At 38.2% G+C, this 72,089-nt stretch overlaps 1 protein-coding gene across 1 annotated transcript; it reads right to left on the bottom strand.

Annotated features, from left to right (window-relative positions):
* Window positions 1-27,467: 27,467 nt before the first annotated feature.
* On the bottom strand, window positions 27,468-33,078 carry LOC108459190 (uncharacterized). Its single transcript, XM_017758544.1, has 3 exons — window positions 32,536-33,078; window positions 32,002-32,232; window positions 27,468-27,860 (listed from the first exon to the last, which is right to left on the bottom strand). Exons 1-3 carry the CDS (start codon window positions 33,076-33,078, stop codon window positions 27,468-27,470), a joined length of 1,167 nt encoding a protein of 388 aa, XP_017614033.1.
* Between the last annotated feature and the right edge of the window lie 39,011 nt (window positions 33,079-72,089).

Below are 72,089 nucleotides of genomic sequence, written 5' to 3' on the forward strand. Positions count from 1 at the left end.
GAAAATGGCCTATGTGGTCGTCGAGTGGGATGCTAGAACCTATAGCCACGAGTCTTAGAAACTCTAATTTTGATAAGGTGGCCATAATTTGTGTCATGTATGATGGATGATTAAGGCCAAGGAAAGATTCATGAAATTGGCATAGTCTCTGCAGTAACTGTTGCGGGCAGCAGCAGTGAGATGAGATTGAAAATCACTAAAAATAGTAGAAGTAGAATTAAATAGTGAGTAAATTATGAAATTGAACCTTGATGAATCTATTTTTATATGGACGAAACGAAACGACCATATGAGCAGTATACTGAGAATTATTAAAGTTCTCGTGAGACAGGGCCAGAACGGTTTCTGGGTCCCCTGTCGCGACTTTGAAAATTTACCATAAATTATCCAGAAAGAATTAGGAGTCATGCCTTATATTTACAGATTCCATTTTAAGCCTAGTTTCATTAGAAAGAAACAGAACCAGTATTAAAGCCCTGTACAGAGAGATATTCAAGTTGTAACACGCAAAGGTCAGAGCAGTCGATCCCTGTAACATGGGTGACTTTAGCTAATAAACTGTACCAATTGGCCTGACCAAAAATTCTAGAAATAAATTCATGGATGGGTATGTGAGTCTAAATTCAGGGAAAATTTACGAAACCAGTTTCTGAGTTTTGAAACTCGAGATATGATTTTTAAGGCGATGGTGACGCAGTTTTCCAGCCTGACTGGTAATGTCAAATTGGTTGGTACCTTGAGAGGATTTGGCCGTTAACCCCTCGTGTCCGACACCGGCGACGGTCACGAGTTAGGGGTGTTACAGTGTTTCATCCACAAACAGATGGTCAATTAGAAAGAGTAATCCAAGTACTCGAAGATATGCTTAGATGCTGTATTTTAGAATTTGAAGGCAGTTGGGAGAAATATCTACCTTTGGTTGAATTTGCCTATAATAACAGTTTTCAGTTAAGTATACAGATGGCACCATACGAAGCCTTGTATGGTCACAAGTGTCGGACTCCTTTATATTGGACCGAACTTAGTGAGAAATAGATTCACGGAGTTGATTTAGTTAAAGAAACTGAAGAGAAAGTAAAAGTAATTCGTGATTGCTTGAAAGCTGCTTCAGATCGACAAAAGTCATATGCAGATTTAAAAAGAAAAGAGATTGAATTTCAGGTGGGTGATAAAGTGTTCTTGAAGGTGTCACCGTGGAAGAAGATTCTGAGATTTAGCCAAAAAGGCAAGTTGAGTCCGCGTTTTATTGGGCCGTACAAGATTATTGAAAGGATTGGACCAGTGGCATATCGGTTGGCCTTACCGGCAGAGTTAGAAAGAATTCATAACGTGTTTCATGTATCAATGTTACGATGTTATCATTCTGATCCTTCACATGTGATTTCTCCAACAGAAATTGAGATTCGATCGGACTTGACCTATGATGAGGAACCGATTAAAATTTTGGCTCGAGAAGTGAAACAGTTGAGGAAGAAAAGTATAGCTTTAGTGAAAGTGTTATGGCAAAGACATGGGGTAGAAGAAGCTACGTGGGAACCGGAGGAAGCCATGAGAAAGCAGTACCCAAACCTCTTTACCGGTAAGATTTTCAGGGACAAAAATCCCTAAAGGGGGGAGAGTTGTAACAGCCCTATTTAGGGCCAAAACAGAATAGTGGTTTTGAAACCACGAATCTGAGGTTGAAAATTTTTATGACTAGGTGTTTAATTTGATGTTTAGGACTAAATTGAAATAGGTGAAAAATGTGTGTTATAGTTCATAAATTACTTGATTGAAATGGGGGTTAGACCATTACACTTTACATGGACAAAAATGGGCATGAATAGGACAAAATTTTAAAGAAAGGACTTAAGGGTATTTTTGTCATTTGTAATCAAAAGAAATAAAATGGGAAAAATAAGCCAAAATTTTGTCCATCCATCTTCTTCCTTGGTCGAACCTTGTATGTCCACCATAGCTAGGGTTTTTTCCAAGCTTTCAAGCTCAATAGTAAGTGCATTCAAGCTCCGTTTTTAATGTTCTTTACATTTTTGAAATCCTCATAGCTCAGTTTACCTATTTATACTATTATTTTGAGTTAGGGTTTATGTTTAAAAATTTACCCATGAATGATATGCATGTATTTTGATATTTGATGGTAGAATATGAATGTTTGAAGTTAGGAGAACGATCTTTTCTAAGCGATTTTTAGCGAAAACGAGCAAAACGACATACTCGATAAAAATACCTATTGCTCATAACTATGTGTTAGAGTGAGAATTGGATGTTACCATAGAAGGGAAAAATGATCAGCATGTCATAAAACGTAAGAATAAGGGCTGAAATTAAATTTCTGAGCCTACGGGAAAAATCATAATTTTGTAAAAGTTAGGGGCCAAAAACGTAATGTGATTTTTGGATCGAAATAGATAGTATGAGTGTTCAATGAGCTAAATGTGTTGTTATAGATCAAGAAAGGCATGGAATCGACCTCGAACGGGGGAAGGAAAAGATTTTGGACTAAATTGAAAATTTTCCATATTTTGCACCGAGGTAAGTTTGTATGTAAATAATACATTATCATTATTTGCGTTCTTATATTTCAGCATATTTTATATATTTTAGCTTATTTTGAATCATAATCGACTATTGGAAGAATGGAAATAAGTAATAGAGAGAAAAATCCCGGTTGAACCTTCGGAAAGATTGAATAATAAAGATGGTACGTAGCTAGGTCACATGTATGGTGCTGAGTACACATCATGTGCACAAGAGAGCTACGAGGTACTATGTGGTGGCTAGGTCACATGTGTGATACGGGATATATACCATGTAGACAAGAGAGTTACGGGAGAGGTAAATGTAGCTAGGTCGCATGTGTGGTTCCAAGTGAAGGACACCATGTAGATAAGAGAGCTACGAGATAAACTGGCTAGGTCACATGGGTGGTACTAAGTGTTCACCATGTGTACAAGAGAGCCGAACTATACGAGATGTGATGGGTGGAGCTATGTGCTGAGACCACCAAGTATAGAGGATTGATCCGAAGTGTTCAACGGGATGATTTTATGGTGACATTGTAATCATGGACCTATACTTGTGATGTATGAAATGTGGTGAAAATGAATTGTGATCTGCATGTTAAAATGAGGTTAATACAAAGAAAGTGTGAAAGAGTGAATTAGCAATAATACTGTTTTGGACAATCACAGTGACGTGAATTTGAAAAATCACCAGAAATAGTAGGAATTTAATTAGAGGCTGAATGAGATATGAAATTAAATCTTAATGAGTCTATTTTCATTTAAAAGAAACAGAGCAAGTAAAGGAATCCTATATTTTGAGATATTTATATTTTTGTGAGACTTGTTCAGAATGACTACCTGATCCCCTGTTCTGACTTTGAAAAATCATTAAAAATTGTACAAAACTAACTAATAAATATAGTTTATATGCCTAGATTTAGTATGTAGTCTAGTTTTAAATGAAATAAATTTCATGGCTATTTGATTTTTTTACTGGGAGAAAATTGATTAGTAGTGAACAGAGGTCAGATCAGTCGAGCTGTATAACAGGGAAAACTTTAACTAATAAACTGTACTAATTGGATGGACCAAAAATTCTAGAAAAAAATTAGTACAAAGTAATATGACTCTAGTTTCATGAAAATTTTACGGATTTGAATTTCGAGTTTCTTAACTCGAGTTATGATTTATTCAGTGAAGATGACGCAAGAGGGACAGCTTGATCAAATTGAAGTAAATAGTGAAATTTTAAATAGATATAATTGAGTTATTTTGTGAACATATTAGATTCCTTATTCATTATTTATATACTTACTTACTAAGCTATAAACTTACTTTCTTTTCTCTCTTTTGTTTTATAGTGTCATCCAACTAGCACAGGAGTTAGAGATCGTGGAAGATCTACCCGCACTATCAATACTTTTGGTATTTGAACTAAACATTTTGAATTATGGCATGTATAGTAGGCTTAGTTATTTTGTTCGTGTCATAATTGCCTAGGTATAAAATATTAGTTACAGTATTTGACAAATTATTTTGTACAAAGCCATTGAAATTGGCTAATATTGTTAAAGGCATATGTTATAATGATTCATGATCTAATTGGATGCTATATTTTGGTCTTGGTTTTATTTAATGGTATGTATTATGATCTGGTAATACCTCGTACCCTGTTCCGGCGTCGGATACAGGTAAGGGGTGTTACAAGACTGGTTGCCTATCAACTCGAGTTACCTTCAAGTTGGACTGATTCATGATGTGTTCCACGTCTCTATGCTGAGGCGATATCGCTCTGATCCTGCGCATATCGTCTCGACTAAGGACATTGAGGTTAGACCAGATCTGACCTTTGAAGAAGAACCGATTCAAATTTTAGACCGTGATGTGAAGGATCTGAGGAGGAGGTCTGTTCTACTGGTTAATGTACTATGGTGTAATCACAGTTTTGAGGAAGCCACGTGGGAACCCGAAGAGGCGATGCGACAACAATACCCTCATCTATTTTGACCATGTAAATTTCGAGGCCAAAATTTTCTTTTAAAGGGTAAGTTTTAACGCCCCAAAATAGAGGTACCTATTTTTTGTATGTTGTGTAACTCAAATGCATGCTTGTCTCAATGGTTAAGTGTCCTAGGAAGCGCCTGAGAAGTCTTGGGTTCAAGCTTGGGCATTTGCAAAAAACTTTGTTTTTAGGAAATTAACCCTTGCCTTTAGTTAGTAGACCTTTAAACTAATGTGAGTAGAGCATAACAGAAAGGGCCTATTGGTCAAGGGGTAAGTGGTGTGTCATTACTGCTAAAGGTCTTGAGTTCAAGTCCTGTGTCGTACAGGAAATGTTTTATTTTGTTGCTGTACCGTGTAGGAAGTTGAGTATCAATAGAACTCTGAAGCTAGTTGGAGGTTGGAGTGTTTGAGGGGGAGGGGACTGTGTGGCCGAATTTTAGGAGGATTTTGAAAGGGATTTGAATTGGTCAGTTGAGGGACCAGAGAAGAGATTTGGGGAGATATTCGAGGAGTGGATCAAGGAGTAGGGGAGTGGTGGTGCCGAAGTGGGATTCTCCTTAACCATTCAACCTGTTGTGGATTCCTATTAGGCAAATTTGGTCATAGGCATTTAGTGCCAAAATTGTTTAGTTTTGCTCTCTTTGTTTTTTTTGGCAGTTATTCCCCTTTTGCTTCTTTTCACTCATTAGTTTTGTCGCTTGTTTGACAGCTGAATTCTACTTGTGATCATTTGGGTGCGTTTCGTGTTAACCTACTTTGGTTTTGTTCTCTAATATTGTACTTTGATTGATCAACTTTCCTCTCTCCATCACTCTTCTTCTCTTAGTTTTCTTTGCCTTAGCTGAACCTTCATCCTTTCTCTCTTCTCCCTTTCTCTCAATCGCTTTTCCCTTTGATCGAATACGCCTTCTTCCCTCTCTTCTCATTTGGATGTTTGGGCCAATTTCTGCCTAGCTCTGTCTCCATTTGTTTCAGTTTTTACAATTCTTCTTTGAACAATCGGTTGGTGCCTGATTCCTCTCTCTTCTCTCACTTTTTCTCTGTGTTGTAACATTGCTTCTAACTTCTTCCCTACTGTCATTTATGGCTAGAGACGTGTTGGTGCTAGCCTTGCTTGCCTCGATTGTGTGGGTATCCTTTTTGGAGATTGAAGGCTGATTGTTCCCTTCCCTAAAATTGGTCTTGCAATTTTTGGTAAGTGCTATATGTGTTGGTTGAAACTGTTATACAAACATTTTTTTAGTAAAGTTTAATAGGTTTCGGTTTGAGGGCAAATGGTTTGTAAGAGGCTGTAATCAATATTCGGCAACGATTGAAGGGTGAGGAGCCTTGATCATTCGATCAAAGCAAGTATCGAATTATGGTTTGGTTAAGTGTTAATTAAGGGATTATTAACCCCATTAATTAAGGGACTGTCATTGGGTTATGATTGAATCTAGGTCTGGTGTCGTGGAGACTGCGCACTTTTTGCAAACAAGTGTGTAACCACACTGCTATAAGCGTAGATCGACAAAAGCTGGAAAAGTATGACTAGTGACTCTAAACGAGCGTGCGCTTGCTCATGTGGCAATTTGAATGCGTAAAATGTGGGCGTTTGATCGTAGAGGCCTTCATGAGCAGTTTCATGGGCTTAAGCCGTTTTAGGCCACGTTGGGCCAGAATGGGTCGTGTGGACCACATAGGTAAACCACACGGATGTATGAAGTTTATTAGCCAGGCTGTATGGTTTACACGACCATAGCCATTTTTGGGCTTTGTGGGCCACACGAGCGTGTGGGCCGACATGGGTCATGTTATGGGCTTTTGAGTCCATTTTCACTATTTGACAGTTAAGGTTGCACGGGTCGCCTGAGACTACTGTGGACCTTTTGTTGGGTTGAAAAGTACACCTAGACCCCATACTAATGAAATGACTATTATACCCCTTTGAGGTAAAATGTCTAATATACCCCTATGATATGTATGACTGTATTCGAGCATGACATTTTTGCATACACGTATGAAATTATGACATGACATGTTGCATGCGGGTGGGTTTGATATATTTGGAAGAAGTGTACTGCACTGACAGCTCTGTTACAAATACTATTTAGTGCCGCAACTGGTGCTATATTTTGGAGTGTAGGGATGGGTGGGTCGATTTAATCCCCACGTGGAATGTAGGGCTTGACGGAGTGGAGCATAGAGGATGGATGGGTAGGACTTCTAATTGCATATCTGTTACTGATACTGTATTGGGTTAAGGCCCTAACTGTTCTGGACTATTACTGAAACGGGCTTAGGCCCAGACTGTATTTGCCTATTGTATGACTGGTTGTTTGTTTAATAAGGGATTACACACTGAGTTTACGTAAACTCACGCTACTACTTCTCTGCGCAGGTAATCCTTGGGTGGGTCGGTGCTGTATGGGACTCGATGGTTGCCACACAACCGCACATAATTCCACTATTTAGCTTTTAATTGATAAGTAATTTAATTTGGGTATTTGTTTTGTAATAAGGCCTTTTTAAGTTTTTATATTGATTTTGGGATTTATTTACTTTGAATCATATCTGTTAAAAGTAAGCTGCGGTTTTACAAAGAGATAAATGCATTTCAAAACACCACGCTATTGCAACACAATTTTAATAGCTTTCATAATAATCATTGTTTTTAAAATACAACGACAAAAAAATATGATTAACACTTTGCTAAACCAACCTGAGTTTTAAAAACGAGCAAGTTATTCTAAATTTTTCATAAAGACCACATCAAGATTTCAATATTGAGCGGACTTTTCAATGGAACTTTGATTTCAAAGTTCATTTCAGTGTGACATCGTAGATTTGGCCATAACGTGTAGGCCGGGGTTGGTGTGTTACATTTAGTGATAAAAGACTACTTGATGCTCCACTATTTGTGAGTGAATTGATGCGATCCCAACCGTATCATGTCTCATTACAATTCGACGACACCGGGAATGGCCTAGACATGAGGGGACCAAGTGCAAAATGAAGTTGTTAATTTGTTTACAAGCTTTAATTGATCGAGTGTGGGGCAAAAATGTTGCTAGGATAATTGAACGATCATGGACAACTCACCCTCACAACCTGATTCGAGCTCATCTAGCTTTTACCTAGCTCATTGTGCTCATTTCAGGACGTTTTAATTTATGCATAGCTTGCTGGAAATAAACATTTAATTTGGTTTTAGTTAAATTAGTTTAAACCCGGCCTGGAAGTTTGGCTCGAATCTGGCATGTCACATTGAAATGTTTTTCGAAAACCATGTTTCCATTAGAAACCCTTCTTAATAATTAAAAACTTATACCCTTTTTAAACCTTGTTAGAAACCTCGGTTGAATAACATTCTTAACAACTTTGTGAAAATCTTGGCGATTCTATGAAGCTTGATTTAAAAACAATTGCGGATACGTGATGTTTTGAACAACGATGAGTTGCTTTGGAAAACCGTGTTCTAATACTAGCAATTATAAGAACAATAAATAAAATTTCAAATTTGAAATCCAGAAAATTACAACGGCTTTACTACAACCCACATAAAAACATTTAAAAGCAATAATCAAAACTATAACATAAGCAAAGTGTGTGTGGCTTCCTCCGAGCCCTCATGACTCCGATCCGTCTAAGGTTGGAAATTACGAAAGGTTAATAAACGGGTGAGTTTACGAAAACTCATGTGAAATCCCCTACTATAAAAAGGAACAATCGGTCATATAAAAAATTAAAAGTCCGCCCTGACCATACTTACAGCCAGAGATCAATTGGGCCTTAGCCCACTATAACAGATAGTACTAGATGGGCTTTAACCCATTACATAATAAGAAACATTATCAGAACTAGAATCGTAATCGAATCGAATTAGGTGACGTAATCGAATCGAATCGAGATCGATAATGTAATCAAAATCGTAATCGATCGTGTAATGTAATTAAAATCGAATGTGAATGCAATCCCAACCCAATCCAGCCTATATCCAACCGCTACACTCCACCCGTACCAGCCCTAAACTCCATATGGGGAATAGCTCAACCCACCCAACCTTACACTCCACAGTTGCAGCATTGCTGCTCAGATATCAGATATTGTGACAGAGTCACCAGATACAAATATTGTGGCAGAGCCACCAGAACAGATATTAGTGGCATAGCCACCAGAAACAGATAATGTGGCAAAGCCACTTAACAGAATATGTAGCACAAAGCCATCGATAACTGCATTATGTTAGGCACATAGCCATCAACTAGAGTAACATAACCGGCACACAGCCTTAGGTAAATGTGATCGACACAGAGTCGTCAATAACCATATATTGGCACATAGCCTTAGGCAAATACGTTTGGCACACAGCCATCATCAGGTTGGCACAGAGCCATATGTAGGTTGACACAAAGCCATAATCAGAAGGCTTTAAGCCATCGGTAGCTGTATCATGTTAGGCACATAGCCATCAGCGATGGTAATATAGTCGGCACATAGCCTCGGGTAAATATAATCGGCACTCAGCCATTGATCGATCCACAGTTTTCTTGGGTGACTCGTGTGACCTTATCAAATCAGTACAAATATACGGCTCTTAAGCCTTCGGTGGATCCACATTCGTCAAGCAACCATGCAATTCTAACAGATCAGATCTTCCTCCGTACAAAATCCCAACCGATGCAACATGTCATGTATGCAGAATGTCATGCCCATATTTGAATCAAACAATCACAGTCAAGTCATTCATATACCAACATATATTCACAATCAAATTTGTCAACCACACAGTCCAAGTTAGTCACTTGGCCACAAGGGCAAAACAGTCATTTAACACTTTAGGGTCAAAATGGTAATTTTACCCCACAAGGTATCTCGGTAATTCCACCCTACAGGGGTATTTTAGTAATTCTACCCTACAGGGGTATTTCGGTAATTCTACCCTATAAGGGTGTTGCGATAATTTTACCTTACAGGGGTATTTTGGTAATTCTACCCTACAGGGGTATTTCAGTAATTCTACCCTACAGGGGTATTTCAGTAATTCTACCCTACAGGGCTATTCCGGCAATTCTACCCTACAGGGGTATTTTGATATTTTACAAATCGAGAGTATTTTGATAATTTCACAAATCAAGGGTATTTTGGTAATTTTACAAGTCAGGGGTATTTTGGTAATTTTAAAAACCAAGGGTATATTAGTAATTTTACAAACCAGGGGTATTTTGGTAATTTTACTAATCGAGGGTATTTTGGTAATTTTGTAAACTAAGGGTGTTACAATAATTTTGTAAATCGAGGATAAAACAGTAATTCTATAAATCGAGGGTAAAATAGTAATTCTATAAATCAAGGGTAAAATGGTAATTTTATAAATCGAGGGTAAAACGGTAATTCTGTAAATTGAGGGTAAAACGGTATTTCTGTAAATCGAGGGTAAAACGGTAATTCTGTAAATCGAGGGTAAAACGGTAATTCTGTAAATTGAGGGTAAAACGGTAATTCTGTAAATCGAGGGTAAAACAGTAATTTTGTAAATCGAGGGTAAAATGATAATTCTGTAAATCGAGGGTAAAATGGTAATTCTATCTTATTTTAATAATTATACAAATTGAAGATATTTGGGTAATTTTATAAATCAGGGGTACTTTGGTAATTTTACAAGTCGAGGGTATTTCAGTTATTTGGTAAACTAAAGTATTCTAAACAGGGATAACAATACGAATGGGCCTAAAGCCTATTCTCAGCCCAAATGGGCCCACATGCTCGTGTGGCCCTTTTAGCCCAAATCTAACCACAGATATGAGATTCACCTAGCCCAGTCCAATATTTAGTACACAATCAAACAACTTATCCAATTGGGCTCGTAGGCCCATTGGGCCCACATGACCCCTTCCGGCCTATCGCGGCCCGAAGTAGCCATCCTATAGCTAGAGTAGTGAGAAATACACACCTGATAGGAGACTAGAGTTAATCCACGCTCCGAGCACTCTTAGCCGATGCCCAACCCAATCGAGCACGCCATAAAGCGAAAGGGATCAGCCAAGAAAGGTACCTTACTCTCCTCATGGTTCTCTCTATTTAAAGGCAGCTTCGCATCCACTCTTATGTTAGCTTCCCGATCTGGGATCCCTCCAACATCAGAGTTTAAATTCAACACCAACTCTTGCCACCCCCTGTTAGCAAAATAAATGCTCTTTGCTTGCCATGGGATTCGAACCCATGCCTCCCCTTAAATGCTCCACACTCTACTTGCCACTAAGCCATAAGGCTTTTTGTGTCACAATTTCTCCAATAATATTCTTAAGGCCTACCTACTACACCCAGGGTTTGATTCACCTTAAACCAAAATTTTTGCTAGAGTCCAGGTTTGAACCCAAGACTTCTCCAACACTTCTCAGCACACTTAACCACTAGAACAAGCCTTCATTAACGAAATTTTCACGTACAACAGAATATTATAAGCTGCCTTCAACAGCTCCCATGCTCAAGGCCCAAAACTTCTAGGCCTAAATTCAGGGTGTTACAACTCTACCTCCCTTAAAGAAATTTTGTCCCTGAAATTTCCGTCTATTAGGGTAGTCGTGTAACATCTACCCCACTACGCTACCGCTGCGCACTCTGATCCTACTATCACTATCACACTTCAACTAGAACTTGAAACATCTCATACATACAACACTTATTCACAGAAGTAGCCACATATTTATCACACATATATACAATTTCTATATCCAAACATCACATCCACATAAAATAAATACCAAATTTAAATTCAGACCAATATCTAAGGAATCCATAGTATTTAAATTTCTAAACAGACAAAAGTATTCAGAAGACTTACGAATTTGGCGTCGGAGACTCGGTGTGCCACACTCTTTAAGAGAAATACTTCAAACAGACCACGTGGTTGAAATTTTTTTTCTGAAATTCAACCTTTGAAAACCCAATCCACAGCCGAGTTGTTGCAACCCAGGCTCTGATACCACTAAATGTAACACCCCAAACCCGGGTTGGAAGTTTGGCTCGAATCTGGCCTGTCACATTGAAGTGTTTTTCGAAAACCATGTTTCCATTAAAAACCCTTCTTAATAATTAAAAACTTATACCCTTTTTAAACCTTATTAGAAACCTCAGCTAAATAACATTCTTAACAACTTTGTGAAAATCTTGGCAGTTACGGAACCTAGATTTAAAAACAATTGCGGATACGTGATGTTTTAAACAACAATAGTTGCTTTGGAAAACCGTGTTCTAATATTAGCAATTATAAGAACAATAAATAAAATTTCAAATTTGAAATCCAGAAAATTACAACGGCTTTACTACAACCCACATAAAAACATTTAAAAGCTATAATCAAAACTATAACATAAACAGTGTGTGTGGCTTCCTCTGAGCCCCTCGCAGCTCCGATCCGTCTAAGGCTGGAAATTACCTAAAAGGTTAATAAACGGGGTGAGTTTATGAAAACTCGATGTAAAATCCCCTACTATAACAAGGAGCGATCGGTCATATAAAAAATTAAAAGTCCGCCCTGACCTTACTTTACGCCATATCAATTGGGCCTTAGCCCACTATAACAGACGATGCAGATGGGCTTTAACCCATTACGAGAATAAGAAACATTATCGAACTAGAATCGAATCGAATCGAATTAGGTGACGTAATCGTAATCGAGAATCGATGTCGTGTAATGAATAAAAATCGAATCGATGTCGTGTAAAAGAATCAAAAATCGAATGTGAATGCAATCCCAACCCAATCCAGCCTATAACCAACCGCTACACTCCACCCGTACCATCCCTACACTCCATGTGGGGAATAGCTCAACTCACCTAGCCCTACACTCCACGATTAAAGCATTGTCGCTCGGTTATCGATATTGTGACAATACGCCAGATCTGAGATATTGTGGCGTAGCCACTAGAAGCAGAATAATGTGGCGAAGCCACTTAGCGAAATCGTGGCACAAAGCCATCGATAATCGCATTATGTCGTGCACATAGCCATCAACTAGAGTAACATAACCGGCACATAGCCTTAGGTAAATGTGATCGACACAGAGTCGTCAATAACCATATATTGGCACATAGCCTTAGGCAAATACGTTTGGCACTGACCATAATCAAAGTTGGCATAGAGCCATATGTAGGTTGACACAAAGCCATAATCAGAAGGCTTTAAGCCATCGGTAGCTGTATCATGTTAGGCACATAGCCATCATCGACGGTAATATAGTCGGCACACAGCCTCGGGTAAATATGATCGGCACTCAGCCATTGATCGGTCCACAGTTGTCTTGGGTGACCCGTGCGACCTTATCAAGTCAGTACGAATATACGGCTCTTAAGCCTTCGGTGGATCCACATTCGTCAAGCAACCATGCAATCCTAACAGATTAGATCTTCCTCCGTACAAAATCCCAACCCATGCAACATGTCATGTATGAGAATGTCATGCCCATATTTGAATCAAACAGTCACAGTCAAGTCATTCATATACCAACATATATTCGCAATCAAATTCGTCAACCACACAGTCCAAGTTAGTCATTGGCCACAAGGGCAAAACAGTCATTTCACACCTTAGGGGCAAAATGGTAATTTTACCCCACAAGGTATCTCGGTAATTCCACCCTACAGGGGTATTTCGGTAATTCTACCCTACAGGGTATTGCGATAATTCTACCCTATAGGGGTATTTCGGTAATTTTACCCTACAGGGGTATTTCGGTAATTCTACCCTACCGGGGATTTTAGTAATTCTACCCTACAGGGGTATTCCGGTAATTCTACCCTACAGGGGTATTTCGATATTTTCAAATCGAGAGTATTTTGATAATTTCACAAATCAGGGGTATTTTGGTAATTTTACAAGTCAAGGATATTTTGGTAATTTTAGAAACCAGGGGTATTTTAGTAATTTTACAAACCAGGGGTATTTTGGTAATTTTATTGATCGAGGGTATTTTGGTAATTTTGTAAACTAAGGGTATTTCAATAATTTTGTAAATCGAGGATAAAATGGTAATTCTGTAAATCGAGGGTAAAACGGTAATTCTATAAATCAAGGGTAAAATGGTAATTCTATAAATTGAGGGTAAAACGATAATTCTGTAAATCGAGGGTAAAACAGTAATTCTATAAATTGAGGGTAAAACAGTAATTCTGTAAATCGAGGGTAAAACTGTAATTCTATAAATCGAGGGTAAAATGGTAATTCTATCTTATTTCAGTGATTTTACAAATCGAGGATATTTGGGTAATTTTATAAATCGGGGGTACTTTGGTAATTTTACAAGTTGGGGGTAGTTCAGTAATTTGGTAAACTAAAGTATTCTAAACAGGGATAACAATACGAATGGGCCTAAAGCCTATTCTCGGCCCAAGTGGGGCCACACGCTCGTGTGGCCCTTTTAGCCCAAATCTAGCCACAGATATGAGATTCACCTAGCCCAGTCCAAGATTTACTACACAATCAAACAACTTATCCAATTGGGCCCGTAGGCCCATTGGGCCCACATGATCCCTTTCGGCCCATCGCGGCCCGAAGTAGCCATCCTATAGCTAGAGTTGTGAGAAATACACACCTGATAGGAGACTGGAGTTAATCCACGCTCCGAGCACTCTTAGCCGATGCCCAACCCCAACGAGCACGCCATAAAGCGAAAGGGATCAGCCAAGAAAGGTACCTTACTCTCTTCATGGTTCTCTCTATTTAAAGCCAGCTTCGCATCCACTCTTATGTTAGCTTCCCGATGTGGGATCCCTCCAACATCAGAGTTTAAATTCAACACCAACTCTTGCCACCCCCTGTTAGCAAAATAAATGCTCTTTGCTTACCATAGGATTCGAACCCATGCCTCCCCTTAAATGCTCCACACTCTACTTGCCACTAAGCCACAAGTCTTTTTGTGACACAATTTCTCCAAGAATATTCTTAAGGCCTACCTACTACACCCAGGGTTTGATTCACATTAAACCAAAATTTTTGCTAGAGTCCAGGTTTGAACCCAGGACTTCTCCAACACTTCTCGGCACACTTAACCACTAGAACAAGCCTTCATTAACGAAATTTTCACGCACAACAGAATATTATAAGCTGCCTTCAACCGCTCCCATGCTCAAGGCCCAAAACTTCTAGGCCGAAATTCAGGGTGTTACAATTTAGTTTAAATAATTAATGTTGATATTAAATATGTCAAAATCTAGACATTTTAATTAAGGTTTAATGTGTCTTAGTTTAATACATGTTTAATAGTTGTTTTAATATGTCTAAGTTTAAGACAAATTATTTTCATGTTTCAATTAATTTGTCCAGCCGAATTTAATATGTCTTGGCCACATTAACCAGCTGAATTTATTTGTTTTAGGTACATGCATGGACAACTTATATGTGGCGTGCTGCTAATTTCTCTTCTCTAAGCAACCTTTCGTGAACATCAAGGGCCATAGGAGAGCTGTTGTTCTCTCTTCTCCAAGCTACCACTTCGTGGACACCAATAGCCCAAGAGCTTTCACATTGCTAGAAATTTCTTTCACATTAGTTGTCCATTCAGTTTGGAGCATTCACACACAAGGGCTACTCAATTCCATTTGTTCACACTCAAAAACCGTTGAAGACCCTAAGCTGACTTTAATAAGCTCAAAACCATTCAACTGATCAAAGCAGCACATTAAAGCAAAGGCACACCTCTTGGCCGAAACTAAGCAAGTCCATTTAGCTTAACATTTACTTCAACCAACTTGGAAGCTTCAAAGGACATTCTAAGAAGCTTCATGGAAGTTTCAGCTCCATTAAGCTGATACTTGCTGTCCATTCAGCTCTTCAAAGTGCCTATTCGGCTAGCCTTGTACTTGAGCTATAAATATGAAGATCTTAAGATGTATTTCAGACTTTTGATACTTTATGAACTTTTATATCTTTGTGAGTTTAATTCAACTCTCATTGTTCTTCTAAGACTCAGCTTGACTTATCTAGATTGTTAGTGGCGGCAATACTGTTTCTTTGTGAGCTTATCACTCAACTGAATGAGGCGTTCAACCCGCTATACCTCTAGTTCCTATCTCTTCATAGATAGTGGGTCAAGGGCTTTTCTATCAACCTTCCATCACCTTAAGTGTCTTGGCAGAAATGTTATGGCTGAATCTGGCAATGTCACATAAGAGTGTTTTGGCAAACCTTTCAACACATAAAAATCATTCCAAATATTATCTGCTACTCAGTTCTAAAGAAACCATAAGTTTATTAATTGGCTTGAAAACATTTCTTAACTCTCAGAAGCTTTAAAATCCAAATTCTTCTTGTTACCGTATTACTTACAAAAACCTTAGTTAAGTTGAAAAACATGCTTTGGCGTTGCTATTCATATTCCAAAATCACAGTTCAAGCCCAGATTAAAACCAAAAGTCCAAGTCCAAAATTACATCAAAATTTCCAGAAATAATGAATAAGCACTAGTAGAAAGTTCATAAACCAAAACATATGTGGTTGTGGTCACCGTCGAGTCCTCTACTACACCAATCTGCCTACTGCTGGGGATTACCTGAACAGATAAACAAATAAAGGGTGAGTTTTCACAAACTCAATATGTACATCCCTACAGTTCAACATGCGTAATCAAATAGTAAAATATAATCATAATTCAGGCCTAAGCCCTTTACAAAATTGGTGGGGCCCTTTGCCTACTCAGAAACAGAATTAGATACAGTCTTAGGGCTTCAGCCCAGCTCAGATATAGCATGTATATCAAACCAGAAAAACAGAACCATGCCCACCAACCCTGCACACCAACTCCGTCCACCCAACACACTATGTGGGGATAAAATCGACCCACCCATCCCTACACACCAAATATAGGGATAAAATCAACCCATCCAACCCTACACACCATAGAGTACCATAATACAACGCATATCATAAATACGCAACTTAGCTACCAGATAATGAAGCCCTTCAGTTCTTCCTTCACTTCATTGACCAACCCCAATGCAATGCATCATACAAGAATGGCATGCTATAGTGCAGATTAACAATCATATACTCATAATCAGATCAAAACATATACATATACATGCATCACAGTATCATATCACAAAATAGGGGTCTAAGTAATGCTTATCGACCCTACGACAGGTCACAGGCGTCCTGGGCGACCTGTGCAACCTTATAGTATATTTTAGAAAAATGGGCTCATATGCCCATGTGGCCTGCTCGTGTGGCACACAACCTGGCCCAAATTCCCACACGCCCGTGTGGTTCACCCGTGTGTGCCTACAAGCCCGTGTTGCCCACATGGCCCAATTGACCAAGTCCGTGTCTCGCACACAGCCTACCGTACACAGCCTACCAGCCTTCACACAACCGTGTCTGTCGCGCCCGTGTCACCTGTGCAAGGCCTGATTCATCGACCACACGCTTGTGTACTGTCACACGGCCTACCACACGGGTGACTACACGCCCGTGTGGTGTCAACAGTAAGCTTTTCAGCTTTCGTTGAATCTCGTTTTCAATGCATTTAAAGTACACACCTGGTATTGTTTCGAAGCTAATGCAACCACGAGCACTCCCAAACCTATTATTGAATAGTACGTCACTTAGTCAGTCACTTACACCGAGTTGCTAAAGACAGATAAATCCCAAAAGTTAACGACGCCTTACCTCTATCAAACAATGTCAGTTCCTCGCTGATTAGAGCATCGTTTTTAGCAGTCCACAGAATTCCGATTGTCTCCTAAATAGAAAAACAATCTCTTAATAAACCTACAATCGTAAAAATAAAACAAATGCACACTTACCGAATTCACGCCAACCTTAGAGATAATTAACGATGAAGAAAAAGGACCAAAAACTAATGTTAAAAAAAATTAGAATCGCCAGTAACCAGGGGATTTTCGGCTAGAAGGAAAGAAAGAAAGAAAAAAAAGAACGTGGAGAAAGGGAAAATTGTAGAGAAAATTCAGCAGAGAGCGAATGGAATGCTTTGGGTAACTCCCAAATCCCTTATTTTGCTCCCGCTAAACCTCAATTGTTGCAAATACTCAGTATCCCAAGCCAACTCAAACACTTCCACGGCATTAGCAGCAAAAATACTACCTCCGTTTAGTCTCGAACCCAAGACCTCCCCCACACAAATACTCCACTTATCCACCAGACCAGTAGGCCCATTCTTGCATAATTTAATAAACAAATACTTATAAGCCTATTAATCAAAGGTAAGGCTTTATTCAACTAAAAACCAAAATTCTACCCAAGCTAAAGCTTGAACTTGGGACCTCACACACACACCCAGAACACTTAACCACCGAAACAGATACACAGTTGTGTCAAATAATTACAGAAACAATTTTACAAAATTTGGGGTGTTACAAATACTCCTTCATAGTATTGTTCATTCTTGACCTTAAGCTTACTTATCCATTCTAACTATCATCTTTCTATTGCTTTGTTTCAGTTCCTAGCCGAACAACTCAAATACTTTCGCAAACTCTAGATCGTATCATGAAAGTACATATGAAGTAAAATTAGAGAGTTCTCAAGTGGGAAAAGAAAATGAAAAATAAGAAAATATTAATGCAAAAGTGAAGAATAATTATATTTTAACTAGCCATAACTCGAATTTGTTTAGTGGTTTTTCCTTGTTACAGGATTTTAAGGATCCATTGACGGACTTCCAATTACATCACTCTACCATCGATCGACACTTTTACTTATGGGAAAGAAGTAAGTTTAACATTGATAATTCTCCACAAGTGCTACAAGGTAAGAAATGTAAGGAAACATTAGAAATTGAATTAAGTAGGCATAGCTTGCATGTGTTTGATAATCATACTACTGATTTTAAATTTTCTAATGACTTGTTTTCTCATTGGTCAAGTGTTAATAAATCAGCTTTAATTATTTTTATGAGTTTATCTAAATTTGTAAAGTTAAAACTAGTAATTCTATTGCATTAAATAGGTTTCTTAAAGCATTTTATAGATTTTCTCTTGCAACAAAATTTTCTATCTTGACCTTTAACGATGAATTTTTACATCATAATATTAAACTTCTTGATTTTTATAATTATGTGATATTCTTGACTCATCATTGGAAATTCTTATAGATGACCATGTATATTCAAAAAAAGTTACATGTTATTTTTTACTTGAACACTCATGTGCTTAATATTTCTTTGTTTAGTATTGATGGTTTGTTTTTGAAGATAGATACTTGATCCATGCTGCTTTAGGAAATCAAAACAATATCTTTGATCCTGGAGATAGTTTTGGCATACAAAAACTCTTAGGTAAGTATTTTTTTCATTTTATTATTAATACTAATCTTGTTTCTTTTTGTGCAGCTAAATATTTGGGGACAAATCTTCTTAAGGAAGGGGGAATGATACGAGTCTCAAGGCCCAACTTCAAACTCATGCATGTGATAGGCTCACATTACCTCAAGACTCAACAACAATATCAAAGGCCAAACAATTCAAACCAAGATTATATCAAGTAAAATATTCAGGGAAGAATCTTTTCAAGGAAAACGAGAATGATTCATTCATGGATGGGGTGAAATTTATTGAATTACATTCACTGAAGCTGCCAATTTTCAAGCTTGGGAATTAACAGACTTGCGATGACTTTTTGGACAAAATTCTCGCATTTCTAGGTTGATATGTCTCCATGAAGTTCAAAGATCTATCTCCTAACTTCAAAATGCACTTTGAATCACTTAATTTTGAGTCTAGGAGCTCAAGTTATGACTATTTTAGTGAAAACTACGAGAGCAAAATTTTTGGACGGGATTATGACAGAATTATGAGTTTTGGGCTTTTAATTCAAGTTTAAATCATATTGGGTTCGGGTTTTGGGCTTAATTTTTATTATAAATGGGCTCAATATTGTATTTATCAGCTCTTATTATTTAATTATTTTATTATTCTAAATTTTTAATAATTATTATGTCAAAAAGAAAGTTTAGTTTAAAACTACTTCTTATTTAGATTAATTAGAGTTATAGTATACTTAAGAGTTTTATTTAGATTTATTTAGCTAGCCTATATATAGGTCTTTGCATTATACACAAATCACACAATTCATTATTATTCAACTTCTCTTTTCAGTTAATAAATTCTCTTTGAGTTTTCTTTTCAAGAATTTCTCTTGAGTTTCTTTTAGAAGGGTTTTAACAATATTTTCAGATTGTAGGGATCATCTTCAAACTTTTTCTTGCTAAGTTTTCTTTATTGGAGGGGAAATTAGAGCCACTTGAAGGGCGTTGTGGATTTTTCGTGTTTCTAAGGCTTCTTAGGACTTCTATAAACCATGTTTTTATCTTTCCATCTATCTTCTTCATTTTCTTCCTTATTGTTCTAATCATAGATTTATTATTCTATTTTAATTATCTTAGTTATATATTTTAATTTTTTTATCTAACTTGGATTTGATTGCGTTTCAGGTTTGTCAAAATCTAAGTTTCTTTCCCAACGTTTAAAGCCCTAGGTCAAATCCATTACTTGAACAAATTTTACGATCTGCTTTCACTTTTATGCACATCACCCGTATCACACACACATAAATAACATAACATATGATAAAAAACAAAAACTTAAAAATGACACAAACTTATGCTTAAACATAGTTAGCATATGAAAACACATGATAAAAATCTATGGGATAACTTAAATTCAACTTATTAAATTGAACATAAAACTTAATACAAAGTCATAACATAAATAACATAACATATGATAAAAACAAAAACTTAAAAATGACACAAACTTATGCTTAAACATAGCATATGAAAACACATGATAAAAATCTATGGGATAACTTAAATGCAACTTATTAAATTGAACATAAAACTTAATACAAAGTCTTGAAATCACCCATGAATTATTCAAATCCATCAAGAGGTTCATCCTTCACATGAAGGACTTGGACCATCATTAATTTTGAGCTTGGCTCATGATCAGATTGAGCTTGAAGATTTGGCCCATTTCTATCTTATTTCATTTTATCAGAGACTACTCTCTGGCTTAGTGTTGGGCTTATATCATAAAGAACCCAAATGATAAATTTCATTTTAACTTTGGGCCCCTTGCATTTGGGCAAATCTCAAGTCCTTCTTGTCGAATCACATGATGTGTGTAACACCCCTAACCCGTATTTGTCTTCAGAATAGGGTTCATGAGCATTACCGAAATTTAAAGAATAATATACAGTTCATTCATGTTATTTACTATTCATATCCAAAACTAAACATATTCAATCATATCGCCCCTTAAATGGACCCTCGAGGCCCAATTCATGAGTTAGAAACAAGTCAGGACTAAATCGGGAACTTAGAAATTTTTTTACAAAATTTCAAAATTTTACTTAGGTGCAGGGGACACACACCCGTGTGGCCAGGCCGTGTCATTCAAAAGGCCAAGTGACACACCTATGTCCCAGGCCGTGTGGGCATTCGATGTGAGGCACACGGCCGTGTCCCAGCCTGTGTCCATTCCCGTGTAACTCTCTAACTTGGGTCACACGGCCAGCCACACGCCCATGTGCTAGGCCGTGTGGACAATTTAGTTTTTGAATATTAGGTGTAAGGGACACACGAACAAACCACGCGCTTGTGCGCATGGCCGTGTGTCACACACGATTGAGACATACGCCTGTGTTTGATACGGCTACGCCTCGAGCCACACAAGTGCAAACAAGGAGCCTTTGGAGCTGCCCTTAGGTCCCATAACTCGTGCACGAGCCAAACATTTCAAGGAGGCTATTTTGGCCTGAGTTGACCAAGTATGGGGTGAGACCATAGCTGGGCATATTGATTGATCATGGACCAGTCAGCCAAGCGTTCCTTGCAATCTTTTGCGATCTGATTTAGCTCAACCATAGCTTAATGAGCTTAATTCCAGCTCTGTTTAATTTATGCATTCCTTAGCTGGTTGAATAAGCTAAAGTATTTAGTTAATTTAGTTAGTTTAGCTAAGTTAATAAATAAGTGTTAATAAATTTGTTTTAAGCTGAATCTATTAATTAAAGTGTTTAATGTGTCTTAGTTTAATACATGTTTTTAATGTGTCTTAGCTACTACTGAATTTAACATGTCTTAAGCTAATTAATTTTCTGAATTAATTGGTGCAGCTATATACATTGTACGACTTGAATGAAACGCGTGCTGATGGTTTAGCTCCTCCAAGCAACCTTTCGTGAACATCAAAGGACAAGATGAGCTGATGATTCATTTCTCCTAACCTGACCATCGAGTTCTCCAAGCAGCCTTAAGAGCTTTCACACAAGCTGGGAATTCTTTTAACACTAGCTACCCATTCAATTTTGTGCATTCACACACAATGGGTTGCTCACATTTGGCTTTTACACCTAATGTCCATTGGAGTACTCAAGATGTCATTAAACTCTTCAAGATTATTCAGCTGATCAAAGCAGCACATTAAAGTTCATGCATCCTCTTTGGTCGAACATACTCAAGGCTTTTTAGCTCAACATTTAATTTCAGTGTAACACCCCTTACCCGTGTTCGACACCGGGACAGGATACGAGGCATTACTGGACTTAAACACCAACAAACATAAACAACCGGCCATAAAACTTCATTGAATTTAAAACCATTCATACACATGGAAGTTGTCCCTTTAGAAAAACTTTAGAATTTTTTTTTCATGAAACTGGGTTACAGGCTCGTGTGGGTAGACCGTGTGGTCACATACGCCCATGTGGCTTGGGACACACCCGTATCTTCAACCCGTGTAACTCTTTGTTTATGATATATCAGCACAAATAGGTTCACCTACCCAAGTCACACACCAGTGTGCTCAGACCGTGTGGCAAATTAAATTCCAAAATCAGGTGCAGACTTCACACGGCTGGGCACACGCCTATGTCCTAACGTCGTGCCCTTCACATGGCAAAGACACACTCCCGTATCTCTACCCTTATGTTTACTACTGGGCACTCTATTTGCATTAATTAGGGTGTAGGGGACACACGATCGAATCACACGCCCATGGGACAGACCGTGTGTCACACACAGCCTCGACACACGCTCGTGTGTCTACCCATGTGGACAACTTTGAGGCTATTTTCCAAGCCATTTGTCACCCTTAGATGCTCATTCACTCATACATTTTTGATGGCATGCAACACAGTATATTTAGTAACCCAAATACTCATAAACTTGATTAATTCATGACTTTGTAATGTCAACATATCACCTATCCAAACCATCATGCTTTCATATAGCATCCCACACCAATTTCATATTTATTCATCATGGTAAACCTACTTCCAATTTACTCAATTATACCATAGCTTTGGTTATACTTATTCGCCACGATTCATTCATTTAGCATATATGCCATTCATCACACATTTCATCCACAAGCAACCACATCAACATTGCATTCATGCATAATTAATTAGGGTTACAACCCAAATAATCAATATGAACCATATCACATGGCCAAATACAAAATGAATCAAATATTACCATAAGCCAACACATTTGGCTAGACCAATATGACATATAACAAAAAGACCGAGTTCCTAGACATGCCATACTCAAAATGTTGAGACTAACTATACCCAAATATCCAGTTGATAGTGTGATCGAGTCTCCGACATCCTTCAATCCCCGAGCTAGCTTGGCGATACTATAAGAAAATGGAAACGAGAGGGGAGTAGGCATAAAGCTTAGTAAGTTCACATGGAAATAAATAGCAACATAATCATATATATATATATATATATACACACCATATGTGTCATCATAAATTCATAGGAATAACTTAAATTTGTATACATAACTTACACATATTCAATCTTACCAAAAGTTCATCACATACCGAGCTTATTTATATGAGTTTTTCATACATACCTATACCAACTCGTAACACATTGTCATATTTCCTCAGTATTGACTTACTTGAATAACTCACAGGTTTACCCATTGAGCACTCGGAATACTATCGGATACACAAAAGACTTGAACATAGTGCTTCAAACGTAGCCACATGCTACCTCATAGCATAATCACACATTGCTCACTCTCGAGCTAATCATGGGCCTACTCACACAAGCTAACAGTTAGGACGTAACTACTCCGGTTGCTCACACATGTTGACAAGTGCCCGCAACACATGCCGGGCTACCCAGCCACCTGTAAAACGTACAAGACTAGCACCCGGATTCACATAATCGCATACACACATAATTTCATGAGCTCATAATCACATAGTTCCTAGTGACATGTCACTTTGTATCCTAAATTATTCCTAAGGTTCAAACGACATTTTCTCAATAACACATATTCGTCGAACTCGTTCACAATGTCATGCTCATAGACAATAAATTCGTTCATGAACTCATCATAATAATTAAACATAGAGATTCATACATAAATAAAACATTCAAACATGATATATCATTGCATTATTTGCACACGAACTTACTTCGATACAAAAAATGGACAATTAATTCGATTTAGTCCAAAATCTTATTCTTTCTCCGGTCTAGGTCCGGACTCCGTTTTTCTTGATCTATAATAGGAAATCAGCTCATTTAATCTTAACATTATTCAAATCAGTCCAAAAACTATATTTAGGCAAAATTATGATTTAGCCCCTAAACTTTCACATATTTACAAATTAGTCCCTAGGCTCGTAAAATGAAATGTGTTCATTTTCTTTGTTATCCAAGCCTAGTCAAACTTATAACATACTCATAGAAGCCCACATTTCTCATTAAATCATACATCTTACTACCCATTTTACAAACTTTACAAATAAGTCCTTCTAGCCATTTTCACTAGAAATCACTTGGTAAAAGATGTTTGTCACACATAAAACATTCATATTCATCCATTAAACATTAAAACACATGCATGTCATACATGGGTCAAATTTCAATCATGAACCCTACTTTAAAATAATGGTAGAAATAAGTAAATCAGGTTACGAAGACTTCAAAAATGTAAAGAGCATTAAAAACGGGGCTAGGATGTACTTACAATCAAGCTTGAAAGATGAAAAAACCCTAGCTATGGAGAGCTTGAGAATTTCGGCCAAGGGTTGGAGAAGATGGTCAAATTTTGGCTTTATTTTCCCATTTTATTCTTTTATTAACAAAATAACAAAAATGCCCTTAAGGCCTTTCTTTCAAATTTTTCCTATTCATGCCCATTTTTGTCCATAATTATAGAAATTGGGCAAATTGCTATTTAAGGGCCTCTAATTAATAATCCATGAAAATTTCATGCTTAAGGCTTCTAGAACTTACATTTTGTAGCTTTTGCAATTTAGTCCTAAATGTGAAATTGGACACTTTATCAATGAAATTTCTTCATGAAATTTTCACACAAGCATACAATCATGTCATAGACCTCTTAATAATCATAAAATAATTATTTCTACTTGGGATTTGTGGTCTTGAAACCACTGTTCTGACTAGGCTCTAATTCGGGATGTTACAATTCTCCCTCTTAGGAATTTTTGTCCCCGAAAATCTTACCAGTGAAAAGGTTTGGGTATTGGTTTCTCATGGTTTCCTCGGTCTCTCATGTAGCCTCTTCAACCCCATGGCTTTGGTAAAAAACTTTCACAAGGGCAATACTTTTATTCCTCAATTATTTTACTTCCCAGGCTAAAATCTTAACCGCCATAAGTCATATCTGGTCAAATTTTGACCTCTGTCAGTGAAATCACATGCAAAGGATCAGATCGGTACCGCTGCAACATAGACACATGGAGCACACCATGAATCTTTTCCAATTCAGATGGTAAGGCTAACCGATAGGAAACTGCCCTGCTCTCTCGGTGATCTCATACGGTCCAATAAATTTGTGCACTTAATTTGCCTTTTCTACCAAATCTCAAAACCTTTTCCATGGAGACACTTTCAAAATTACTTTATCACCGATCTGAAACTCAATCTCTTTTCATTTCAAATCTGCATACGATTTCTGTCTATCTGAAGCAGCTTTCAAACAATCACGTATTATCGTTACTTTTTATTCGGTTTCTCTGACTAAATCAACTCCGTGAATCTGTTTCTCTCTGAGCTCAGTCCAATACAAAGGCGTTCAACACTTACGCCCATACAATGCCTTATAAGGCGCCGTTTTCAAACTCAACTGAAAACCGTTGTTGTAGGCAAATTCTACCAATGGTAAATACTTTTCCCAATTACCTTGGAACTCAAGGACACAACACTGCAACATATCTTCAAAAATTTAAATTACTCGCTCAGACTGACCGTCGGTCTGCTGATGGAAAGCGATACTAAAATTTAACTTTGTACCTAAAGCCTCCTGCAACTTCTTCCAAAATCGCGAAATGAATTTTGGATCTTTAGCCGATATAATCAATAAAGGCACTTCGTATAACCTCACTATTTTAGAAATATACAACTCAGCTAACTTATCAAGTGAATATTTAGTGCGTATTGGGATAAAATGTGCCGACTTTGTCAATCGATCTACAACAACCCATATAGTATATTCTTTCTCGGTGTCAAAGGCAAACCCATCACGAAATACATAGTAATACGGTTCTATTTCCACTCGGGAACCATCACAGGCTGAAGTAAGCCTGAAGGTACTTGGTGTTCAGCTTTCACCTGTTGACAAATTAGGCATCTCGAAAAGAACTCAGAAATATCTCTTTCCATACTCGGCCACTAATACAATTTCTTCAAGTTATTGTACATTTTCGTGCTACCCGAATGCATAGACAAACAACCACTATGGGCCTCAAGCAAAATCTTCTGAATCAACTCGGTGTTCTTAGGAATACAAATCCTTTCTTGGAAAGCAACCATCGAAACTAATTTGAAAATCTGATTCCATACCCGATTTACATTGGACTCTTTTGACTTGCAAATCACCGTCACTTTGCTGAGCTTCATAAATCTCTTGGAGAAACATTAGTCTAGCTCTTAACTCAGCTAGAATCGAACCATCATCTGATAAGGCCAACTGAGTGTTCATAGCCCTCAATGCAAACAAGGATTTCCTACTCAAGGCATCGGTGACCATGTTCGCCTTCCCCGGGTGATAATCAATCACTAGCTCATAATCTTTTATCAACTCTAGCCATCTCTATCGTCGTAGGTTCAAATCCTTTTGAGTCATTAAGTACTTTAAACTTTTATGATCAGTATACACAAGACATTTCTCACCATACAAATGATGTCTCTAAATCTTCAAAGCAAACACATTGGCAGCCAATTCCAAATCGTGCGTCAGATAATTCTTCTTATGCGGTTTCAGCTGCCTCGAGGCATAAGCTATCACCTTGCCTTCTTGCATAAGTACACAGCCAAATCCATTCAAGGATGCATCACTCTAAACCACAAATTCTTTTTCCTGTTCAGGTTGTACTAAAATTGGAGCCTCAGTCAATAATGCCTTTAGTTTCTTAAAACTCTGTTGACATTTTTCCATCCATTCGAACTTGACATCCTTTTGTAACAATCTCGTCATCGAAGTAGCAATCATGGAAAATCCTTTAACAAACTGTCTATAATAACTAGCTAAGCCTAGGAAGCTTCTAACCTCTGACACATTCCTCAGCTGTTTCCATTCAATAATAGCCTAAATCTTACTTAGATCTACTTGAATGCCATCACCTGAAACAATGTGCCCCAAGAATCTGACTTCTCGAAGCCAAAACTCACTTTTACTAAACTTAGCATAAAACTGCTTGTCTCTCAAGATTTGCAAAATTGTTCTCAAGTGTTCGACATGCTCGGTCTCATCATGAGAATAAATTAGTATATCGTCAATAAAAACAACCACAAATTTATATAAGTATGGTCAAAAAATACGGTTCATTAAATCTATAAATACCGCAGGAGCATTCATTAAACCAAAAGGCATAACCAAAAATTCATAGTGACCATACCTTCTCCAAAATGCAGTCTTCGGTACGTCCAAATCTTTAACTCTCAACTGGTATTAACCGGACCTCAAGCCTATCTTTTAAAATACTGTGGCTCCCTTCAATTGGTCAAACAAGTCATCTACTCTTGGTAAAGGGTACTTGTTCTTTATGGTTACATTACTGAGCTTTCGGTAGTCAATGCACAATCTCATTGAATTATCTTTCTTTTTCACAAATAGCATCGGTGCGCCCCACAAAGAATAACTAGGTCTAGCAAAACCTTTTTCTGTTAACTCTTGTAACTGGACTTTTAAGTCCTTTAACTCCATCGGAGCCATACTATACGGAGTAATCGAAATAGGTGCAGTACCCAGAACAAATTCAATGCCAAACTCAACTTCCCTAATTGGAGGCAATCCGGGCAACTCTTTCGGAAATAGATATGGATATTCGCATACTACCGGCATTGACTTAATTTTCAACTCAGACTCCTTCGTATTCAACACAAAGGCAAGATAAGCTTCATAACACTTTCACATACATCTCTGAGCAGTCATAGAAGAAATCTGCCATGATCCAGCTTGGTCGATTGAGTCGAATCCAAGTATGATTGCCTGATCGTCTTCGAGAAGTGTCGTTCACAAGATTGGCAAATTGTTTGAATTGGCTTAATAGGTTTAATGTTAATAAAATGAGGTTTCAAAATTAGGTTTAATGTTAATAAAATGAGGTTTCAAAATTGGCTAAGTCTTAGATAGTAGATTAGGCTAGAAAGACATAAGTATAGGAAGGATTTGGATAGGCTCGGTTTAGAATAACAAGTGAAGAAAAAATAGTTGGTTGGAATGGTGAACGAGCATAAACTTCAAGAAAGATTCGATACTATATCTAGTATCACCCCAAATCTTATATTGTTTAAAGTTGTCGGATGGAAAGTAGAATAATAGAAGAACGCCACACCAAAGTTAGGTGATAAGTTCAGAAAAGGAGTTCGGTTGACGCCACTAGCTCACTAAATAAGTCTCTCAAAACTCGTACGAAAATTGAGAGGGAGTAAACCTCACAAAAACAAAGTTTCATTAATAATTTGGCCAAAAGTCCTTTACAACAGATTTGAACAAACTATTTATAGCCTTGAAAAGGATTGCCGAATGGTCAAATGTCCAAGCTTAATAGCTAAGTAAATCGGCTATGAATATGCTGCAATATTCTAGAAAATGTTCATAAATAAAATAGGTCTATGTTCAACTGATTGGAGCTTCAAAGGGTAGCTTCATGGACCAAGGTAATGGCTTGAAAAAGATGAATGAATGTGAGTTTAATAGGTGATCCAAATTTAGCTATGGCATGTATGTCACATCCAATAGATGTTTCTTGGCTGAATAGTCACCTAGAGAAGCCAAATGAACAACAAACAATTCATGTAACAAGAACTAGATGCATTCTCCCATTCATTGTAACTTGTTGTCCATGCATCTTCTTTTAACTTCATTCATGAATTAAACTTACGCCATTAATTAGATAACTACTCCTTGGCCGAATAGGTACTTAGGAAAGCCAACCATCAGTTAGAAATTCATGTAGCAAACCATTCATGAACCCTCTTTGGCCTTGAACCTGGTTGTGCATGAATCTTCCCATTCATTGAATAAAACTGTGCATGCACCTAGCTTAAATGCTCTCCTATATTCAGCTGAATCTATAAGGGAAATGAACACAATTAATTCTTCATAGATTTGACTAAACTCAGAGAAATAACATCAAGACAAATTAATTATCACAAATTAACAAAATTAAATATTATCTATCTGACATAATAATTTTGGCTAGCTCAAAATTATATGAAAATACTTAATGAGCTGAAATGAGCTATGAAATTTAGATTTGAGCTGTAGCAAATAATTAATTAATAATTATAATTAAAGCAAACACTTAATTTATTTAAATGGTAAAGAAAACAAGCTAGAAAGAAACTAAGTTTAGCTCAAATGAGCTGAATTAAGCTCAAGTGAGTTGATTTGAGCTAGATAAGGCTCGGCAAGCTTGAGTTTAGCTGAAATCAGTTGCACTAAGGTGCATGGAGCTTGTAATAAGCTGGGCTGATCTATTCCTTCATCTTGGAGCTCATTGTCATTCCAAAGTTGAACGATTAAAGCTGAAACAGCTTCTTGAAGGCGCTTAGCCCGAGCTCAAGTGATAGGTCCTTTGGGTAACTCGATGGGATCAAGCTTAGAGCTTGTTGAGCCTTAGGGCGTGGTCACGTCATTCCCCCCGTCTTCAAAGCGACTTTTCCCCAAGTCAAAATCTACATCAAAGGGGGAAAGATCATCCACGTTAAAGCTTGCACTTATGTTGTAATCACCCAGTAAATCAAGCCGATATGATTATCATTTTTGCGTTCTAGAACTTGAAAGGGTCCATCTCTTCGAGGAAGCAACTTGGACCGTGGTTGGGCTGGGAAGCGTTCCTTACGCATATGAACCCAAACCCAATCTTCGATTTTGATAATTATCCTTTTGCGCCCCTTATTGGCTTGTTATGCATATGACTCGATTTTTGCCTTTATATTGGGTCGTACCTTTTGATGTAGACTTTTCACAAAATCAACTTTCTTCCTAGCATCAACATGAATTAATTTATTGTTAAGTAAAGGAATTAGATCTAGGGGCGTTAATGGGTTAAAACCATAAACTACTCCAAAAGGCGTATGTTTGTTTGACATATGAACAGAGCAATTGTAGGCGAATTCGACATAAGGCAAACAGCTTCCTATGATGTTAAATTCTTTCAAATGACAGCTCGTAGTAAGGTGGATAGGACTCGGTTGACCGTCTCCGTTTGTCCATCCGTTTGAGGGTGACAAGTAGTTGAAAACAATAGTTTGGTCCCGAGTTTAGTCCATAAAGATCTCTAAAAGTGACTAAGAAATTTTGAATCTTGATCGGAAACAATGGTTCACATAATTTCGTGCAAGTGAACAAATTTCCTAAAGAAGAGATTTGAAATATAAACAACATCATCAGTCTTTGTACAAGCTATAAAATGGGACATTTTAGAAAAATGATCAACTATAAAAAAATAGAATCCTTCCTCGTTTCCATCTTAGGTAATCCAAGGAAAAAATTCATGGATATATCCATCCAAGATGCATCGGGCATGGGCAGAGAAGTATACAAACCATGTGGCTGAGCCTTTTATTTGGCCCTTTTACACGTCAAACACCTCTCACATATTCACTCCACGTCTCGCTTCATCCTAGGCCAATAGAAATGTTCGTTAAGTGTTGCTAAGGTTTTGTGAACACCAAAGTGTCCCATGAGGCCTCCACTATATGCTTCATGGACAAGTAGTTCTCGGACAGAGCCTTGTGGAACACATAACTTGCCTTCTTTGAATAAATACTAGTCATACATGTAGTAATTCTCAAAAGTGAAATTCTCACAAGCAGAATAGATATCATAAAAATCAACATCAGTAGCATACAAGTCCTTTAAGAAAGGAAAACCAAGCAATTTTGATTCAAGTGGAGACAATAATATATACCTCATCGATAGGGCATTGGCTACCACATTATCCTTACCTTTCTTATACTTAATTACATAGGGAAATGACTTAAGATACTCGACCCATTTAGCATGCCACTTATTCAACTTATGCTGGCCTTTGATATGCTTCAATGTTTCGTGATCGAAATGAATCACAAATTCTTTTGGCCACAAATAGTGTTGCCACGTCTCGAGAGCCCGACCTAGTGCATACATCTCCTTATCATAGATCGGATAGTTGAGTGAGGCTTCGTTAAGCTTCTCACTAAAGTAGGCAATGGGTCACTCGTCTTGGGTTAAAACAACACCTATTCCAACACCTAATGCATCACACTCGAGTTCAAAGGTTTTTGAAAAATCAGGCAAAGAAAGTAAAGGTGCATTAGTAAGACAATTTTTAATCTCAATAAAAGATCTCTCTTGCTCATCTCCCCAATGAAATGTAGAGTTATTTTTTATCAAACTTGTTAATGGCGCAGCCAAAGTGCTGAAATTGGGCACAAAACGCTGATAAAAGCTTGCCAACCCATGAAAGCTTCGAACTTGGCTAATGGTTGTAATTCTTGGTTACTCTTGAATAGCTTTTATTTTCTCTTGGTCAACTTCCAATCCTTGCGAGCTAACCACAAAACCAAGGAAAATAACTTTATCAGAACAAAAAGTACATTTTTTAAGATTAGCAAATAGAGTTTCCTTACATAAAGTTTCAAGGACAGACTTAAGATGTAACACATGATCTTCCAACGTCTTGCTATAGATGAGAATATCATCAAAATAAAAAATGCAGAACTTGCCAATGAAAGGTCTCAAAATATTGTTCATTAGTCTCATAAAAGTGCTAAGAGTGTTGGTTAAGCCAAACGGCATGACCAACCACTCATACAAACCATGTTTCATTTTGAAGGCAGTTTTCCACTCGTCGCCTTCTTGCATACGAATCTGGTGGTATCCACTTTTTAAGTTGATTTTCAAGAATAATTTGGCTCCACTTAGTTCATCAAACATATCGTCTAGCCGAGGGATCGAATGTTAGTATTCGATGGTGATTTTATTTACAGCACGCTATTGACACACATTCGCCGTGTACCATCTTTTTTGGCACCAATAGAACTGGAACGGCATAGGGGCTAAGGCTTTCTCGAATATAGCCCTTTTTCATCAATTCATTGACTTGCCTTTGTAACTCTTTGGTTTCTTCAGGATTCGTTCTATAGGCAGGACAGTTTGGGATAATAGCTCTGGGCACGATTTGGTGCTCGATCCCGCGAAGGGGTGGTAACCCACTCGGAGTCTCTTCTGGGAAAACGTCTTGGAAATCCTGTAAAAGGTTCAAAATAGTAGAAGGAAAATCCTTGGAAAATTCGTTAGTGTTAAGAAGATTTTCCTTGTATAGAAGTACAATAATGGTTTGTCTTGATAAAAATGCTTTCTGGACTTCTCTTTTTTTTGCAATCAAACTTTTTTTTCCATTTTCTTTTTCTCATTCTTCTTTTTCTTTTTTCATTTTCTTTTCTCTTTCATTTGCTATTTTTGTGTTCTTTTTCTCATTTCTCATTTCTTTTTCATTTTATTTTCTTTCTTTTTCAAATTCATTCTTTTCTTTTTCTTTCAATTGATTTACAGAAGATTTCATTCTCATTTGAACCTCAAAAACATTCTTTGGCATCAACGGAGCCAAAGTGATATTCTTTCCTTGATACTTAAACGTATACCGGTTGGTATACCCGTCATGGGTGACCCTTCGATCATATTGCCACAGCCTTCCAAGAAACAAGTGTCCTGCATGCATGGGAACTATGTCACGAAGTATTTTGTCCTCATATTTTCCAATTGAAAAAGTAACGAGCACTTGTTTGGTTAACTTGATTTCACCACCGTCATTGAGCCATTGAAGTTTGTAGGGGCTCAGATGTTTGGTGGTTGTTAAGCTTAATCTTTCCACCATAAGGGTACTTGCCACATTGGTACAGCTACCACAATCGATAATCAAGCTACAAACCTTTCCTTGTACTTGACATCGGGAATGGAAGATGTTCTCCCATTGTTGCTTATTTTCAAGACTTTGAATACTTAGGCTTCTTTTGACAACAAGAAGCTTTCTTGCACACACGGGCATCGAGTCCTCCTTTTCATGATAGGTTGTTTTAGCATCGCTCCCATTCATGCCTCATTCCATTTCTTCAATAAAAGTTTAGATCCTCACCGCAAAGTGTAACACCCCGAATTTGGGCCTAGAAGTATTGGGCCTTGAGTGTGGGTCTGTAAGGAGGTTGTATTTAGGTATTTAATTGTGCAATAAAATGACAAAATTAAATGTCTAATTTAGTGGTTAATGGCCCTAAGAAGTGTTGGAGAAATCTTGGGTTCAAACCTCGGCTTTAGCAAATATTTTGGTATTAAGTGAAAAAAACCTAGATGCTTGGATGAGGGCCTTTTAAATTATTGTGTTAAATAAATGACATAAAGAAGCATGTGGTCTAGTGGTTGTGGCATAATTAAGGTTGTGTGGGAGCCTGGGTTCAAGCCTTGGCTCTTGCCATTTATTCTGGTTTTTTTTAAGGGAACCTAGACTTTGGCCTTTAGACTTTATATTTAATTGGGGATAAAATATGACACAAAAAGAGCCTGTGGTGAAGAGGCAGGAAGGTGGCGTCATAGAGTTGGCAAGGAGGTCCAGGGTTCGAAACTCATGGCAATCAAAGAGCATTTATTTTGGTAACAGGGAGCGGCAAGAGTTGGTGTTGAATTTAAACTCTGATGTTGGAGGGATCCCACATTGGGAAGCTAATATAAGAGAGGATGGGAAGCTGGCTTTAAATAGAGAGAACCATGAGGAGAGTAAAGGTACCTTTCTTGGCTGATCCCTTTCGCTTTATGGCGTGCTCGTTTGGGTTGGGCGTCGGCTAAGAGTGCTCGGAGCGTGGATTAACTCCAGTAGCCAATCAGGTGTGTATTTCTCACTACTTTAGCTATAGGATGGGTACTTCGAGCCGCGATGGGCCGAAAGGGGTCATGTGGGCCCAATGGGCCTACGGGCCCAATTGGATAAGTTGTTTGATTGTGTAGTAAATATTGGACTAGGTTAGGTGAATCTCATATTTGTGGCTAGATTTGGGCTAAAAGGGCCACACGAGCGTGTGGGCCCATTAGGGCCGAGAATCGGCTTAAGCCCATTTGTATTGTTATCCCTGTTTAGAATACTTTAGTTTACCAAATTACTGAAATGCCCTCAATTTGTAAAATTAACGTTTTACCCTTGATTTAAAGAATTACCGTTTTACCCTCGATTTACAGAATTACCATTTTACCATGATTTACAGAATTACCATTTTACCCTCGATTTATAGAATTACCATTTTACCCTCGATTTACAAAATTACCATTTTACCCTCGATTTACAGAATTACCATTTTACTTTCGATTTATAGAATTACCATTTTACCCTCGATTTATAGAATTAACGTTTTACCCTTGATTTATAGAATTACCATTTTACCCTCGATTTACAGAATTACCATTTTACCCTCGATTTACAAAATTACTAAAATACCCTTGGTTTACAAAATTACCAAAATACCGTCGATCAGTAAAATTACCAAAAAATCGCTGGTTTGTAAAATTACTAAAATACCCCTGGTTTGTAAAATTACCAAAATACCCCTAGCTTGTAAAATTACCAAAATACCCCTGACTTGTGAAATTATCAAAATACTCTCGATTTGTAAAATATCGAAATACCCCTGTAGGGTAGAATTTTCGAAATACCCCTGTAGGGTAGAATTACTGAAATAACCCTGTAGGGTAGAATCACCGAAATACCCCTGTAGGGTAGAATTACTGAAAAACCCCTGTAGGGAAGAATTACCGAAATACCCTTGTAGGGTAGAAATACCGAAATACCCTAGTAGGGTAGAATTATCGAGATACCCTTGTAGGGTAAAATTACCATTTTGCCTTTAGGGTGTTAAATGACTGTTTTGCCCTTGTGGGCAAGTGACTGACTTGGGCTGTGTGGTTGACGAATTTGATTGTGAATATATGTTGGTGATATGAATGACTTGACTGTGATTGTTTGATTCAAATATGGGCATGACATTCTGCATACATGACATGTTGCATGGGTTGGGTTTTATAAATGAAGGAAGTACTAAAAGGGCTATGCCCGGTTTATCGAAAAGGGCTTTGCAGTTTACCAAAACTTATTTTTCCCCAGTTTATCAAAAAGGGCTTTGCCCCAGTTATTAAAAGAGGCTAGGCCACCAGTTATATGATAAAGCAGCTATGCTGCCAGTGGAGAGTTTGGTTGGGTGGGTTGAGTTATTCCCCACATGGAGAGCTTGGTTGGTACGGGTGGAGAGTAGCAGATGGTGGGTTGAGTAGTCTCCCCAAATGGGCTTGCATACATTCATTGTTATTTCATGTGATAGTGAAATGGGCCTATGGGCCATATCGTTTACAGTAAAGGCTTCGGCCCAGTGATATGATTTATGAAAAGGCTTCGGCCCAATAACCGTTAAACGAAAGGCTTCGGCCCAGTATGTGTCGAGAATGAATAGGCTTTGTCCCAGATTGTACTGATACTGTGTTATTCACTATTTGTTTGTTATTAGGATTACATACTGAGTTTTCGTAAACTCAACCCGTTTCTAACTGTGCAGGTAATCCCTAAGCTTAGATGGTTTGGAGCTGCGAGGGACTCGGAGATGGCCACACTACTATTTCTGTTTCTTTTAATTGTAATTAGACTTTGTTTTGGGTTTTTAAATTATGTAATAAGGCCGTAGGTGGGTTTTAAGTTTTAATTTGGATTGTGATTTCTTATACTAAAATGCTAGTCTAGGAAAACTCGAGATTTCAAAATGGCATGATTTTTCTAAGGAACAGGAGCTTCCAACAACAAAGTTTTCAAAATGCTTTCGCGATTTTAAATGAGGTAATATACCAAAGGCAAACAAATTGGTAAACGTTTTGATGAGAACTTTAGTTTAACAATAATAAAGGAATTTAGATTCAGTAATGGATTTTCACCGGAAAGATCAAATTTGAAAAATGGTTTGATGTGGCGCACCAGATTCGGCCATAACGTCTGGGCCGAGTGTGGGTCTTACATTTAATGGTATCAGAGCCAGGTTACAAAACTCGACTGTGGTATGGGCAGCAGAAAATTATTGTTTTTTTCTTTTCTTTTTTCGAAATTGGTGTTTTTCTAAAATTTTGTTTTGAAACTTATCAACAAAACTTGACTTGTTTCTGAAAAGATGTTATTGGAAGTGTGGCACACCGAGTCTCCGGCACCAAATCTGTAAGTTCTCTAACTCTGTTTACTGTTATAGATTAAAAGGCTATATTGAGAAACTACTATAGATAGTAGCACTATACTGGAACTCTCTAGTCAGAGTAAACTGTAATGCTTCAATTTAGATTTAGTATTTATTTGGTATGTGTTATGGAAATGTAGAAATTGTTCGCATGTGAAATCTATCTGCTCCGATGGATAAATGTTTTGGGTGTATGTTAGTATTATTAGTATCAGAGTGCACAGCGAAAGTGTGATGGTGTAGTCTGAGGGTGGAAAATTTCGAGGACGAAATTTCTTTAAGGGGGTAGAATTGTAACACCCTGAATTTGGCCCTAGAAGTATTGTGCCTTGAGTGTGGGTCCGTAAGGAGGTTGTATTTAGGTATTTAATTGTGCAATAAAATGACACAATTAAATGTCTGATTTAGTGGTTAATGGCCTTGAGAAGTGTTGGAGAAATCTTGGGTCCAAACCGTGCTTTAGCAAAAAATTTTGGTATTAAGTGAAAATAAGCTTGATGCTTGGATGAGGGCCTTTTAAATTATTATGTTACATAAATGACACAAGGAAGCATGTGGTCTAGTGGTTGTGGCGTAATTAAGGTTGTATGGGAGCCTGGGTTCAAGCCTTGGCTCTTGCAATTTATTCTGGTTTTTTTTAAGGGAACCTGGACTTTGGCCTTTAGACCTTATAATTAATTGGGGATAAAATATGACACAAAAAAAGCCTGTGGTGAAGAGGCAGGAAGGTGGCGTCATAGAGTTGGCAAGGAGGTCCAGGGTTCGAAACTCATGGCAATCAAAGAGCATTTATTTTGGTAATAGGGAGCGGCAAGAGTTGGTGTTGAATTTAAACTCTGATGTTGGAGGGATCCGACATTGGGAAGCTAATATAAGAGGGGATGGGAAGCTGGCTTTAAATAGAGAGAACCATGAGGAGAGTAAAGGTACCTTTCTTGGCTGATCCCTTTCGCTTTATGGCGTGCTCGTTTGGGTTGGGCGTCAGCTAAGAGTGCTCGGAGCGTGGATTAACTCCAGTCGCCAATCAGGTGTGTATTTCTCACTACTTTAGCTATAGGATGGGTACTTCGAGCCGCGATGGGCCGAAAGGGGTCATGTGGGCCCAATGGGCCTACGGGCCCAATTGGATAAGTTGTTTGATTGTGTAGTAAATATTGGACTAGGTTAGGTGAATCTCATATTTGTGGCTAGATTTGGGCTAAAAGGGCCACACGAGCGTGTGGGCCCATTTGGGCCGAGAATAGGCTTTAGGCCCATTCGTATTGTTATCCCTGTTTAGAATACTTTATTTTACCAAATTACTAAAATGCCTACAATTTGTAAAATTACCGTTTTACCCTCGATTTATAGAATTACCGTTTTACCCTCGATTTACAGAATTACCATTTTACCCTCGATTTACAAAATTACCATTTTACCCTCGATTTCCAAAATTACCATTTACCCTCGATTTACAGAATTACCATTTTACTCTCGATTTATAGAATTACCATTTTACTCGCGATTTATAGAATTACCATTTTACCCTCGATTTATAGAATTACCATTTTACCCTCGATTTAAAGAATTACAATTTTACCCTCTATTTATAGAATTACCATTTTACCCTCGATTTATAGAATTACCATTTTACCCTCGATTTATATAATTACCATTTTACCCTCGATTACTATTTTACCCTCGATTTGTAGAATTATAGTTTTTCCCTCGATTTACAAAATTACTAAAATACCATTGGTTTATAAAATTACCAAAATACCCTCGATTAGTAAAATTACCAAAATACCCCTAGCTTGTAAAATTACTAAAATACCCCTAGTTTGTAAAATTACCGAAATAGCTCTGGCTTGTAAAATTGCCAAAATACCCCTGATTTTTGAAATTATCAAAATACTCTCATTTGTAAAATATCAAAATACCCCTGTAGGGTAGAATTACCAAAATACCCCTGTAGGATAGAATTACTAAAATAACCCTATAGGGTAGAATTAACGAAATACCCCTGTAGATTAGAATTACTAAAATACCCCTATAAGGTAGAATTACCGAAATACCCTTGTAGGGTAGAAATACCAAAATACCCCTGTAGGGTAGAATTATCGAGATACCCTTGTGGGGTAAAATTACCATTTTGCCCCTAGGGTGTTAAATGACTGTTTTGCCCTTGTAGGCAAGTGACTGACTTGGACTGTGTGGTTAACGGATTTGATTGTGAATATATGTTGGTGATATGAATGACTTGACTGTGATTGTTTGATTCAAATATGGGCATGACATTTTGCATACATGACATGTTGCATAGGTTGGGTTTTATAAATGGAGGAAGTGCTAAAAGGGCTATGCCCCGGTTTACCTAAAAGGGCTTTGCCCCAGTTTACCGAAAATTGCTTTGCCCCAGTTTATCAAAAAGGGCTTTGCCCCAGTTATTAAAAGAGGCTAGGCCTCTAGTTATATGATAAAGTAGCTATGCTGCCAGTGGAGAGTTTAGTTGTGTGGGTTGAGTTATTCCCCACATGGAGAGCTTGGTTGGTACGGGTGGAGAGTAGCGGATGGTGGGTTGAGTAGTCTCCCCAAATGGGCTTGCATACATTCATTGGTATTTCATGTGATAGTGACATGGGCCTATGGGCCATATTGTTTACAGTAAAGGCTTCAGCCCAGTGATATGATTTATGAAAAGGCTTCGGCCCAGTAACCGCTAAACGAAAGGCTTCAGCCCAGTATGTGTCGAGAATGAATAAAGCTTTGGCCCAAATTGTACTAATACCGTGTTATTCACTATTTGTTTGTTATTGGGATTACACACTGAGTTTTCGTAAACTCACCCCGTTTCTAACTGTGCAGGTAATCCTTAAGCTTAGATGGTTTGGAGCATGAGGGACTCTTGAGATTGCCGCACCATCGCTTTCATTTCTTTTAATTGCAATTAGATTTCATTTTGGGTTTTTAAATTATGTAATAAGGCCATAGGTAGGTTTTAAGTTTTAATTTGGATTGTGATTTCTTATACTAAACTGCTAGTCTAGGAAAACTCGAGATTTCAAAATGGCATGATTTTTCTAAGGAGCACGAGCTTCCAACAACAAAGTTTTCAAAATGCTTCCGCGATTTTAAATGAGGTAATATACTAAAGGCAAACAAATTGGTAAACATTTTAATGAGAACTTTAGTTTAATAATAATAAAAGAATTTAGATTTAGTAATGGATTTTCACCGGAAAGATCAAATTTGAAAAATGGTTTGATGTGACGCACCAGATTCGGCCATAACATCTAGGCCTGGTGTGGAGTGTTACACAAAGCCTCACTAATCACTCGAAAAGAAAATTTAATAATTTTCACTCTCACTCGTGTTTGCACTCGTTTAATAGGCTTTTTCGATAGTTTAATGCACTTACACACTCTTAGCCTATGATTTCGTATTTCATTTCTTTAGACTTACTTACGGCTTTGGGATTGGTTTCAAAGTGGTTTCAAGAGATATATTGTAAGCTGTGTAGGGTAGGCTAAAACAAAGAAAGTTTCGGTTTAAGTGTGGCGTTGGGGGGTATTGAGAGTAGAACGAACACTTGATGATCGAATTTACAAAGAATAATAAAGAACTTTCAATACATCACTTTTTCTAATTTCGTATATTTTTTTTCACTTTAATAATACTTTCTAATTGCAATAGGAGAGCTTGAAAATTTTTTTTACGAACCTATTTTGAGATTGCCACGAATGTTGGCACTCCTCGTTTTAACCTGGCTCTAATACCAAATGACGTGATTCAGCTCAATCGATTGGGTCAAGTCCACATATAATTGGCCGATCATCTTCGAGAAGTGTCATTTACAAGATTGGCAAATTGTTTGGATTCGCTTAATAGGTTTAATGTTAATAAAATGAGGTCTCAAAATTGGCTAAGTCTTAGATAGTAGATTAGGCTAGAAACAAATAAGGATAGGTGTAACGCCCCAAACCCAGCCTGGATGTTATGGCCAAGTCTGACGTGTCACATTGACTTACGGTTGGTTGTGTTCTTTGTTTATAGTAATCATGGTGATTTTGTAAAACAATGGTTAATTGTTGACTAAGAAAAAAAACACCGATTAATTAAGTCTTTAGGTTATCCATTTGTTATGCTCGTTGTGTTTTAAAATCGTTTATTAATTTTGAACAAAAACCCACACAACCTGAATCTAACTGTTTAAATCGAGTATAAGTAAAACAATTAATAAAACCATAAAATTTACGAGCGGCCTTATTGCAACTTAAAATCCAAAACAATTAAAGTAAGTAAAGGTTGATCAAAACACATGAATAAAACCGAATTTGCAGAACATGTGGTCACTCCGAATCCCTCACAGCTCCAAGTCCACTATGGTTGGGGATTTCCTGCATGGATGAAATTAAGGGGTGAGTTTGGAAAACTCAGTGTGTAAAATAATCCAACCATAGTCTAAATCAAATCAAACCACAGAAACAAATTAAGTTGGGCTTTAGCCCTATACAGAATTTAGAATGAAGCCTATAGGCCCATAACAGATACAGAATAGATATTTCATGTATGCAGAAAACCCAACCTATATCCATCCGTATACACAACCGTACCAACCTTACACCATGTGGGGAGACAACTCGACCCACCCATCCGCTACACACCACAGAAATTGGAGCATGGCTGCCAGAACAGATATTGTGACTGAGTCACTAGATATAGATATTGTGGCAGAGCCACCAGAACAGAAATTTGTGGCATAGCCACCAGAAACAGATATTTGTGGCATAGCCACCAGAACGCTTTCTCCATCAATATAACCCATATCCCATGCAACAGATATACATGTCATGGCATACAACATACAGAATCAGAATATCATGCATTTTAGTCAAAATTAACCCTAGGGGTATAACGGTCACTTTGCACCTAGGGGTATAATGGTAATTTTCATACTTAGGGGTATTTTGGTAAATTTACTATTTTAGAGTTTTCATGTATATTACAGCCATTAACGAATTAACAGAAACACTTACCGAGCGTTTTTACCGAATTGGGCCCGTTGGCCCATTAACCCGATTTCGGTCCATTAAGCGCAAATATACCGAAGTGCACGAAATTACGCACTTTGCAATCTTACCACTTGAGATTACTAGGATTAACAAACAAACTATCTCACGAGCACTCGCACGCTCGCAAGTTCACAAAATGCTGGCTCTTCGACATTTCAGCTTTTCGGCTTTTGCCGATTTAGTATATATGTGGGTGTCATTTACACACCTGTTTTGTGACGAATTGACGACGGGATCCCCTTACGATATCCTACAATCGGTTATCCACATGTTAGACTACAAGTCGATAACTATCATGTATTAAACTCCTTACCATATTCGGCCATTAACACCTTAGGCCCTAAAGTTCTTACCTTTGCCAAAATTTGGACTAGATCTAGATGTCCAATAGTGTTAGCCTTCGAAGCCCTTTGCTGAATGTCCCCCTTGTCCACACTAGCGCACACAAAACCAAAAGAAGGAGGCCAATATGCCCTTAGTCCAAATGTTAGCCACCCTTAGTTGATAGGGATTTCGGTTTTTACCTTAAAACATGAGTAACTAATGAAAGATTTGAGCACTTACCTAAAACGTTATGACACTACTCCCGATCTACTGTAGATCCAACCACCACACAAGAAGAGAAAAGTATAATCAAAGATCCGGCTTCTGAAGTACCTTAATGTAGAAAAGTTTCGGTTTGAAAGAGAGGATGAGAGGTTCAGCTTCAATAGAGATTCAGCTAACCATCTTTGATAAGGGTTAATGACGAAAAGAAGAAGAGAAATATGGAGGATATAGGTTCGGCTAAGGAGAAATCGGCAGCAGGTATTTGGTTTTGAGGGAAAACAAAGGTGAAGAAGATGAGGGTCGATAAGAAAAGAGAAAAGAAGAGGGGAGGAGATGAGAGAATTCGGTTTTGAAGAAGAGAAAGGATGATAGTTTTATCTTACACAAGTCGGCACAAGTGTAGGGTGTAGGTTTTGGCTTCTAGCAAAAGAAAGAAAAAGAGAAAAACCTAAGGTGCCCTACCCTATTTCGGCAAAACAGGAGAATGACCAAACAAATCCCGAAAATGCACAAAAAAAATTTGGCAACCACTAATCCAAATGCCGAGATTGCAAACACTAATGGACCTAGCTGAATTTGCACTTACAGAGTCCCCTATACGGCCAACTCTTGCTTCCTACTCAAACTCCTTGATTTTCTCCCCTTATCCCTTTTTTACTCAATCCTCTAAACAACTCAAACTCTTCTTGCCAGAGTTTCATTGAGTTCCATCACATACCATTCCTGCTCATAAAAAAAATACCTTTATTTGCTTACCTTGTGACCTGAACCTTAGCTCCCCTTTGACTTCCACATGCCACCTTTTTAGCACCTCAGCGGCGTCACCCTGCCACTTTACCATAGGTCTTCTTGTGGCCTATTCTACCAATTTAATCTTAAAAGCCCAATACACTAGAACCCCCTTCTCTTTTAAAATCAAAATTTATTAAATCTACTAGATTTTAACTTAGACTTGGGCCTTCTAAAGGCCCACTAACATTCTTAAACATGATTTATACAATCAGATCATACAAAAATCAAGATTCACCAAAACTCACAGAAATCCCGAAAAGACCCGAAAATCAAGGCGTTACAACTCTACCCTCCTTAAAGAAATTTTGTCCTCGAAATTTACCTGATCCAAATAGATGAGGGTATTGTTGATGCATCGCCTCTTCTGGTTCCCAAGTAGCTTCCTCTCTACCATGATTACGCCAGAGTACCTTTACCAATGGAACTGACTTTCTTCTTAGAACCTTAACATCTCAATCCAATATATGCACAAGCTCTTCCTCGAAAGTCAAATCAGGCTGCACTTCAATCTCTACAACTGGCACGACATGAGTAGGGTTAGAACGATATCGCCTTAACATGGAGACTTGAAAAACATCATGAATCCTATCTAACTCCAGAGGTAATTCCAATTGGTAAGCCACTGGACCGACTCACTTAAGAACCTGATAAGGCCCGATGAATCGCGGACTTAACTTGCCCTTCTTACCAAACCTTAATATCTTTTTCCAATGAGAAACCTTCAAGAAGACCATATCACCCGCTGAGTACTCAATCTCCTTACGCTTCAAATCTGCATACGACTTTTTCCTATCAGATGCTTCTTTTAACCAATATCTGATTATTTTGACCTTATCTTCAGTATTCGTACCAACTCAGGTCCAAGAACCTGCGTTCTCCCAATTCAGTCCAACAACTAGGTGTATGACACCTACGTCCATACAGCACTTCCTATGGTGCTATTTGGATACTCGCCTGATAACTGTTGTCATATGCAAACTCTGCCAATGGCAAGTAATCTTCCCAACTACCTCGGAAGTCAATAACGCATCCTCTCAACATGTCTTCCAAAATCTAAATAACCCTTTCCAACTGACCATCAGTCTGAGGATAAAAGCTGTGCTAAAGTTCAATCGCGTTCCCAATGCCTCATGCAACTTTTTCCAGAACTGAGATGTGAACCTAGGATCTCAGTCAGAAATAATTGAGACTGGGACTCCATGAAGTCGAACGATCTCGGCCACATACAACTTAGCTAACTTTTGAAGTGAATAATCAGTGCGGATAGGTATGAAATGAACAGATTTGGTCAACCTATTCACAATCACCCAAATCGAGTCCTTCTTCGTCGGTGTCAAGGGTAGCCCACTTACAAAGTCCATGGTTACCCTCTCCCACTTCCAAAGTGGTATCTTAACTGGCTGTAAAAGTCTGGAAGGTATTTGATGCTTAGCTTTCACTTGCTAGCATGTCAGACATTTCCCCATAAACTCCGTTACTTCTCGTTTAAGCCCAGGCCACCAATACAATTCTCGCAAGTTGCGATACAACTTATTCCCTCTAGGATGCATAGCACAAAGTCCTCCATGAGCTTTTTTCAGTATTGACTCCCTTAAGTCAGAGTCCTTCGGAATGCAAACTCTTCCTCAGAAACACAGAACTCCTTCACTATTCAACCCAAACTCAGAAATTCCCCTTTCTTAACTTGTTGGAATCGAGAAACTAAAGGCTCATCCTTCAACTACTTTTCCCTAATCTGATCCACCCAGGTTGGCCTTACTTGTAACTTAGCCAACAAACTACCATCATCATACAGACTCAGACGAGTAAACATTACTCTTAGATCAGATACAGCTCTACGGCTTAGGGCATCAGCTACCACATTAGCCTTGCTTGGGTGATACTCAATCGAACAATCATAATCCTTATGCAACTCTATCCATCTTCGTTGCCTAAGGTTCAGCTCCTTCTGAGTCAGCAAGTACTTAAGACTCGTATGATTCGTGTATATGACACACTTTTCTCCGTACAAGTAGTATCTCTAAATATTAAATGCAAAGATTACTGCTGCCAATTCTAAATCGTGAGTAGGATAGTTTACTTCGTGAGGATTAAGCTGTCGTGATGCATAAGCAACCACCAAACCCTCTTGCATCAACACATAGCCCAAACACACATGTGATGTGTCACTGGACACGGTAAAATCCTTCCCAGACTCTGGCTGAATTAATACAGGTGCCTCGGTCAGATGTTTCTTCAATTTCTCAAAAGCTTCCTGTTGTTTCTCAGTCCAAACAAATGGTACTCCTTTTCTTATAAGCTTTGTCAATGGTACTGCCAACACAGAAAAACCTTCCACAAACCTTCAGAGTACCGCCAAACCTGTGAAACTCAATTTTGACACCGACCTAGGTGGCTTCGACTCCAGAATCACTTCAATCTTTCGAGGGTCCACTTTGATCCCCTCAGCAGAAACAACATGACCTAAGAAGGTTACCTCCCTCAACCAGAATTCACACTTATTGAATTTCGCATAAAGTTCCTTCTTCCTCAACACTTGCAGCACAATGCGGGATGCTCAACATGCTTCTCTTCAGTTTCAGAATATACTAGAATATCGTCAATAAAAATGACTATGAATCATCCAAAACTGGTCGGAATACACGATTCATCAGATCCATGAATGCTGCAGGAGTGCTCGTCAGTCCAAATGGCATAACCAAAAACTCTTAATGACCATACCGAGTCCTGAATGCCGTCTTATGAATATCTACCTCCTTGACCCTTAACTGATGATATCCAGATTGAAGATCGATCTTGGAGAATACCAAAGCTCCTGTAAGTTGGTCAACCTTGACTCTTGGTAGAGGGTACTTATTCTTAATCGTCAGTTTGTTCAACTACCGATAATCGATGCACATCCGCATCGTCCCATCCCTTTTTTTCACAAACAACACTAGTGCTCCCCACGGAGACACACTCGACCTAGTAAAGCCTCTATCCAACAACTCTTGAATCTGTGCTTTCAGCTCCACTAACTCCTTCGGTGCCATCCTATATGGTGAAATGGACACTAGTATCGTTCCAGGCAACAAGTCGATTCCAAACTCGACTTCTCAATTCGGAGGCAATCCCGGAAGCTCCTCTGGATAAACATCTTGGAATTCCTTAACGGTTCTAACCTTATCCACCGTCAGTCCCTCAGTCTCTGATTGACTTACAAATGCAAAATAAACCTCAAAACCCTTACGAATCCACTTCTCGGCTCTCAACGCTGACACCACATTGGACAAATAATCCCTTTGCTCACCTATCACCATAACCTCCTCACCCTCCGCGATCTTTAACACCATTCGCTTAGCGGCACAATCTAGAGTTGCCCTATGCTTAACAAGCCAGTCCATTCCCAGAATGAGGTCGAATTCTCCGAACGGTAACTCCATCAAGTCTCCAGAGAAAATCTTACCTTGAGTTTCTAAAGGCACGTCTCTATACAGTTTGTCAACCCTAACCGAGTGGCCCAAAGAACTTAGTGCCAATACCCCGCTCACAGTATCCTCAGAGTGCACAGCCAACGACCCAGATATGGCTCATGCAACATACGAATGAGTAGATCCAATATCTATCAAAGCATTGTACGGCATGCTTGAAATCAAGAATGTACCAGTTATGACGTCGGGTGCATAACCCTTTTCTCGACGACGAGCTGCATACACCAACGCTGGCGGACGAGCCTCAGCATTTCTGGCACCCTTGCTAAGTGCTCTTTGACCCCACCATTTCCATTACCACCCCTACCTTGCCCACATCCTCTCAGTGGTTGTGGTCCACCTCTCACTGGTTGAGCAACCCTCTGTTTTGCAACTTGAACCTGATCTGTTTTCTGAGGACAGTCCTTAACTTTATGCTCCATAGATCCGCACCGGAAATAAGCACCAGAACGTCTCCTACACTCGCCCAGATGTACCTTAGCATAGTCCCCACAAACTTGCGGTCTAACAACATTCATTGGAACTGCTCAAACTGGCTCTTCCACTCTTGCTCTTTTAACATTCCTATTTGCCCCACCCAAAGGTCTGAATCCCTCCAAAAACGGTTCCGATCCTTCTCACGATTCTGTCTTTCAGTACGCTTCAGCTCCTCAGCTATCTTAGCTTTCTCCACCAAAGCAGCAAAGTCACGCTCCCTTTGCGGAGCAATCAACACCCTAAGTTCATCTCTAAGACCATCTTCGAAGCGCACACTACGTTCATACTCTGTAGCTGTAACACCCTTATCCCGTAACCGTCGCCAGAATAGGTAAGGGGCATTACCGGACTTGTAACTCATGTCAGAATAGTAAAATTTTGAACTTTTTCTTGAAATAAAGATCGTTCATTTAAATAAGTACTAAGCACAACCAGAGGTAAAATTTAAACTTCACTAAGTAAACATTCAAAAGATGTCATTTTCGCATGGCTTATATACATTAACCAAAAATATTCTTCCGCCACTAGTCTATTCTATACGTGCCATAAAATAATTCTAAACATAACAGTAACAAGCGGTAGATAGTGATAGTGTGACTAGTTGCTGAGTAGCTTCGCAATGAGATCTATAAAACAGAGGAAACAGAGTAAACGGAGTAAGCATTACAATGCTTAGTAAGTTTTAAGCAGTGTCAACAGATAACAATCAAATTATAACATAGTTGTTCGTATATTTTATTTCACTCTTCCTTCGGGCATACCATCCCTTTACCGAATATGCACATCTCATCATATACAATAGGCAGATAAACTTTCACATAAAAGTGAGCTCATGTGACATAAATATATTGTATGATTTCACTTAACCTCTCACATCGATCCGATGTCACATAATCATAGGAATAGTCTCATAGATTGCTCTCGTATGCATCACATAACTACCTTATGATTTAGTTCAAATCAAGCTCACATATAAACTTGGAGTACATACCGCTTAACATTTCGCCTTGAATATATTTATAAGCAATTCTTATTACAAAGTCTTATAGCTTTAACCTCTACTCGGATTATCGGCGAGACCTTTAGCTCGCATTTAAATCTCCACACGGTTATCGGGTCTTACCGGACAAAATCTCCACACGTGGTCATCGGGTCTTACCTGCACATAATCTCCACACGTAGTCATCGGGTCTTACCCTAATATATTTCCAAGTTTCATGTACATTTAATCACATGTTACAACATTCACATCGACTGTCATATTTGTAATTCATTTGCCTCATCAAATATCTAATAATACACACCTTCCGCCGTCTGTCATTTGGCCACAATATATATATATACACATCTCATACATATCTCACATTAACCATTCGGCTTTACCTTGTATCCATCTCATACACGTTTCGCATTAGCCATTCGGCTTCGCCACATATATACACTTCCACGTTCATCACATTGGCCATTCTACCTTATCACATATATGCATGTTCACATTCATCACATTGGCCATTCGGCCTTATCACACATATGCAAGTTCACATTCATCGCATTGGCCATTCGGCCTTATCACATAAATGTATGTTCACATTTGTCACATTGGCCATTCGGCCTTATCACACATATGCATGTTCACATTCATCGCATTGGCCATTCGGCCTTATCACACATATGCATGTTCACATTCATCGCATTGGCCATTCAGCCTTATCACACATATGCAAGTTCACATTCATCGCATTGGCCATTCGGCCTTATCACACATATGCAAGTTCACATTCATCGCATTGGCCATTCGGCCTTATCACATATATGTATGTTCACATTCATCACATTGGCCATTCGGCCTTATCACATATATGCATGTTCACATTCATCACATTGGCCATTCCGCCTTATCACATATATGCATGTTCACATTCATCACATTGGCCATTCGGCCTTATCACATATATGCATGTTCACATTCATCTCATAAAATCCTAAATCAAAATATAAATTTTCATGTATTCACATCACAATTATCCAAATATACTTCACATACCACATATACTTTCACGTATACACTTTGTCTTGGCTGAATCTACATCTATCATTTTCCAAAGAATAATTCAATTTCATTACATACTATTATTTCATATTCGAATATTTATAAACTTACAATTTCACAAATTTTAATATCAAAGATCCATCTAACACTCATATATCATTTTACAATATCACAATTTAGAATTCACGTATGGGTTTCATCAATAGCTTATGAGCAACTAAAACAAGTTTTATCCATGTTTACAACATAACCACAAATTCTCTACAAGCTGTTTTTCCTGAGCAGCAGTCGTTAAATTATTTGTAACTGGGGCTAAAAAATTCCAAATTATATTCCGTTAATTTCCCATGAAAATAGACTCATATATCCTCTATCCACAAAATTTTCAGAATTTTTGGTTTAGCCAATCAATACCAGATTTTTCTTAAAGTTCCCCTATTTTACTGCTTGACTACTGCGACTACTCTTTACTAAGAATTTAATTTCTCATTGTACCAAATTCAAAATATGTTTTCGTTTATTTTGTTTGAAGCTAGACTCATTAAGGAGTCTAAGCATATAATTTTATCTTATAATCGTTTTTGTACGATTTATGATGATTTTCCAAATACTGAACAGGGATTTTGAGCCATTCTCGACTGTCTCACACAACCTTGAAAATCTCCTTATCGTCAGCCCTTTTGCTTATAAGATTTCTTTTATACTGAAACTAAACGTATCAAGCTTTAATTACATAATTTATTCAGCCTTTAACTCAACTCCCACAATTTATGGTAATTTTTCCAAAACACGCCATCTTTGCTGTCCCTAGCAGATTTATACAATTTACTCAGAAAGTTCTCATTCACATATTTAAAACATAATATCATATATGCTGTTTTCCATATCATTCTTCATTATAACTAAACTTATATGCTAGAAACTTACCTTAAAAGTTGTCGACGACTATAATTCTACGGCTATTTGCTTAGTTTTGTCTTCCCTTTTTCCGACTTTTGTCCTGGATGCTCTTGAGCTAATGATTAACAAATTTACAAATTAAAAAAATTCTACCATGACGATTATAGCCGAATAACATAGACTAAGAAATTAATGTACATATAAAACGTATACATATATAATTAGCTCAACCTTCAATAATTCAATTTGCTAATTAAAACATAGAAATTTATAACCAACTCAAAATTCCTTAACAATGGCCGAATATCAAAAGGGCTATCAAAGGACATCATCAACTAACTAACAAGCTTCAATTGTAATTCAAAACTTAGGTTCACATTTGGCCATTATAAGCAAAACAACCATTCAAAGCTCACTTCAATTATTTAACAAATAAAACTAATGTTTAATACTATCTCCCAATTTGGTATGAGTTACCGAATGAAATTAAACTCCTAATTCATGCACTAAAATCACATTCGGCATAAGCAAACTTCATTTCAATTATGCCACTCTTAAACTTATCCATAATACCCTAAGTTCATTTAGTAGCTAGGCAACAATTATACAAAAAACAACAAGCATTTAACAACAATGTACTTAACCAATTCCTTAAGCATACATTCGGCAATATACATATATATTAATGACTAAAACACTTAGGCCAATTCTAAAACATCCACAAATCTTCATGCTTACATGCCATAACCGTATGGTTCTTATCACACTTGGACCACAAAATGCATAAATTTCACAAATTCTAATTACTATCATAGGCTCAATTTTGGCTAACACTCATTTAAATACTTACAATTTAGCACTAATTTAGCATTTCAACATAGCCGATTGTCGTTAAGCAATTAAGCCATAAACATTTAATTTTACCAAGCTCAACTCATCTATAATCAACCCTCAATACCCTAAAGCATCAAAAACGACATCAAAGAAATACAAACATCCATGACCGAATGTCATCTTCATAACTTTACAAAAACATTTGCCATGAGCTAGCTTCTATACTTGATGACCACTCCAAATATACAAAGATTTTCAATGATAGAGCATTAACATACCTTAATCCACTTAAAGGTGACCAAATGCCTTAACTTCAATTTCTTCTTTTCTTTCTTTAGGTATGCGGCAATGGAGGAAGAAAAGATGAACCAACTTTGTTTTTATCACCCATTTCTTTTAATATAAGTTCATATTTCATATTATTTATTCATTTAACATTTAATTTATTAATATAAAAGGCATATATTTTGTATCCCATACCATCATGGCCGGCCACTTCCTCTAAGGTGGGGAATTTGACATGCAAAACCATTATTTTCAATACATGCTTTAATAGACCCTTATAGATTAACCTATCACATTTCAAAAATATCACACATAAGTCCTATTAACTAAATTCACATGCAATTTACTAAATCGAAGCTTAAAACTTTCACACATTCATATTCACATATAATAAACATAAAACATGACGGCTAATTATTTTTATGACTCGATTTTGTGGTCCCGAAACCACTTTTCGACTAGGGTCAAATTAGGGGTGTCACAACTCTTCCCCCCTTTAGGGATTTTCGTCCCCGAAAATTTCTACCGATGCATAGTTTAGGATAGCGTCCTCTTATTGAATTATATTCATATAAACATTAGCTCATCGGTAGCAATTGTAATTCATTATTGATTTCAGATCGATCTATAAAATCATTTTCTTATCTTAAAACAAATACATAAACATTTCTACAAGTATGCACATATTTCTCATTTTTTTGATTTCATAAGCAATAATCACTTAATTTAATTCACAAATGCATTTCAAACACATATTAAGCACATATTAACATGTATAATTCACATCATCAACCCACATTTTCATTCATGTATAAGTCAGAACTCAATCGAAAGTACACATATACTCAAACATCCCAATAAATATCTTTATAACTCCATCATATCTCACAATTCAACTTAACCTATTTCCAATGTAAAATCAACCTCCACATACCGAACATTGAATTCATTTAGCACATTCAATCATCGTTAACGATACCCAGATACAATCGATTTGGCATAAAGCCTCATATAGTATACCGGCATGGGATTTATTTTAGCACATAACCCATATATCCAAAATTATCAAGATTCATCAAAAATTCTTACAGACTTTCAAATGTCGAACTTAATCAAAATAATTTCTTGAATATGATTAACAAAAAAAAAATAGGGTCATTTAGCAATAGCACATATGACTTCATATACCAAGCATTCCATAGACTAAATCCAGTAACACATTTATAACATGAATTCATTTCTTAACAACATATCCACCATCTTTTACGTATTCACTTATTTAGTATACATAACATAATATAATATGAACTCACAAAGTTTTACTTTCATTTGATTTTCACATACCTTCCGTACATACCTATATCACTTATTTCGATCTTACTTTATTTACCATCTTAAATATACCCGTTGAATCATTCAAATCATTACGGATACTCATTAAGCACATATAGTTTTACAATGCCATATCCTAGATATGGTCTTACATATTCTCACATATCGAGCCGATGCCATGTCCCGCATATGATCTTACACACTATCTCAAATCAATGCCTTCGCATTGCACGAGGTCTTACATGAATTCCACTTCACACACTTAGTGCCCATCGACCGATCTCGCACTCATAGTGCTCGGTTAAAGGAATTCGCACACACACAAAGTGCCTCTAATCATTCACACACATAGTGCTCTTATTCATTCGTTATTACACATTGAAATGACTTAACCAAGTCTATAAACATCATGTATGTACACTTTTAAACATATCATCTCATTTAAGTTTGAATTAGATAGTAATGAACACTTAAACTTTGCTCAAATTACCAAGACGAAGACTACTAGGCACGAAGGTCTTAATACACGCCACCAAAGATGATTGCTCTTGGGACCTAGCCGGATATAACACCAAGACGAATGCTCTTCTAACTTAGCCCGGATACATCACTAGCACGAATGCTCTTCGGGACTTAGTCCGGATACATCACTAGCACGAATGCTCTTCGAGACTTAGTCCGGATATATCACTAGCACGAATGCTCTTCGGGACTTAGTCCGGATACATCACTAGCACGAATGCTCTTCGGGACTTAGCTCGGATATATCACTCTCAATTCTCATGTACATATACACATATGGCAATACACATTAGTATATCATTTACATTACTTGAATACAAACACAACATGCTTGTCGACCATTCAACTTCCGGCCCATAGCCACATACAAAATCACATTTATAGTCATAACACTCTTTCAAAATTGCATCACTTATACCCTTATAATTCAATCCAAATCGAAATTCAAATACGAGTACATGATACGCACTGATCAACTTAATAATTTAGGCATATCTAAGTGAAGTTATATCGATAATTCTCATAGTCAGAAGCTTGCTACAACTCGATCGAGATCAAGATTCATTACAATACAAAGAAACACATTTTAGTAGTCAAAATCATCACACTATCATTTTATCACTTTATGGCATGTATAAATAGACTCGCGTGCTACGTTAGTCCTAGAATCGACTAAACCGTAGCTCGATACCAATAAATGTAACACCCTATCCCGTAACCGCCGCGAGAATAGGTAAGGGCATTATCGGACTTGTAACTCATGTCGTAACAAAGAAAATTTTGAACTTTTCTTGAAATAAAGATCGCTCATTTAAATAAGTACTAAGCACAACCAGAGGTAAAATTTAAACTTCACTAAGTAAACATTCAAAAGATGCCATTTTCGCATGGCTTATATACATTAACCAAAAATATTCTTCCGCCATTAGTCTATTCTATACATGCCATAAAATAATTCTAAACATAACAAGAATAAGCAAAGGATAGTGATAGTGTGACTAGTTGTCGACGATCCCCGAGCCTCAGAAGCTCAAGAATGAGATCTATAAAACAGAGGAAACAGAGTAAACGGAGTAAGCATTACAATGGTTAGTAAGTTTTAAGCGGTTTCAACAGATAACAATCAAATTATAACATAGTTGTTCAGATATTTTATTTCACTCTTCCTTCTGCATACCATCCCTTTACCGAGTATGCACATCTCATCATATACAATAGGCGATAAACTTTCACATAAAAAAAGTGAGCTCATGTGACATAAATATATTGTATGATTTCACATAACCTCTCACACTGATCCGATGTCACATAATCATAGGAATAGTCTCATAGATAGCTCTCGTATGCATCACATAACTACCTTATGATTTAGTTCAAATCAAGCTCACATATAAACTTGGAGTACATACCTGTTTAACCTTTTGCATTGAATATATTTATAAGCAATTCTTATTACGAAGTCTTATAACTTTAACCTCTACTCGGATTATCATGAGACCTTTAGCTGCATTTAAATCTCCACATCGGTTATCGGGTCCTACCCGGACAAAATCTCCACACGTGGTCATCGGGTCTTACCCGGACATAATCTCCACACGTAGTCATCGGGTCTTACCCGGAATATATTTCCAAGTTTCATGTACATTTAATCACATGTTACAACATTCACATCGACTGTCATATTTGTAATTCATTTGCCTCATAAAATATCTAATAATACACACCTTCCGCCGTCTATCATTTGGCCACAATATATATATATATATACACATCTCATACATATCTCACATTAACCATTCGGCTTTACCTCATATCTATCTCATACACGTTTCGCATTAGCCATTCAACTTCGCCACATATATACACTTCCACGTTCATCACATTGGCCATTCTACCTTATCACATATATGCATGTTCACATTCATCACATTGGCCATTCGGCCTTATCACACATATGCAAGTTCACATTCATCGCATTGGCCATTCGACCTTATCACATATATGTCATTGGCCATTCGGCCTTATCACATATATGCATGTTCACATTCATCACATTGGCCATTCAGCCTTATCACACATATGCAAGTTCACATTCATCGCATTGGCCATTCGACCTTATCACACATATGCATGTTCACATTCATCGCATTGGCCATTCGACCTTATCACACATATGCATGTTCACATTCATCACATTGGCCATTTGGCCTTATCACATATATGTATGTTCACATTCATCACATTGGCCATTTGGCCTTATCACATATATGCATGTTCACTGTAACATCCTGATTTTCGGGTTTATTCGCGATTTTTAATATTTTGTAAAGATTTTTAAAATTTTGTATTTGGATGTGGAATTAGTATTTTGAGTAGGTAAATGGGCTTATAGAAGGCCCATGAGTTGGCCAAAACCCAGTTGAATTTTTGGAATTTTAGACTTAGGAGTTAGGGGTTCGGCTAAGTGGCCTTAAGTGGAGTGATGGGTAAATTGCATCACAAAAGAGCCTTGGTTAAGTGGCAAGGGTGACGCCACTAGGCTCCTAGAAAAGTGGCGTGTGGAGCTTTGGGAAGGCAAGGATCGATTCCTCTGTTGGTAAATAGATGCATTTATTTTTTTTAGTGCGGAGGGAAGTGTTGGAGTTCGTGGATTCGCTAAAGGAGAGTTGGATCGGTTTAAATGCTTGGATTAAGGAGGGATAAGGGAGAGATTTAAGGATTTGGATGAGGCTAGGAGTTGGCCAATTATGGGAATTGAAGAGGGAAAAATCGGCGGGGGCTATGTTGTTAGTATTTCGCACTTAGGGTATTCGGTGGTGCCGTTTTTCTTCGCTTTAACACCTTAGGGTTGTTTTTCCTCTCTTTTTCCTCTCTAGTATAAACTACCACCTCCCTATTCCTCTTCTTCTATTTTTTCTTTCTTCTTCTTCAAAACTATTCATCATACCTGCTATTCATCAATACTTTTGCCGAATCCATAAAAGCCAAATCCTGTGATCATTGCTTGTGCCGATTTCTTCAAAGCCGTGTTCTCCTATGTTCTTTTATTTTTATTAATTTGCAATTATCTTTTCTTAATCCTAGATCTCGATCGCAATTCTACTTCAAGGTTGTAGCCCCACATTATCATCTTCTTCATCACACAAAAGCCGAAAAACCATAGATTTGGGGGCTTATAGCGAAACTTCAAGACTTTGGGGAATCGAGTTCTACCGTCGCTTGATAGATAAATCTACACTAGATTGCGTGGAAATCAAGTGGGAGTAAGGGTAAGTACGTATCATCTCGGATCCGTTTTATTTTGCAAAGTTAAGAAAAGTCAAGTCCCTAAAATTAGGGAGGTGTCGATTTGGGCATATGGCTCTAAGAGTCTTTAATCGATGTTTTCTTTCGGTGACTAGAGTCTTCTTAAGCGTTGAATCTAAGGCGTGGTTCATTGGAGCAATCGATTCGAGCTAACTATCGATTTTGGCAAAAGGTAAGGTTTCAAAGGTTTTAGGGATATGGTTCGATCATGGATAAGTAAGTTTTGGGGTTTAGTGATTATGGTTTGTAAATAAGAACTGCTAATAAATTGTAGGACATCGAAGGGATCTCGAAGTAGTCGTCATGAATCAAAAAATTAAAGAACACCCTTTCTTAGTTCAATTCTAAGAAAGCCAAAATGCCAAATTAGGCATTTCATGGTCATGTAAGTATGTGAATGCTCTCAAGTCATAGAGGAATTGTTAGATCTGGCACCGCAAGGTGGTAAGCACGTCAGCGTGATGCTTTAGCGTATTTCGAGAAAAGGGGCTTGATGGGCTCAAAGCGGGCCCAATGGGCTTACTGGACCAATATGGGTAAGAGATGGGCAAATTAGCCGTTAGGTAGATGGTGGAATCAAATTGCATAAAGCTGATAAAAATTATGAATTAGCTTGTGCCAGAAGCGAGATCACTTAAATTACCCTAAAGAGCAAAATTACCAAATTACCCTAAAGAGCAAAATTACCGATATACCCTAGGGTTTCAAATTGGTGAATCGCTTGATTGATTACTACCGTATTTTGCATGATATACATTTATTAATATCTGCTGCATGGGATTGGGGTATTAATGGAGGAAGTATCGAAAGTGGTTCATCCACGATCGGAGGCTTTGCCTCAATCGATCGAATTTGAGTGCCGCTGTCGCAACTGTGATGATGTAGGGTGGGTGGGTTGAGATATTCCCACATGGTGTGTAGGGCTGTACGGGCGGTGTAGCGGTTGGTGGGTTGAGTAGTCTCCCTGATGGGCTTGCATTCATTATTTCGTTGATACTCATGTTATCGAATCGGGCCTATGGGCCACACTGTTATGTAAAGGGCTAAGGCCTTACATCAGATTCGAAAAGGGCTTGACCCATCGTGTAATCGTTATCCGAATAAGGCTTAGGCCCAATGGGCTCGAGCTGAATTGGGCTTTGGATGGGTTTCAGATACACCGAAGTTTTCCAAACTCACCCCTTCCTCTTCCTCCTTGCGGTGAGCCCTAGTTGGTGGACTTGGAGTCAAGGGATTCAGAGTGGCCATGAAGATGGATTGCCAATTTTAAATAAGTTTAGCATTTAATTTGGATTATTTTATTTTTATTATGTTTAAAGTTGTAATAAGGCCGCTTTTTTAATTATTTTTATTTTGGGGATTATTAAACCTGTTAGCACTAGGGTTCGCTTTTATAAAACTACTTGATTTTTAAAAGATCACGATGACGCATAAAGTTTCCATAAAGTAAATGTTTTTCCAAGGAAATAAATATTTTAAACAAATGTTTTCAACTTAAACATTTTCTTAAGATGTACATAATCAAACGATTTTCTCAAAATTATCTGAAATGTTAGAGTGTGGCAATGGTGGTGTGCATGTCTAGGATTGGATCCGGAAGAGCTTGGTACTTAAGCAATCCGACGGACTCACCTCCTCTTTTTCCCGGTTTCCTACCGGTGCATGCCTTCTATTCACTTTAACCTACCTTTAAAAGTGTCTTTTACAACACCAACTCATTTTTCCAAACTAAGTAATACGGAATGTTTTGAACGCATCAATGTGGCGATCGATCCGGTCATAACGTCCGTGCCGGGTTTGGGGTGTTACATTTAGTGGTATCGAGCCTGGTTGCAACAACTCTACTGTGGATCGGTCCAAAATCTTTTCAAAAACTTGGGCCTAAGAAGGGTATTTTTAGAAATGGTAAGTTTTCAAGATGTTCAAGTTTTTTTTTCTATTTGTTAAACGGGTTAAATCAATAGTTTTAAAATAAAAGTGTTTTCAAATAAAATCTTTTTATTTTCAGTAAACAAAAACATGGTATTTGAAATTTTAAATAGATCGATAAATGAGTGGCACATGAATCCCCGCACCAAGTCTATAAGTATCTTTCTGCTCTATATATATATACTGATCTGCATCAGTAAATAATATTGTAGATAGTACTGAGCCTTAGAGATAGAGCTATTGATGATGTAGTATTAGGACTACAAGATCGGATCCATAGCTAAATTATGATTGCGTGAAATAACTTTAAAACTTTATCTGCTCATAAGACATTCGGTATTAAACAAAGGAAACCAAGAAATTAATGTCATAAAATTCGAATCGATAAATCGTTATGAGTACAAGGGCTACTCGAGGAAGAGGCCGTGGTCGAGGCCGAGGTAGCACTCAAGCCGGATCGGCGCCATCTCAACACGCGTACGGTGGCGGGTACGCCCACCACCGACATGAAAATGGGCCGTATGACCGGGCGCAGGGATGACGCTTTGTCTTAGGCCATGTTGAGGGTTTTGGAAAGGTGGTTTGAGCTAACGTCGGGCCCATGAATAGGGGTCCATTTCAACGACTTTGGCCAACGGAGTGAGATTTTAGGGCGATTCTGGAGTGGCCCCAAATGTGGCCGAGCATCGTTGGAAACCACAGAGCGGATCATGGACGACCGGATCGCCAGAGAGCGTGGTTGAAAGGCGAGGTCGTTGTTTGCGGGATGAAGCGTCGATGGTGGATTATCGTGAGAGAAGGTACCCCGGTGAGAGGGTAACATGGGAGCTGCTCAAATGCACCTTTAAGGCGAAATATGTTGGAGCTAGCTATGTAGATGCACGCAGAAAGGAGTTCTGAATCGACTTAGGAAATAAAACCATTGTGAATATGAGACGGAGTTTCTACGATTGAGTCGGTATGCTAATGGCATCGCTTCCATTGAATATGAGCGCAGCAGACGCTTTGAGGATGGCCTTAGAGATGAGTTAAGGGTGCTCATAGCTCCGCAGAGGGAGCGAGATTTCACAGACCGGTAGAGAAGGCTAAGATAGCGGAGGAAGTGAAGCAAACCGAACGGAGGAATCGTGATAAGGACCGAATCGGTTCAGAGGATGCTAGACCGGTGTCAGAATCGAAATGTTAAGAGAGCTAGGATGGGGCACGGTTCGAGCAGCCAAGTGAACAGTGTAGACCGCAAGCTTGTGGAGATTATGCGAATGTATCAAGGAGAGTGCCGAAGCATTCGGGGCTTGTTTTCGTTAGGGTCTAAGGAGCATAGGATTAAGGATTGTCCTAGGAGGGCCACTCCACTCAAGTGGTTTAACAAGGGGCCGAGCGACCGCTCAACTCAGTGAGGGATGGACCACCGCCAAGAGGTCGTGGACAAGGTCGCAGAGGTAATGGCCGTGGATGTGGGGCACCCGGTAGGGGTATTGGTAACGTGGATGCTCGTCAGCCAGCTTTGGTGTATGCTGCTCGTCGCCGCGAGGAGGGTGACGCACCTGATGTCATAACTGGTACGTTTTTTATCTATGGTGTACCTTATACTGCTCTGATTGATGTGGGATCAACCCATTTGTATGTGGCATATAACATTTCTGGGGCACTAGGCGTGCACTTCGAGGAGACTGTATGTGGGGTGTCTGTGATAAGTCCTTTAGGTCATTCGGTTAAGGTAGAGAAACTCTTCAAGGAGGTGCCTCTAGAGATTCAAGGCAAGGTTTTCGTGGGGATTTGATGGAGTTACTGCTTGGATCGATCCTAGGGATGGATTGGTTGACCAAGCATAAGGCAACTTTGGATTGTGCACTAAGAGGATGGTGTTAAGAATCACAATGATGAAGAGGTTATGATCATTGGAGAACGAAGGATTACTTATCCAATGTAGTATCGGCGTTGAGGGTCGAGAAACCGATGCACAAGGGATGCGAGGAATATCCGCTTTGGTAAGTCAAGTGAAATCGAGGATCCGATCGTGGAGACCATCGAATCGTTAGGGAATTCAGGATGTTTTCCCGAAGAGCTTCGGATTACCTCCCAATCGGAAGTTGAGTTTGGAATCGATTTGTTACTGAGGACGCTCCAGCCTCTATTGCACCCTATAGGATGGCACCAAGGAGTTGGTGGAATCAAGGCTCAAATTCAAGAGCTATTAGATAGAGGCTTCATTAGGCCTAGTGTGTCTCCTTGGGGAGCACCCGTCCTGCTTGTAAAGAAGAAGGACGAACGATGCGCATGTGATCGATTATCGCCATTGAACAAACCGACGATTAAGAATAAGTATCCACTACCAAGGATTGATGACCTGTTCGATCAATTTAGGGAGCCGGTATTCTTCAAAATCGATCTTCGCTCGATACCATCGCCTAAGGGTAAAAGAAGGGATATTCATTAGATAGCATTTGAACTCGATATGGACATTATGAGTTTGTGGTCATGCCGCTTGGGCTAACGAACACACCAAAGAACTTTTATGGATCCGATGAATCGAGTATTCCAACCTTACTTTGATCGGTTTGTAGTCGCCTTTATCGGCGATATCTTGGTATACTCAAACGGAGGCGAAGCATGATGAGCATCTCCAGACAGTCGCAAGTGTTAAGGGAGAAGGAGCTCTATGCTAAATTTAGCAAGTGTGAATTTCGGTTGAAAGAGGTAACCTTCCTAGGGCATGTGGTCTCTCGCCGAGGGGATTAAGGTGGATCCTCGTAAAATTGAAGCTATTTCGAATAGAAGCCACCTAGGTCAAGATCGTAAATTCGGAGTTTCCTAGGGTTGGCGTGTTACTACGAAGGTTTGTGGAGGGTTTCTATGATGGCGGCGCCTTGACAAAACTCATAAGGAAAGGAGTACCATTTGTCCGACCGAGAAACAAAGAAAAGCTTTTGATCGCTTGAAAAGGTATTGACCGAAGCGCCGGTGTTGATTCAACCGGTGTCCGGAAGGACTTCACCAGATATAGCGATGCGTCGCATGTGGGGTTAGGTTGCGATCGATGCAAGAGGACAAGGTGGTCGCTATGCATCATGATGACTTAAGGCTCATGAGGTGAATTACCCTACGCATGATTTGGAGCTAGCAATGGTGATTTTTGCGTTAAAAATTTGGAGACATTACTTATATGGGGAGAAGTGCATCATATACACAGATCATAAGAGCTTAAAGTATTTGTTGACTTAGAAGGAGTTGAACCTTAGGCAACGAAGGTGGGTGGAGTTGCTTAAAGACTACGACTGTTTGATAGAGTACCACCCATGAAAGGCTAATGTGGTGGCGGATGCATTGAGTCGAAGGGTTGTTACGGATTTGAGAGCCTTGTTCGCACGATTAAGTCTATTCGATGATGGAAGCTTGTTGGCAGAACTGCAAGTAAGGCCTACTTGGACTGAACAGATTAAGGAAAAACAGTTGAAGGACGATTCTTAGCTATTCGGTTCCAAAGAAGTTAAGAGTGGTGAGAATGAGGATTTTGGGTTGAATAAGTGAAGGAGTTCGTGTTTTCGTGGAAGGGTTTGTATTCCAAAGGATCCCGAATTGAGGCGCTTAATTCTAAAAGAGGCTCATGGTGGACTCTGCCATGCATCCCGGAGGGAATAAGTTATACCGAGACTTGCGAGAGGTGTACCGTGGTGCCGGATTAAAACGAGAGGTGATCAATTTGTTGGGAAATGTCCGACGTACAACAAAGTTAAAGGCCGAGCACCAATCGCCGTCGGGATTACTACAACCAAGTGAAAATTCCACTATGGAAGTGGGAAAGAGTAACAATGGACTTTGTGAGTGGGTTACCTTTGACACCCACCAAGAAAGATTCGGTGTGGGTAGTTGTGGATAGGTTAACAAAATCGCTCATTTCATAATTGCTCGCACCGACTACTCACTACAAAAGTTGGCTAAGCTATATGTGGCGGAGGTAGTGCGATCGCATGGGGTGCCAGTGTCAATAATCTCTAATCGAGACCCTAGGTTTACGTCCCGGTTTTGGCGAGAGTTGCAAGAAGCGCTGGGAACACGATTGGATTTTAGCACCGCTTTTCACCCACGCATGATGGACAATGAAAGGGTTATTCGTGTTCGGAAGATATGTTGAGAGGTTGTATCATCGATTTTGTGGAAGTTGGGAGGACTACTTACCATTGGCGGAGTTTGCGTACAATAACAATGACTATCAAGCAAGTATTCAGATGGCACCATATGAAGCGCTTTATGGGCTAAGATGTCGACGCCGACGTGTTGGACAGAGTTGGGTGAACGACGAGTGCTTGGACGGAATTGGTGGCGAATAATCGAAAGTAAGGTTGTCGATAAGGGTCGGTTAAAGGAGGCGTCCGATAGACGTAAGTCGATGCGGATTTGAAGTGCGAGAGATTGAGTTATTGTGGGGATATGGTTTTCTTGAAGGTATCCCTGGAAGAAAATTTTGAGATTTGGTAAGAAGGGTGTCGAGCCCACGGTTTATTGGGCCTTACCGAGTTGTTAAGCGGGTTGGACCGGTGGCTTATCACCTAGAGTTGCCACGTAATCGCATCGTATCCACGACGCTTTTCATGTATCCATGTTGAGGCGGTATCGATCCGACCCAACTCATATCATACCGATTCTTTGAAATTGAAGTACACCTGATTTAACCTTCAAGAGGAACTCGTGCAAATACTTGATCGTGACGCCAAGATGTTGAGAAGGAAATCAATTCCACTAGTGAAAGTACTTTGGAGAAACCATGGCAAGGAGGAAGCTACGGGAGATCGAGGAGGCTATGCAGCAACAATACCTCAACGTTTCGATAAGGTAAAATTTCGAGGTCGAAATTTCTTTAAGGAGGGTAGAGTTGTAACATCCCGATTTTCAGTTTATTCGCGATTTTCAATATTTTGTAAAGATTTTTAAAATTTTGTATTTGATGTGGAATTAGTATTTTGAGTAGGTAAATGGGCTTATAGAAGGCCCATGAGTTGGCCAAAACCCAGTTGAATTTTTGGAATTTTAGACTTAGGAGTTAGGGGTTCTGGCTAAGTGGCCTTAAGTGGAGTGATGGGTAAATTGCATCACAAAAAGAGCCTTGGTTAAGTGGCAAGGGTGACGCCACTAGGCTCCTAGAAAAGTGGCGTGTGGAGCTTTGGGAAGGCAAGGGATCGATTCCCTGTGTTGGCAAATAGATGCATTTATTTTTTTAGTGCAGAGGGTAAGTGTTGGAGTTCGTGGATTTCGCTAAAGGAGAGTTGGATCTGGTTTAAATGCTTGGATTAAGGAGGGATAAGGGAGAGATTTAAGGATTTGGATGAGGCTAGGAGTTGGCGAATTATGGGAATTGAAGAGGGAAAATCGGCAAGAGGTTATGTTGTTAGTATTTCGCACTTAGGGTATTCAATGGTGCCGCTTTTTTCTCGCTTTAACACCTTAGGGTTGTTTTTCCTCTCTTTTTCCTCTCTAGCCTAAACTACCACCTCCCTATTCCTCTTCTTCTATTTTTCTTTCTTCTTCTTCAAAACTATTCATCATACCTGCTATTCATCAATACTTTTGCGAATCCATAAAAGCCAAATCTCGTGATCATTGCTTGTGCCGATTTCTTCAAAGCCGTGTTCTCCTATGTTCTTTTGTTTTTATTAATTTGCAATTATCTTTTCTTAATCCTAGATCTCGACCGCAATTCTACTTCAAGGTTGTAGCCCCACATTATCATCTTCTTCATCACACAAAAGCCGAAAAACCATAGATTTGGGGGCTTATAGCGAAACTTCAAGACTTTGGGGAATCGAGTTCTACCGTCGCTTGATAGATAAATCTACACTAGATTGCGTGGAAATCAAGTGGGAGTAAGGGGTAAGTACGTATCATCTCAGATCCGTTTTATTTTGCAAAATTAAGAAAAGTCAAGTCCCTAAAATTAGGGAGGTGTTGATTTGGGCATATGGCTCTAAGAGTCTTTAATCGATGTTTTCTTTCGGTGACTAGAGTCTTCTTAAGCGTTGAATCTAAGGCGTGGTTCATTGGAGCAATCGGATTCGAGCTAACTATCGATTTTGGCAAAAGGTAAGGTTTCAAAGGTTTTAGGGATATGGTTCGATCATGGATAAGTAAGTTTTGGGGTTTAGTGATTATGGTTTGTAAATAAGAACTGTGCTAATAAATTGTAGGACATCGAAGGGATCTCGTAAGCGCCGTCATGAATCGTGTGTGTATTTAACACCCTTTCTTAGTTCAATTTAAGAAAGTTTAAATGCCAAATTCGCATTTCATGGTCATGTAAGTATGTGAATGCTCTCAAGTCATAGAGGAATTGTTAGATCCGCACCGCAAGGTGGTAAGTACGCGTTCGCGTGATGCTTTAGCGTATTTCGGGAAAAGGGCTTGATGGGCCAAAATCGGGCCCAATGGGCTTACTGGACCAATATGGGTAAGAGATGGGCAAATTAGCTCGTTAGGTAGATGGTGGAATCAAATTGCATAAAGCTGATAAAATTATGAATTAGCTTGTGCAAGAGCGTAGATCACAAAATTACCCTTAAAGAGCAAAATTACCAAATTACCCTAAAGAGCAAAATTACCGATATACCCCTAGGGTTTTAAATTGGTGAATCGCTTGATTGATTACTACTTGTATTTTGCATGATATACATTTATTAATATCTCATTGCATGGGATTGGGGTATTAATGGAGGAAGTACTGAAAGTGGTTCATCCACGTACTGGAGGCTTTGCCTCAACTGACTGAAATTTGAGCAGCGTTGCTACAACTGTGGTGTGTAGGGCTGGGTGGGTTGAGATATTCCCCACATGGTGTGTAGGGCTGGTACGGGGCAGTGTAGCGGTTGGTGGGTTGAGTAGTCTCCCCAGATGGGCTTGCATTCATTATTTCTGTTGATACTCATGTTACTGAACTGGGCCTATGGGCCACACTGTTATGTAAAAGGGGCTAAGGCCTTGCTTCAGATTCTAAAAGGGCTTGACCCTCATGTAATCAAGTTATCTGAATAGGGCTTAGGCCCAATGGGCTCGAGCTGAATTGGGCTTTGATGGGTTTCAGATACACCGAGTTTTCCAAACTCACCCCTTCCTCTTCCCTCCTTGCGTGTGAGCCCTAGTTGGTAGACTTGGAGTCAAGGATTCGTGAGTGGCCATGAAGATGGATTGCCAATTTTAAATAAGTTTAGCATTTAATTTGGATTATTTTATTTTATTATGTTTAAAGTTGTAATAAGGCCGCTCTTTTTAATTATTTTTATTTTGGGGATTATTAAACCTGGTTAGCACTAGGTTCGTTTTATAAAAACTACTTGATTTTTAAAAGATCACGATGACGCACAAAGTTTCCGCAAAGTAAATGTTTTTCCAAGGAAATAAATATTTTAAACAAACGTTTTCAACTTAAACATTTTCTTAAGACGGACATAATCAAACGATTTTCTCAAAATTATACGAGATGTTAGAGTGTGGCAATGGTGGTGTGCATGTCTAGGATTGGATCCGGGAAGAGCTTGGTACTTAAGCAGTCCGACGGACTCACCTCCTCTTTTTCCTGGTTTCCTACCTGGTGCACAGCTTCTATTCACTTTAACCTACCTTTAAAAGTGTCTTTTACAACACCAACTCAGCTTTTCCAAACTAAGTAATACGGAATGTTTTGAACGCATCAATGTGGCACATCAGATCCGGTCATAACGTCCAGGCCGGGTTTGGGGTGTTACATTCACATTCATCTCATAAAATCCTAAATCAAAATATAAATTTTCATGTATTCACATCACAATTATCCAAATATACTTCACATACCACATATACTTTCACGTATACACTTTGTCTTGGCTGAATCTACATCTATCATTTTCCAAAGAATAATTCAATTTCATTACATACTATTATTTCATATTCGAATATTTCTAAACTTACAATTTCACAAATTTTAATATCAAAGATCCATCTAACACTCATATATCATTTTACAATATCACAATTTAGAATTCACGTATGGGTTTAATCAATAGCTTATGAGCAACTAAAACAAGTTTTATCCATGTTTACAACATAACCACAAATTCTCTACAAGCTGTTTTTCCTGAGCAGCAGTCGTTAAATTATTTGTAATTGGGGCTACAAAATTCCAAATTATATTCCGTTAATTTCCCATGAAAATAGACTCGTATATCCTCTATCCACAAAATTTTCAGAATTTTTGGTTTAGCCAATCAATACCAGATTTTTCTTAAAGTTCCCCTATTTTACTGCTTGACTACTGCGACTACTCTTTACTAAGAATTTAATTTCTCATTGTACCAAATTCAAAATATGTTTTCGTTTATTTTGTTTGAAGCTAGACTCATTAAGGAGTCTAAGCATATAATTTTATCTTATAATCGTTTTTGTACGATTTATGATGATTTTCCAAATACTGAACAGGGGATTTCGGAGCCATTCTGACTCTGTCTCACACAACCTTGAAAATCTCCTTATCGTCAGCCCCTTTTGCTTATAAGATTTCTTTTATACGAAACTAAACGTATCAAGCTTTAATTACATAATTTATTCAGCCTTTAACTCAACTCCCACAATTTATGGTAATTTTTCCAAAACACGCTACTGCTGCTGTCCCTAGCAGATTTATACAATTTACTCTGTAAAGTTCTCATTCACATATTTAAAACATAATATCATATATGCTGTTTTCCATATCATTCTTCATTATAACTAAACTTATATGCTAGAAACTTACCTTAAAAGTTGTCGACGACTATAATTCTACTGCTATTTGCTTAGTTTTGTCTTCCCTTTTCCGACTTTTGTCCCGATGCTCTTGAGCTAATGATTAACAAATTTACAAATTAAAAAATTCTACCATGACGATTATAGCCGAATAACATAGACTAAGAAATTAATGTACATATAAAACGTATACATATATAATTAGCTCAACCTTCAATAATTCAATTTGCTAATTAAAACATAGAAATTTATAACCAACTCAAAATTCCTTAACAATGGCCGAATATCAAAAGGGCTATCAAAGGACATCATCAACTAACTAACAAGCTTCAATTGTAATTCAAAACTTAGGTTCACATTTGGCCATTATAAGCAAAACAACCATTCAAAGCTCACTTCAATTATTTAACAAATAAAACTAATGTTTAATACTATCTCCCAATTTGGTATGAGTTACCGAATGAAATTAAACTCCTAATTCATGCACTAAAATCACATTCGGCATAAGCAAACTTCATTTCAATTATGCCACTCTTAAACTTATCCATAATACCCTAAGTTCATTTAGTAGCTAGGCAACAATTATACAAAAAACAACAAGCATTTAACAACAATGTACTTAACCAATTCCTTAAGCATACATTCGGCAATATACATATATATTAATGACTAAAACACTTAGGCCAATTCTAAAACATCCACAAATCTTCATGCTTACATGCCATAACCGTATGGTTCTTATCACACTTGGACCACAAAATGCATAAATTTCACAAATTCTAATTACTATCATAGGCTCAATTTTGGCTAACACTCATTTAAATACTTACAATTTAGCACTAATTTAGCATTTCAACATAGCCGATTGTCGTTAAGCAATTAAGCCATAAACATTTAATTTTACCAAGCTCAACTCATCTATAATCAACCCTCAATACCCTAAAGCATCAAAACGACATCAAAGAAATACAAACATCCATGACCGAATGTCATCTTCATAACTTTACAAAAACATTTGCCATGAGCTAGCTTCTATACTTGATGACCACTCCAAATATACAAAGATTTTCAATGATAGAGCATTAACATACCTTAATCCACTTAAAGGTGACCAAATGCCTTAACTTCAATTTCTTCTTTTCTTTCTTTAGGTACGGCAATGGAGGAAGAAAAAGATGAACCAACTTTGTTTTTATCACCCATTTCTTTTAATATAAGTTCATATTTCATATTATTTATTCATTTAACATTTAATTTATTAATATAAAAGGCATATATTTTGTATCCCATACCATCATGGCCGGCCACTTCCTCTAAGGTGGGGAATTTGACATGCAAAACCATTATTTTCAATACATGCTTTAATAGACCCTTATAGATTAACCTATCACATTTCAAAAATATCACACATAAGTCCTATTAACTAAATTCACATGCAATTTACTAAATCGAAGCTTAAAACTTTCACACATTCATATTCACATATAATAAACATAAAACATGACGGCTAATTATTTTTATGACTCGATTTTGTGGTCCCGAAACCACTTTTCGACTAGGGTCAAATTAGGGGTGTCACTGTAGCGACTATCCCAATGGCATACCGGTTCAGCCTCGTACTTAGCAACTGTCATACCCCCTTGAACCAGATTCAGAAATTCTTTCCTGCGGGCGTCCACATAACTCGCCCCAACATATTTTCCCTTGAAGGCCCTCTTAAACAGCTCCCAAGTCACCCTGTTAGCTGGGGTCCCGTCTCTCACAGTGAGCCACCACTGATAAGACTCATCTCATAGCAATGATATGACTCCCTTCAGCTTCTGCTCTACGGAACAGTCCAAATCATCCATAATCCATTTCGTGGCCTCTAACCAGTATTCAGCCATATTCAGGGCTACACTAGATACGCCCTTAAAGATCTCCGCTCCATTAGCCCGGAGTTGCTCAGAAATAGATCCTCAAATTTTGTTACCCGTACTTGCCCCGGGAACCCTTTCCAGAACACGAAGCATTGCCTGGGATAGAGCGTCATCCCTGGCACCTCAATCATGAGACTCCACTTCTGTTGCCGGTGGTACTGGCATATGTCCTGAAGACGAAGATCCAGCCCGTGCACCACCTCAGCCACGTCTACGGCCTCTTCCACGAGCTGCTCTCGTACTCATATCGTATTAACTGATTATGAATTTTATGCATCAATTAAATATTTCAGTGTTTATTATAGATGTTTTATGAACAAACAGTAATTTAGAGTTTGTTTTTCGCGAAATCGTAGCCCAGCTACAGTTTTAGTCTACTTATCAAAATTCCTACAGTTTCAGTATCACCCTAACTAGAGTATCATAATAGGGTTTCAGTACAGGCATATAGCTGATAATTTAGAAACATTCAGAAAAGTTTAAAATGATACTTACAGACTTGGGCCGGAGATTCCGTGTGGCACCTTCTCAGAATCTAAATTTTTAGAAAATCGGATTGCAATCTTTGTTTTATTTTTTAAAATTTCCAAAAACTTTTGTTTGTTTGTTTGTTTGTTTGTTTGTTTTAGACCCATTCCACAGCCGACTTGTTGCAACCTGGCTCTGATACCACTAAATGTAACGGCCCAAACCCAGCCTGGACGTTATGGCCAAGTCTGACGTGTCACATTGACTTACGGTTGGTTGTGTTCTTTGTTTATGGTAATCAGGGTGATTTTGTAAAAAAATGGTTAATTGTTGACTAAGAAAAAAAACACCGATTAATTAAGTCTTTATGTTATCCATTTGTTATGTTCGTTGTGTTTTGAAATCGTTTATTAATTTTGAACAAAAACCCACACAGCCTGAATCTAACAGTGTAAATCGAGTATAAGTAAAACAATTAATAAAACCATAAAATTTACGAGCGACCTTATTACAACTTAAAATCTGAAACAATTAAAGTAAGTAAAGGCTGATCAAAACACATGAAGAAAACCGAATTTACAGAACATGTGGCCACTCCGAATCCCTCACAGCTCTAAGTCCACTATGGTTGGGGATTTCTTGCATGGATCAAATTAAGGGGTGAGTTTGGAAAACTCAGTATGTAAAATAACCCAAGCATAGTCCAAATTAGATCAAACCACAGAAACAGATTAAGTTGGGCCTTAGCCCTATACAGAATTTAGAATGAAGCCCATAGGCCCATAATAGATACAGAACAAATATACATGTCATGGCATACAACATACAGAATCATAATATCATGTATTTCAGTCAAAATTAACCCTAGGGGTATAACGGTCACTTTGCACCTAATGGTATAATAGTAATTTTCATACTTAGGGGTATTTTTGTAAATTTACTATTTTAGGGTGTTTATGCATATTACAGCTATTAACGTATTAACAGAAACACTTACCGAGCGTTTTTACTGAATTGGGCCCGTTGGCCCATCAACCCGATTTCGGTCCATTAAGCCCAAATATACCGAAGTGCACAAAATTGCGCACTCTGCAATCTTACCGCTTGAGATTACCAGGATTAAGAAACAAACTATCTCATGAGCGCTCGCACGCTCGCAAGTTCACAAAATGTCAACTCTTTGACATTTCGGCTTTTCGGCTTTTGCCGATTTGGTATATATGTGGGTGTCGTTTACACACTTGTTTTGCGAAAAATTGACGACGGGATCCCCTTACGATATCCTACAATCGGTATCCACATGTTAGACTACAAATCATGTATTAAACTCCTTACCATATTCAGCCATTAACACCTTAGGCCCTAAAGTTCTTACCTTTGCCGAAATTTGGACTAGATCTAGATGTCCAACAGTGTTAGCCTTCGAAGCCCTTTGCTGAATGTCCCCCTTATCCATGCTAGCGCACACAAAACTAAAAGAAGGAGGCCAATATGCCCTTAGTCCAAATGTTAGCCACCCTTAGTTGATAGGGATTTCGGTTTTTACCTTAAAACATGAGTAACTAATGAAAGATTTGAGCACTTACCTAAAATGTTATGACACTACTCCCGATCTACTGTAGATCCAACCACCGCACAAGAAGAGAAAAGTATAATCAAAGATCCGACTTCTGAAGTACCTTAGTGTAGAAAAGTTTCGATTTGAAAGAAAGGATGAGAGGTTCGGCTTCAATGGAGATTCGGCTAACCAGCTTTGATAAGGGTTAATGACGAAAAGAAGAAGAGAAATATGGAGGATATAGGTTTGGCTAAGGAGAAATCGGCAGCATGTATTTGGTTTTGAGAGAAACAAAGGTGAAGAAGATGAGGGTCGATAAGAAAAGAGAAAAAAAGATGGGAGGAGATGAGAGAATTCAATTTTGAAGAAGAGAAAGGATGATAGTTTTATCTTACACAAGTCGGCACAAGTGTAGGGTGTAGGTTTCAGCTTCTAGCAAAAGAAAGAAAAAGAGAAAAACCTAAGGTTCCCTACCCTATTTCAATAGAATAGGAGAATGACCAGACATATCCCGAAAATGCATAAAAATAATTCGGCAACCACTAATCCAAATGTCGAAATTGCAAACACTAAGAGACCTAGCCGAATTTGCACTTACAGAGACCCCAATTTGGCCAACTCTTGCTTCCTGCTCAGACTCCTTGATTTTCTCCCCTTATTCCTCCATTACTCAATCCCCTGAACAACTCAAACTCTTCCTGACAGAGTTTCACCTGAGTTTCATCAAATACCATTCTTGCTCATAAAAAAAAATACCATTATTTGCTTACCTTGTGACTTGAACCTTAGCTCCCCTTTGACTTCCACACGCCACCTTTTTAGCACCTTAGTGGCGTCACCCTACCACTTTACCATAGGTCTTCTTGTGGCCAATTCTACCAATTTAATCTTAAAAGCCCAATACTCCAGAACCCCCTTCTCTTTTAAAATCAAAATTTATTAAATCTACCAGGTTTTAACTTAGACTTGGGCCTTCTAGAGGCCCACTAACATTCTTAAACATGATTTATACAATCAGATCATACAAAAATCAAGATTCACCAAAACTCACAGAAATCCCAAAAAGTCCTGAAAATCATGGCGTTACAATAGGAAGGATTTGGACAGGCTCAGTTTAGGATAACAAGTGAAGAAAGGATAGTTGGTTGGAATGGTGAACGAACTTAAACTTCAACAAAGATTTGATACTATATCGAGTATCGCCCCAAATCTTATATTTTTTAAGGTGTTCGGATGGAAAGTAGAATGATAGGAGAACGCCACACCAAAGTTAGGTGATAAGTTCAGAAAAGGAGTTCAGTTGACGCCACTAGCTCGCTAAATAAGTCTCTCGAAACTTGTATGAAATTTAAGAAGGAGTAAATCTCACAGAAACGAAGTTTCATTAATAATTTGGCCAAAAGTCCTTTACAACAGATTTGAACAAACTATTTATAGCCTTGAAAAGGATAGCAGAATGGTCAAATGTCCAAGCTTAATAATTAAGTAAATCGGCTATGAATATTTTGGAATATTCTAGAAAATGTTCATAAATAAAATAGGTTCATGTTCGACTGATTGGAGTTTCGAAGGACAGCTTCATGGACCAAGCTAATGGCTTGAAGAAGATGAATGCATGGGCGTTTAATGGGTGATCAAAATTCGGCTATGGCATGTATGTGATATCCAATAGA

This window comes from Gossypium arboreum, chromosome 6 (genome assembly GCF_025698485.1).
Source record: "Gossypium arboreum isolate Shixiya-1 chromosome 6, ASM2569848v2, whole genome shotgun sequence".
Taxonomy (NCBI): domain Eukaryota; kingdom Viridiplantae; phylum Streptophyta; class Magnoliopsida; order Malvales; family Malvaceae; genus Gossypium; species Gossypium arboreum.

Bases quoted from the DNA above. Each gene is read 5' to 3' on its own strand.
- LOC108459190 (XM_017758544.1), bottom strand. From the start codon at position 33,078: ATGAATGGGAGCGATGCTAAAACAACCTATCATGAAAAGGAGGACTCG. The intron at 32,233-32,535 runs GTAAATCAATTG...AACCTTTTACAG, and splicing joins AAATGAGAATGAAATCTTCT to GATTTCCAAGACGTTTTCCC. The intron at 27,861-32,001 runs GTACACGGCGAA...TTGAATACGAAG, and splicing joins TATTGGTGCCAAAAAAGATG to GAGTCTGAGTTGAAAATTAA.